General features: G+C 51.8%; 2 protein-coding genes across 5 annotated transcripts in view; both read left to right on the forward strand.

The window, feature by feature from the left end:
- The first annotated feature begins 1,989 nt into the window (after positions 1-1,989).
- Positions 1,990-41,007, forward strand: BRPF3 (bromodomain and PHD finger containing 3). Of its 4 annotated transcripts, none has more exons than XM_084890017.1 (13): positions 1,990-2,735; positions 7,543-9,016; positions 11,706-11,862; positions 14,544-14,675; positions 18,068-18,196; positions 18,488-18,800; positions 19,541-19,837; positions 23,041-23,547; positions 26,483-26,576; positions 30,281-30,378; positions 33,450-33,547; positions 37,070-37,224; positions 38,793-41,007. In XM_084890017.1, the coding sequence occupies exons 2-13, from the start codon at positions 7,569-7,571 to the stop codon at positions 38,974-38,976; spliced, it is 3,612 nt and encodes a 1,203-aa protein (XP_084746143.1). In that variant the 5' UTR covers positions 1,990-2,735; positions 7,543-7,568; the 3' UTR covers positions 38,977-41,007. The 4 variants fall into 4 exon arrangements, with proteins under 4 accessions (XP_084746143.1, XP_084746145.1, XP_084746142.1 ...); XM_084890016.1 differs by lacking the exon at positions 1,990-2,735 and adding an exon at positions 3,440-3,870; XM_084890018.1 differs by lacking the exon at positions 1,990-2,735 and adding an exon at positions 3,440-3,870 and having other exon boundaries at positions 7,564-9,016.
- Positions 41,008-68,344: 27,337 nt separating this feature from the next.
- Positions 68,345-69,967, forward strand: part of PNPLA1 (patatin like domain 1, omega-hydroxyceramide transacylase) — a 41,141-nt gene continuing 39,518 nt past the window's right edge. Inside the window, exon 1 of the mRNA XM_084890065.1 lies at positions 68,345-68,758. Coding sequence (XP_084746191.1) covers positions 68,554-68,758 — 205 coding nt within the window. The 5' untranslated portion in view covers positions 68,345-68,553. The remainder of the gene's footprint in view (positions 68,759-69,967) is intronic.

Genomic DNA, 69,967 nt, shown 5'->3' on the forward strand with positions numbered 1-69,967 from the left:
TTCAAGCACTCTTGGAGGCCATGAAGTCCTATGGCCTGTCTGCATGCTGGAGGACCAGGAAAGGAGCTGGCATAATTCAGTCCAAGTCTAAAGGCCTGGGAACCAGGCACACGAATGTCCAAGAGCAGAAGATGAGTGTCGCTGCTCAGAGAGCAAATTCAAACCTCTTCTACTTTTTGTCCTAGTCAGGCCCTCAGTGGATTGAATGATGCATTGATGAGAGCCATCTTCTTTACTCCATTTACCCAAGCAAATGCTAGTCTCTTCCTGAAACACCCTCACAGACACATCCAGAAGTGTTTTACTAGGTATCTGGGTAACTCCTAGGCCAGTCAAGTTGGAAAAAATTAACCATCACACATCTGAATCACCTAGCTAGGGGAATCTTCTTAAAATGCAAGTTCTGCTAGTGCTTTTGTGCATTTTCTCTCTCTTTAGTCAAATTATACCACATAGATGGCTACTTAGGTCCTTTTGATAAAACATGGAAATAACTTACCTTATGGTGTAACTTCACTTGTGATTGAGTTTAGGATTTAATAGAAGTGCTAATTATTTTTTAAAATATATTTTATTGATTTTTTACAGAGAGGAATAGTGTTAGAAATATCTATGAGAGAGAAACATCCATCAGCTTCCTCCTGCACATCTCCTTCTGGGGATGTACATGCCCTTTACCAGGAAAAGAACTGGGACCCTTCAGTCCACAGGCTGACGCTCTATTCACCGAGCCAAACTGGCTAGGGCAGAAGTGCTAATTAAAAGTTGAAATGAAAAGACTTCAACTCAGTTTGAATAATTTACACTTGCCACTATTTACTTTCAGGCTTGTGGTATGTTCTAGCTAGATACAAGTCCAAAGAGGATAATGCAAGCCATGCTAGATGGATAATATAAACCATGTTGTATCTCGCTCTCTTGCCTGGCTAGATCTCAGAACAAGGAACTAATCATTCCTGTTCCAAAAGTCATCTGTGACACTGTCCCTTTGCATCCAGTTCCCTACCCAACAGCCCCATGCTCTGATTTTCCTTTTTCATGCTTTTCTCTCACAACTCCCATTTGCAGGGGGTTGGCGGGCAGAGGTAGGGGAGAGGATCATATTGGTTACCCACTGTTCCCTGAATCTACCTTAAATGATGTTACTCCTTTCTCTGCTCATGCTGGATCATCTAGCTCTAGGAGGATGTGTGTGTGTGTGTGTGTGTGTGTGTGTGTGTGTGTTTCCCCCCCAGAAAACTTTAGGCAACTGCCCCCAACTGCCCCCTCAGAGGTTTCTTGCCTTGGTAACCTAAGGTAATAGCAAAGCATTGACAAAGATATAATGGGATGCTAATAATAATAATAATAATAATACATTTTTTAAACAGGTAAGGGGGGTGGTATTTTTTGTATTCATGTTTTCACTTTAGTTCTAAATGGCAAAACATTCTCCTATTTCAATTGTTTGTTTCTACTTAGAAATGCAGGATTTTAAAACTACTATTTGGAATCAAGGGTCACTGCCTCTGGTAATTGAACATAATAATTGTAAGGTTTACTGGAAAGGCCAGGGACTGGTGAATTTAAACTCTTTAAAATAAAGATTAAAGTGAGTTAAATTTAGTGCCTGTGGGATTTTTGATGTTCCAAATTTGTTTTTAATAACATAATTGTCCCATGTTACACTTAAGATTACATCACAGTGAACTGGTTATTTGTGCAGTTACTCTATTAGAAAACAATCTCAAATGTCAAAAATAAAAGTAAGGACAACTGTAATGTTATAATAAGAAAATGGAACTTGGAAATGGAAGAGAAACACTCGGGTTGAATGTCTTTCTATGAAACCTTTTAATAGAAAAACCTAGAAATTATATGTATTAGGTTAACTTGATGCTTTTACAATAGCACTAAAATAATTATTTTACTTACTGTTACAAATGGAAGCCAATGCATTTTTTCTCAAGGTATTTATTCATTAATTTTAGTGGAAAAAATATAGCCCCCAATCACACAAATGGAATTGTGTTAAATACAATTTGAGAAAACCCATCAAGAAATAAGTTATTAACCATATGTATAAATTGTATATTTTACATTTTAAAAGAATAAGAAATAAAATTCAGTTTCCTTGTTTGCACTAGTCTTCGGTTTTGTTTTTTTTAACTAAAAGTAATTGTAATATTCTCTTGCCTCTAGGGCTTTCCCTTCACAATTAATCCTTTCTTCCACACCTCCCCTCGCAATGATTATCCCCTTTGGCCTCAGAACACATATTAATTCAGTATTCTTCAGTTTTCAAAACATTGCCCTGCCCGGGCTTAGCTCCTCAAGCCACTCCCTTTTATAAAAAATTGGTTAACCGAAGCATTTTGGCTATCACCGCCAGAAAGAGCTACCACCTACCTTATCAGGAAAACATCTTGGTGATACAAATTAGCTCCCTTTTATCAAATTCGAAACACAATGTATTTAAATCCCTTAGGATAATGGGCGTCTAAAAACTTCAGAAGGAGCAATACCTTTCAGCCCAAACCCTGGGAAGACTGGCTCCTGAGACTTCGTAAAAACCTGACTACAGTGGGTGTCCCGGATCACAGAACCCGCCAGAACTTGTGAAAACCTCCCCACCGGCGTGGGCAGAGGAGACACTTTCAAAATATGTCATTCATCTTGACTTGCAGAGGCAGTTCACCCACCGGTCCGCTATAAACACCCCCAAAGGCTGGGGCTGCAGACTTCGGTCCTAGGAGGTACGCTTTCCCACTTACAGGTAACGGGGGTGGCGGAGGGCCGGCTTCTCAGTTACCCAAACAGCCGGCGGGGTCGCACCTGGAAGCCCGGCCCCAAGTTGCCTTCAGCCGGCATCTCCCGGGGAGCCGCTGTCGCATGCATGAATCGACTAGCCCGGCCGGGTTTCCCGTCCTCGGCGCTGCGCGGGCTCCGGGCGGCCCCGGAGGTGGACAAACTTTCCTGTTTTCCCCCCTTGGAGCGGAGAGGAGGGTTCCCGCGGGGAGCCGGGCGCGCACCTGTCCACCCCAGGGCTGGCCTGCTGTCCGCCGGGGGAGGACAGACGTGCGAGATCAGTGTCCTCCCGATCTGGGGGGGTGGGGGGGATTCGGCGACTTCCTGGAGGGCAGGCACCTGCACCCCAAACTACAGACCAGTTTTGACTCCACTGCCCTGGCGTAACCTTTGGGGGGGGCCCTCGAGCTCCGCGGGGGGCGGGGGGGTGCTGCCCCAAAACTGAGCCGCCCCCCACCCCGCAGGCACAGGGGAGGGGAGGCTGACGAGAGTTCGGGGCCCCCGTCGTTCCCGGGGAGACCCGATGTCCCAGCGCCCCGGCCGGGCTCGCCGCGGCTGGGCCTGGGAGGCGCGGCGCACCCCCGCCCGCTCCGCGCCGCCGCCCGCCCCGCACCGCCACCGCGAGGCCGCGCCGGGGACCGAGCCCGGGCGGCGGCTCCGCGCTCCCCTCCGCGCCGCCCCCGCCGCGGGCGGGGGACATCTCCCCGTTCCCCTCTTTCGCGCTCTCGCTCCCGTTCAGCGGGAGAGCCCGCCGAGCCGGGGAGGGAGCGAGGGAAGGGGTGGAGGTGGCGGGGGGAGGCCGGAGGGGCGGATCCTGCCTGGGGGCTGATCCCTCCCTCCCCTCGGCCGGGCTCCGTGGCGGCGGCGACGGCGGCAGCGGCGGCTCCATTCCCCCTCCTCCCCCGGGAGCGGCGGCGGCGGCCGGGCTGGGGCCCAGCGCGGGCCGGGCGGGGGCACGCTGCGGCCGCGGAGGCCGGCGCGGGAGGAGGCCGCGCTCCGCTCCCCGGGCCGCGCCGTCCTGCTCCACGGCCGGCCGGCCCGCGCCCAGGATCCCCGAACGTTGGGGCCGGGCCGGTGGCTGAGGTAATGGGGGCGGCAGCGGGGCCAGACGGAGCGGGGGCGGGCGCGGGGGCGGCGGGGCCTACGGGGACCCGGGGCTGCGCGGGGTGGGAGGGGAGCGGGGGGCTTTCCGAGCAGGGCGCGGGCGGGCGAAGCCCTCTCCCGGAGCGGGGGCGGCGGCGGGGGACAGGCAGGCGGGCGAGGGGGGAGCAGAGAAGCGAGGACCCCCTCCCGCAGCCGCCATCTTGTTTTCCCCCGGCCCTGGAAGCGGAGCGCCCGAGCCCCGCCCCCGCCTCGCTCTCCGATTGGCCAGGCCTGAGGGGAGTCCCGCCCCCTGAGCGGCCCTGGGCGCTCCGGTTTCCCCTAAGCGGCAGGTGAGGCGGCCAATGGGGGCTCGCCTCTGCGCCGCTGCGTCCCCGGTGCCAGCTCTCGGTCCGAGGGTCACACTCGCGTCGGTCCGCCTGGCGCGCTCGCCCCCTCCTCCGCGGGGAGGCGGTATATGTCCCCCCTTCTCCTCTGAGGGGTCAAGCAAGCTCCTCCTGGAAATGGTGCCCCTTTGTAGGGGCAGAAGCCTTGGCTGCGGTCCTCGTCCCCCGAGGACCTCCTGAGGGGCGCAGGGGTACAGTCTTCTTGCAGAAACCCCTCATTCCCTGGGACCTGGGTGGCGTGGGCCATGGGGTCCCAGGAGATGTCGGGAATACCGCTGGGGGTGTTAGAGATACTTGGAGGTGTGGCTGTGGGGAGGGTTGTGTGGGATGAGAAACTCCCGCCAAAAAGCGACTGTAAGCTCCTTGTGGGCGAAACTCACCTCGTTCTCAGCGGCAGCCCTTTCCCCTCAGTCTGCCCCTCGGGGTCCAGAAGCTGGGGGGGGGGGGCCGGAAGAGGTCTCCCTACCGCCTGGTGGGGAGATACCTGAGCTGCTGGGAGGGAGGAGGGAGGGAGGAGGAAGGGGGAAGGTAGAGTTGCATCGGAGGGGCCACAGCCTCTTTAAACTGTTGGAAGCTAGCGATGAGGTGGATGCCCGCGCCCGCCTAGGGGTCTCCAGGCCAGGGGAGGAGGCCGTCCGCAGGGCTCTTGGCCCAGGCTGCCCCCAGGGACTTGGCATTTATCAGGCATGTAGCGGCCAAGGGCCTCTGGAGTCCGGACAGATGTGATGCTTGTTTGCTTTGGCTCCAGGTAGGCTGTGTGCCTGCCTGCCTGGCCGTGTTCGTTTTTTTAATGTTTCAGTCACACTTTGGGATTGGAAGGCCTTTTATTTTATTATTTTTTAAGTATATATTTCAAAAAGAAGGGAGAGAGAGAAACATCAATGATGAGAGAGAATCATTGATTGGCTGCCTCCTGCTTGCCCCACACTGGGGATCGATCGAGCCCACAACCGGGGCATGTGCCCTGACTGGTATCGAACCTGGACCCTTCGGTCTGGAGGCCTCCGCTCTATCCACTGAGCCAAACTGGCTTAGGGCGTGGAAGGCCTTTTAAACGAGGATCTTAATATCTTACTAACGAATAGCAGCCCTTAAGAGGTAGATGTTACTGTTTTTGTTTTATTGATGGAGTATAGAGGCCCAGAGAGATTAAGTGACTTTTTTCTGGTCATCGAGGGGCAAGATTAGAGCCTTTTTTTTTTTTTTTTTTTTACCAGACCAGGGCACCTCTGTGGTGTTCCTACCTCCTAGTCAGTCAAATAAGGTGAGCAGGTCAAAGATCTGGGTTTGAATTGTAGCTTTATCACTTGGGTTGAGTGACATCTTTCAGATATTATCTCCATCTGTAAAATGCCTCCCAAACTGGTTGTGAGAAAGATTAAAAGTGAAAGGGCCTTGTAATTTGTAAAAGTGTGCTAATCATCACTGTCATCATCTCTGCTTTATAGATAGGGATGGTAGATCCTTCCACCAAGGTGACAAACTGTTTTTCTCCTTGAAATCCTGTCCCTGTTCATACCCTTTCAAATCACCCTCACCCCAGGCATATCCCCAGAGATCTTTCCTGGAAGTGATGGCCTCACTGACTGCTTGCCACAGGCCCTTTGAGCTTGACATAGTTCCCTCCTTCCAGAGAATGATGTAGAAGACTTTAGGGCTCTCTCTTGGCTGCACAGGGTAGGCTAGATATAAGTGCTTTGGAAACAGAATGCATTGAGAGTTTACCTCAGATATTGCCCCAGGCACCTTACCCTTAGGTCTAGTGAAGGGCCCGGGTAGCTCAGCTTACAGCTTCAGTGCCACTTGAGGCCACTTCCAGAGCTTCTCTCTGATGTATTAGCCAGTGCATCCTGAATGCTGCCTTTTGCAGATAAAACCCTGAAGACTGTAGTTTGAAATCTTTAGACTACATGAGATAGACATTTCATGTGCCTTCACCCCTTCATCCCTGGGCAGGGTCAGGGGATAGGGTTTCTGATCATAGTAATGCTTGGGAGAGGGGTCTAAACCTGTGAGTTGTTCATCCTTGGATGGGATTGTGCATGTTCAGAGCTTGAAAATGTATGCAGTTCTTGTTTTTTGAAGTCATAACTGCCCCTCCTTTTCCATAGATAGCTGTCCCACAGCCTTATGTTGCATTGTAATGAACTGTTTACTTTTCTGTCCCTTCGTCAGACAGAGCTTCTAGAAGGCAGAGATCGTGCATGTTTGATTTCTCCTTTTGTTCAACTATTATTCAGGAGCCAGGCACCATTCCAGGCGCTGGGGATATAGTGAACAAGACAGGCAAAAATCCCTCCCCTCATGGAGCTTACATTCTAGTGGGAGGAAGCAAACATCTATACTAACAAAAGGGTAATATGCTGATTAGACCAGGAGACCTTCCAGACAAAGCCATGGTGGTGGGGCCAACGCAGAGGTGGTTAGGGGTGATCAGGCCAGAAGGGGAGGACAGTTGGGGGTTATCATGTTGGCTGAGGGTCAGTGGTGGGTAAGTAGGGGGCAGTTGGGGGTTATCAGTCTGGCAGGGAGGCATTTGGGGGCAAGCAGGCCAGCAAGGGGGGCAGTTGGAAGTGATCAGGCCAGCAGGCAGAGTGGTTAGGGGTGATCAGGCAGGCAGGCAGGTGAGAGCAGTTAGGAGCCAGCGGTCCCAGATTGCAAGAGGGTGCAGGCTGGGCTGAAGGATACCCCCATGCGCATGAATTTTATGCACCAGGCCACTGGTACATGATAAAGAGGTAAATTCCATAGCATAGTAAAAGATGGTGAGTGGTATAGTGAAAAATAAAGCAGAATGAAAGGTTGTGGTAGAAAAGAGGGATTTGCAGTTAAACACGCACACACACGTATTTTTATTGGTTTCAGAGAGGAAGGGAGAGGGAGAGAGAGACTGAAACATCAATGATAAGAGAGCATCATTGATTGGCTGCACCCCCCTACTGGGGATCGAGCCCCCAACCTGGGCAGGTGCCCTTGACTGAAATTGAGCCCAGGACCCTTCAGTCTGCAGGCCGACACTCTGTCCACTGAGCCAAACTGGCCAGGGCTGGATTTGCAATTTTAGAGAGCGTGGTCAGGGAATTCTCACTGAGCATTGTGCTTTCGGAAAGACTTGAAGGAGGTGAAGAAGTAAACCATGGGACATCTAAGGGACAGAGTAGTGCTTAGACAGAAGGAGTATTCAGTCCTCTTTCTTGGTGGCCGCTTGGTCAGGTGGAAGGGTGAGTGAGTGCATCCACCTCACGGTCTCCTTGGCTTCTCTCCTTAGGCCTGTCCCCTTGTTTCCCAGGTGCCATGAGGAAGCCTCGCCAGAAGTCACGGCAGAATGCCGAGGGCCGGCGCTCCCCATCCCCCTACAGTCTCAAGTGCTCACCTACTCGGGAGACCCTGACATATGCCCAGGCCCAACGAATTGTCGAGGTGGACATTGATGGGCGCCTGCATCGTATCAGCATCTATGACCCACTCAAGATCATCACGGAGGATGAGCTGACTGCCCAGGATATCACTGAATGTAATAGTAACAAGGAAAACAGCGAGCAGCCTCAGTTCCCTGGCAAGTCCAAAAAACCCTCATCCAAGGGCAAGAAGAAAGAGTCCTGCTCCAAGCATGCATCCGGCACTTCCTTCCACCTCCCGCAGCCCAGCTTCCGCGTGGTGGACTCAGGCAGTCAGCCAGAAGCACCCCCATTGCCTGCTGCCTACTACCGCTACATTGAGAAATCGCCTGAAGACCTGGATGCAGAGGTAGAGTATGACATGGATGAGGAGGACCTGGCCTGGCTGGACATGGTGAATGAGAAGCGGCGAACAGATGGGCACAGCTCGGTGTCGGCAGACACCTTTGAGCTGCTGGTAGACCGGCTTGAGAAGGAGTCATACTTGGAGAGTCGTAGCAGTGGGGCCCAACAGTCACTCATTGACGAAGACGCCTTCTGCTGTGTGTGCCTGGATGACGAATGCCACAATAGCAACGTCATTCTCTTCTGTGACATCTGCAACCTGGCTGTGCACCAGGAGTGCTACGGAGTCCCCTACATCCCCGAGGGTCAGTGGCTGTGCCGCTGCTGCCTGCAGTCTCCCTCCCGGCCTGTGGATTGTGTCCTCTGCCCCAATAAAGGTGGCGCCTTCAAACAGACCAGCGATGGGCACTGGGCCCACGTGGTGTGTGCCATCTGGATCCCTGAAGTGTGCTTTGCTAACACCGTGTTCCTGGAGCCCATCGAGGGCATTGACAACATCCCACCTGCCCGCTGGAAACTGACCTGCTATATCTGCAAGCAGAAGGGGCTGGGTGCCTCCATCCAGTGCCAAAAGGTGAACTGCTACACAGCCTTCCATGTGACGTGTGCACAGCGGGCCGGGCTCTTCATGAAGATTGAGCCCATGCGCGAAACCAGCCTAAATGGCACCACTTTCTCAGTGCGCAAGACTGCCTACTGTGAGGCCCACTCACCCCCAGGTGCTGCCACTGCGAGGAGGAAGGGTGTCTCCCCTGGAAGCCTTAGTGAGCCTGGGAATGAGGAAGGGCTGAAGGAAGGCTGTGGGGAGGAGGAAGACAAAGAAGAGGTGGAAGAGGAGGAAGATGAAGGCCAAGGTGTAGTAGGTGGCCCCCTCAAAGGAGTGTCTAAGAAGAACAAGATGACTTTGAAGCAAAAAATCAAGAAGGATCCAGAGGAAGTAGGTCGAGACATGCCCTCCGTTGTCCCCTTGGTCACCGTCCCACAGATACCCTCTTACAGGTAAACCTGCCCAGGAGGGTGCCCCAGAGACTGATGGTTTCCTCTTGGGCTGGTGGTGGCCTTTCCCATGCACGCTGATGAACATCTGTTCTCTTCCGTGCCCTCAAATTTCTCCTTTGGGTCCTGGGTTTACCTAGTCTGGTTTGTGATTTTGGTTGTGTTCTCAGAACAATGTGTTTCCTTTGGTTCAAGGTGAAATAAACAATTGAGTTGCTTAGTAGCTCAGGTGACAGGATGTCTAAGGCAGTATTTTTCAGTAGGATCAAAAGTGGCATTTGGGATATGGTAATTCTTCCATTATTAGGACTGTCCCAGGTGTTTCTGGATGTTGAGCATCTGTGGTCTTTGTAAATACCAGTAGAATCCCCTCCTTCATTGCCTGGTCTTTGTGACAACATCAAACCTACCCCACATGTTTCCAAATACTCTATAGTGATACAGTTACTTCCAATTGCAGGGGTCAGTATGGTTTTGTGCTGTCTAGAAAGCTTGGTCCTGGGAATGATAGGGATTTTCTGGGAGGGGTGGTGTTGTGGGGAGTACATGCTACTCCTCTTGAGAAGTTTTTAGATTTAGGATCACTCCTCAGCTATGTATAAGCCTACTAAGTGTATAAAGAGACCAGTGTACCTGTTAAGCCACCGCAGAGGTCTCTGGGACTGTTGGAGGGTTGGGAAGTTGGCGGAGAACAAGAGACAGGAGATTTTCCAGTGGAGGCTCATCTCAAGGGTGATATTCATAAATAAGTGTACAATGTTAGAGCAGGAAGGAATCGTGAAGATTATTCATCTAATGTAGTCCTTGCACCTTCTCCCACACCCCCAGATGAAGAAACTGCGGCCACTGGAGGTAAAGTTGTTCACTCCTTTATTTATTCATTGAGATATTTATTGAGCACTTACTATATGCCAAGTCCTGTTCTAAGGGCTGGAACCAGGTGGAAAGTGGCTGACTCTGGACCACAACTGGGGCTCAACTGTAGGTTCTATACCTGCTGTCTCTCTCACTTGATGAGAAGAATAGGGATAAAGGAATATTAGAGGTAGTGAGGAATGAGTTATACAAGAGAAACAGGCAATCAGACTTGTCTCTTGGAAAGAAGACATAAGAGCATAGAAGGTCAGGAGGGAGAGGCTCTTGTTGCAAGCCATGGCTTGAGTTAGAATTTAATCGACTTGGAAATGTATCTTCTAGTCACAGAACTGTTCCGGGACACCCTATTAAATGCTTAGTCCACATCTGTAGGTGTTACGCCCTGGCGCTAGGCTTTTGCCATGTCTGCTCTTAAGATGTCTCTTGCAGGCTGGCTAAGGACCATACAGACCTACATTTGAATCCTGTTTCTATCACTACCTGTGTGACCTCTGGCAGGTTACTTATTTATTTGTAAGTAAACCTACTTCATAGGGTTGTGAGAAATAATACAAGTAAAGCACTTAGCACAGTGCCTGGCAAATAGTAAGCTCTCAATAAATGGCTGCTGCTGCTATTTTATTATTATTCTTTTTCCTATCTGCACAAATGCTATTGGGACCCTCCATGGCCAAGAGGTTATAGAGGGAGGGGGCTCCCTGCATCTGGGCAGGTGTGCTTGGCATGGGCACTGGTGGGGGATCTGTCCTTCGGGGAAAGTCCTACCTCGGCCCTGATTTTGTAAGCTTGGCTTTGGGGCAGGAATGTCTGACTGTGGAAAGGCGCAAGGCCCAGGTGAGCTATGTCCAGTCCAAGATGCCCATTCTTCTTAGGTTCTACCTTCTTTAGCCATGCTTATCTTCCTTCCAGTGGGGTGAGAAGAAGAGAAAAGCAGTGGAAACACCACAGGAGCACTGAGGCCTTTTGCTCACCCGGTAGATAACCAATTATGGAACACTGCATGGAACAGCCAAGAGATCATGGTTCAGATCCCACCCCGGCTCCATCATCTTATTAGCTGCATTAGTGACTTTGACAATTTGTTCAGCCTCTGTTCCTAAGCTGCCTTTCCATCTTCTATAACATGGAACTAATGTTACCCACCTTTCAGTATGGGCATTAGGTTAGAGATTGGAGGCTCTCATTAATTCCCTTCCTCCCTCTTTCCCTTCCTGCCACACACCCCTACCATAAGGCTAAGGCTAAGTTTTCAGATTCTCCATCCTCTTATACCTTGAGATCCATGAAAATATATTTTGGTTCAAAATGAGACATTTTGGGGCTGCTGAGGTTTTTAATGAAAAACCAGAGGTCAGATGAGTCCAAAGGGTTGCATTTGAGAGTAGCCTGCTAGTTTTCCTTCCAGCTTGGCCATGGACTACCCCCTGGTCTGGTGAGACCCTCAGACACAGGAGATAGTGACCACATTGCTCATAGCTTACTCAAGTTCCTATTCTCTTGCTGCCTTTTATCAAGACAAGCCTGGGTTTTTGGGGTGCAGGCCTGCTTCTCAGGAGTCCACAACTGCAGGAAACAGGTTTTCTAGAAGAGGGTTGTCATGGAGGTTCAGGATTGCAATGCAGGATGTGGAAAGTCAAGTGAATCTGAGCTGCTTGACTTTGCTGTCCTTTTCAAGCCTTTCTCTGAGGTGAGGCATTGGGCCACTTTATTCTGTCTTCCTTTATAAGGTTCATAAATGAACCAGGGTCTGGAGAGGAGGCTATAATCTGGTCTGCCCACTGACCCTGTCTGTCACTTCCCTTTGCCTCTGCTCAAGGTTGAACAAGATCTGTAGTGGTCTCTCCTTTCAGAGGAAAAACCAGTTCATGCAGCGGCTTCACAACTATTGGCTGTTGAAGCGGCAGGCACGGAACGGTGTACCCCTCATTCGGCGCCTGCATTCCCACCTGCAGTCCCAAAGAAATGCCGAGCAGGTAGGTGACATGGTGATTTGGAGGTGGAGCGTGAAGAAGGAGTGATGGTTGGGGCTCCCCGTTCCCCTAACCCTCTGTGGAGCCTTTGCCCATATGTGATCACCCCTAAAGGTGGTCTGTCCCGGGAATGACCTCCAGCATTATAGAGCTCCTCAGACCAGACAGCATCTCCTTCTGGATGGGAGAAGCTTGACTTCGGAGCAAATTGTAGGGAATAGTGAAGAGCAAGCCCAGCTTTCTGTATATGTGGATAAAACCCTTTGGATGTGGCAGAATGGAAGAAGTGGGATGAATGAGAGCCAGGCAGCACTGAATTGCATGAATTAAGAAAAGGCACACTTTCCTCAAGACACGATTGCCATGTGCCAAAAAAAGTGTTTCATAGAAAATACACAAATTTACCACCTAAGTTATGCATAGCTTGCCCAATTGTCATGACCTTTTAGTCACTAGCAACTGGAATTGCTATATGTTTAATGTTTTCTGCAAGGGTGGAGACTTAAAAAAAATACATATTTTTATTTAGAGGAAGGGAGAGGGAGAGAGATAGAAACATCAGTGGTGAGAGAGAATCATTTATTGGCTGCCTGCTTCATGCCCCCCGACTGGGGGTTGAGCCTGAAACACAGGCATGTACTATGACCAGGAATCAAACTGTGACCTCCTGGTTCATAGGTGGGCGCTCAACCACTGAGTCATGCCAGCTGGGCCTGAGAGACTTAACATTTTTAGTTCTCTCTCCCTATTCATTGCTCCATTACTTCTGCCTTTTAAGTATTCTCACACATGCTACCCTCTGCGTTCTGTCTGATTTCACTTTTGCCCTTTGGAACTGATACTAAGGTGCACTTCTATATCTGGTCTCTCTTCAAAATGGTCCATGTGCTCCCCTGTAGCCTCCCATGGAACATCAGTGACCTCCTCCCAGCTCAGCAAGTCTTTCCTTAGATTCTCACTTCATTGACTGTTGTTTGATACATTTGATACGCTGGCCATCTTGTCTTAGAGCTTCTCTGTGACTTCATTTCTCACCTCCAACACCCCACAGGCTGTGCCCTGTGCCCATCCTACTTCTTACTCCTTAATGATCATATTCCCAGGGGCTCAGTTGCTGGCCTGTCTGATTGGAGAACTTGTACATTCGTAGCTGTAAATAACTGTGGAGTAATTGCTACAGATTTCTTGTCTTGTCCTCATCCTTATTTTCTGCCCTCAGTCCCTGTAGGGCACAGGAACTGTAGATGTCCATGTAGATGTTGTTTCCTGTAACTCAGGTATTGGGAGCTGAATTTATTATCTTCCTTCCTCTCAGTAAACATATTTCCCCATTATTGTCATGATCTCAGACGTTCCCCACCTTATAGTTACTCTTGACTCTTCCCTCCATAACAAGCCACAGTTACGCCTCCCTAAACTCTTTGGGGGATTTATCAGTCTATGGCCCTTTGTCTCCATTCTCCAGCTACATTGCTCACACATATCCCTTTAATTTCAGCAGCAGCTTTCTATCTAGATTGTCACCAGCCTCTCATTCTTTCTTTGCTCTACAACTGGTGATGTCTTCCACACCAGTTTCCATCCTGTCACTTCCTTTCCCAGAATATGTCCAGGCTCCAGGCTGTTTGGTCTGGCATTTGAGGCTTCTTGTCAGCTGGTCTGGATCTTTCATGGCTTTTGTGATTTTCCAGCTTCTCTCTGGCCAGCTCATTTTTCTCACAAGCAAAGAACCGCTGAGTATCCCTCCACACTTTGGCGCTATGGTTTCTTTAGTTCCAGAAGAGGCCTTCCTTGCCCGGCCAGCGTGGCTCAGTGGTTGAGTGTCAACCTATGAACCAGGAGGTCACAGTTCGATTCCCAGTCAGGGCACATGCCCAGTTGCAAGCATGATCCCCTGTAGGAGACATGCAAGAGGCAGCTGAGCAATGATTCTCATTGATGTTTCTATCTCTCTCTCCCTTCCTCTCTGAAATCAATAAAGATATATATGTTAAAAAAGAAAAAAGAAAAAGACCTTCCTTACTGCTTTATTCATCCATATCCACATGTGAAAACCTAGTAAGATTCCTCCCTCAGGAAGCCATCCCTGACCTAACCCCAACCCACTCAGATCCTCTCTATTTTATATCCTCGCAGCATCTTATATTCAGTCTCTGATCAGTTTTTGTTGTCTTTTTGCTACTGTGCCCTTGTGCATCAAACCCTACATTTCCCCCAACTACACTGTAACCTTTTCTAGGTCTGTAATCCTTTATTTGGTGGGGTGGAGGTGTTTTAAAGTCAGTTAGTACAAGCTTATAGTAAGAACACTTTGTTTTCTAGATCAAAGTCGAAGCTCTAGGGTGAAATTCTATCCTGAGGTGTCTACTAGTTTCCTTCTGAAATTCTTTCCAGCCCTGAGGGGCACTGGTGCTCTCTGGTGTCCCCAAGAATAGGGGGAGTGGTCCCAGATCTCACCCAGGCAGTTACTGTGCTGCAGTAAAGAAACATTCTGTAGGGTCAGGGGAAGCCCAGGAGGAAGGAATGGGGTGGAAAGGGGGTGGAGGGTCTTTGAGGGTCTGTGGGTCAAGGAAGGGGTTGGGGCTCTGAACTTGTCAAGGCCCCATGAAGCTTGATTAGGAAGAGGACTTTGGGCAGGAAGGAGGCACCTAGCTCTTTCCTTTCCCTTCCCTTCCCTCCTGCAGCGAGAGCAGGACGAGAAAACAAGCGCCGTGAAGGAAGAGCTGAAATACTGGCAGAAGTTGCGGCACGACTTGGAGCGAGCCCGGCTGCTCATCGAGCTGATTCGGAAAAGAGAGAAGCTCAAGCGGGAGCAGGTGAGGAGCTCTGAGCCCCAAGGCGCTCATCCAGGAACTTTTCTCCCAGTCAGTGTGTTACCAGGAGACCTGGTGTAAACTTCCTCTTCTCCTTACCTGGCATTCTGGGCTTTAAGGCCTGCCTGCTCCATGGTGCTGCTGAGGGCTTCTCTCTGGGGATTCAGCCTCTGGTGGCCTCAGGCATAAGCTCAATATCATATGCCTGGGCGGTCCCTGGAGTTTCTGACTCGGACTCTAGGGAGAGCCTGCCCTTGAGTATTTTATGAAGCTTCTCAGGCTGTCTGAGCTGGTTTGGTTCAGTGGGTAGAATGTCGGCCTGTGGACTGAAGGGTCCCAGGTTTGATTCTGGTCAAGGGCACATGCCCAGGTTGTGGGCTCAATCCTCAGTAGGGGCATGCAGGAGGCAGCTGATCAATGGTTCTCTCTCATCATTGATGCTTTTATTTCTCCCTCTCTCTTCCTCTCTGAAATCAATAAAAATATGTTAAAAAAAAAAAAAAAAACTTAAAAAAAATAAAAAGCTTCTCAGGCCATTCTGATGTCCATTACCCCTGGCTTGGGAACTTCTGAGGCTCCTCACTAAGCCCTTAAACACTTTTGGTATTGAGTCATTTAAATTTCCCAACATCTGTTCAAAGATATTTTAAGGCTTTGAGTATGGGGAATACTCAAAGCCTTAAAATATAAGGTAGTTGAGATAGGTAGTGTGGCAGAGGGGTTAGGAATATGAACTATGGCACCATCTGCTTTGTTTAAATCTTGGCTCTGCCACTTACTACTTGTGTGACATTGCTAATCTCCTTATATCTTAGTTTCCTCAACTGTGAAATGGAAGTAATAATAGAACATACCACATAAGGTTGTTGTGAGGATTAGATGACTTGTATATACAAAGAGCGTAGAACAGTGCCTGACATATAGTAGAGGGGCTACAGTGTCAGTTCTATCATCATTATTGACACTCTGCCTCCCTGAAGTACCTGCTGCAGTTCTCTACACATGGCAGAAAGCAAATACTGTTTTTTTAAAAAATATATTTTTATTGATTTTAGAGAGCAAGGGAGGGAGAGAGAGAGAGAAACATCAATGATGAGAGACAGTCATTGATTGGCTGCCTCCTGCACGCCCAACACTGGGGATTGAGCCCACAACCCAGGCATGTGCCCTGACTGGGAATCGAACTGTGACCTCCTACTTCATAAGTCCATGAAAGCAAATACTGTTTAAAAAAAAAAAATTACTTTTTCTTCTTCTTTTTCTAATCCTCACCTAAGGATATTTTTCCTTTTTTTTTTTTTTTTTTTTTTTTTTAGAGAGAGAGAGGGGGAAAGATAGAAACATTGATGTGAGAGAAGCACATCAACTGGTTGTCTCCTACATGCACCCCATCCAGGGCCTGAGCTGGGGAGAAGCCTGCAACCAAGATATGTGCCCTTGACTTGAATTGAACCCAGGACCCTTTAGTCCACAGGCCTATGCTATATCCATTGAGCCAAATTGGCTAGGGCATAAATGCTATTAATTCAATGAATGATGAGCTAAAACTCTTCTTTTTGGTCCAGGAATAGCAGCTGTTACTGGAATGCTTCATAGGCCTGGGTCAAAGATGTTTCTTTCTCTCTTTCTCCAAACTCCCACTTCTGTTCAGCCCCAGTGCAAGGCCTGAGTTTACTTACCTCTGAGACCTGGCAGCTCTTGTCATACTTAGCATGGAGGACATCTCAGGACCGTCTCCTGGATTCACACTGTTTGCCATCCCAGGCCTGGATTCGCACCTGAGCTTTTTTTCCTGCCTCTGGTTCACATAAATGAAAGGGGAAAGGAAGCAGGCAGGCCGGCCTTTTTTAATGTAGCCAAGAGACAAGTCTAATCCATGGCTTCCCAACCTTTTCATAGTAGGACACACATGAATATAATGTGGTAAAACATACTACTGTAAATATGGGAAGCTGCTTGCTGCCCGAGGAGATGAGCCTGGAGGCCCAGGTCAGCCCAGCTCGACCCAGACATTCCAGAAGCCAGTGGGATGAATATCTCGGCACAGTAGGTGGGAATTCTGGCCCAAGGCACATTTTATTTTATTTTATTTTATTTTTATTTATTTATTTTTTAAATATATATTTTATTAATTTTGTACAGAGAGGAAGAGAGAGGGATAGAGAGTTAGAAACATCGATGAGAGAGAGTCATCGATCAGCTGCCTCTTGCACACCCCCTACTGGGGATATGCCTGCAACCAAGGTACATGCCCTTGACCGGAATCGAACCCGGGACCTTTCAGTCCCCAAGCCGACGCTCTATCCATTGAGCCAAACCGGTTTTGGCTCAAGGCACATTTTATATCATCACTGTGCCCCTTGGCCTAAGTCAGACCTTGCTCTTGAGCCAGGTGACCATGGGTTAATTCAGATTCCATATTTACAACATGGGGACGATAAGTTTCTCTTTCAGGGTGGTTGTGTTGATTCACTGAGGTAATGTGAATAGAGAGGCAGTGTGGCATAGAGCACACACTGCAGAATCAGGCTGTCTGGGATGTAGTCTCAGCTCTGCCTCTTACTGGCTGTGTGACCTGGGACCAGTCTCTGTGCCTCCATTTCCTTTTGTATAATATCTGTACCTACCTCATGTACTCACATATAAAATGCTTAGAAAGTTGCTTGGCACTTAGAAAGGACTATAAAAGTAGTCATTATTATTATAGTTGACTCTTGAATAATGTGAGCATTAGGGGCTCTGACCCTCAGCGTAGTTTAAAATCTGCATATAACTTGATTTCCCTAAAACTTAAATACTAGTAGCTTACTGTTGACCAGAAGCTTTACTGCTAACAGTTGACTAATATATACTTTGAATGTTTTATGTATTATATACTATATTCTTACAATAAAATAAGCTAGAGGAAAGAATGTTAAAATCATAAGGAAGAGAGCATAAATTAACAATATTTATTGAAAAAAAATCCATGTGTAAGTTCAAACCTGTGTTTTTCAATGATCAACTATATAATTATTATCACTGTTAAGTTTCGGTGTGGTGCTTGATACATAGGAAACATCCACATAGTGGTAACTCTAGGTGTCTTTATTTCTAGGCTGTGGGTTAGGTGGTCACTCCTAATAAAATGGTCAGCTTAATAGCCTGTGAAAATTTGTTATACACAATTGGTGAAAGTCAAACTACCATGTTTCTCCGAAAATAAGACATCCTCCGAAAATAAGACCTAGCACATGGAAAGATAAGACATCCCCTGAAAATAAGACATAGCGCAACTTTGGGAGAAAAAATTAATATAAGACACTGTCTTATTTTCGGGGAAACTGGGTATAAAGAAAACGTTCAGTGCCTCTTCAAGGGGAGGGGCGTCCTGATTTCTCCCCACCTTCCCACAGATCAAGGTCCAGCAGGCTGCCATGGAGCTAGAGCTGATGCCATTCAACGTTTTGCTGAGGACAACCCTGGACTTGCTGCAGGAGAAGGATCCCGCGCACATCTTTGCCGAACCCGTCAGCCTGAGTGAGGCAAGTCCCCCCCACCCCACTTTCTGAACAGTGATCCCCTCAAGAACTGGGAGCTATCTGCAAAGGCCAGGAGGGGGTTGAATGACAGAGTGTACCAAAACTGGGGGTGTCTGGCAAGGCCATTAGACTGCCAATAGTGAGGGGTCAGCAGACCAGGGTGGGCCAGGGCCCTGGGGCTCTGTGAGCCCAGAATGGTCAAACCAGGGAATGGGGAGGCTAGAGTGCCGGTGAAGGGTGCGCCTGTTTGGCTAGTAAATGGTTGTTGTAATTGTACAGGTTTTATATGTTTAGGTTCCAGATTACCTGGAATTCATATCCAAGCCAATGGATTTTTCTACTATGAGGCGGAAGCTGGAATCCCATCTGTACCACACCTTGGAGGAGTTTGAGGAAGACTTTAACCTTATAGTTTCCAACTGCATGAAGTATAATGCTAAAGACACAATTTTCCACCGAGCAGCTGTCCGCCTGCGGGACCTGGGAGGGGCCATCCTGCGGCACGCCCGGAGGCAGGCGGAGAACATCGGCTATGACCCCGAGAGGGGCACACACCTGCCCGAGTCACCCAAATTGGGGGACTTCTATCGCTTTTCCTGGGAAGACGGTGAGAAGCTTGGATGGGTGTGGAGGACAGGGGCTAGGGGGAGGCACAGGGACAGAGTAAGCCAGGGATCAGAGTGGATCTTGGGGCTGTAGACACAGGCTGGAATATATCTGGAGCAAAGCTGGGGGTAGGCACAGGCTGGAATATATTTGCTTGTGGCTGCAATAGTTCCGCAGATTAAAGTTTAACTAATTCACTGAGCACTTCCTGAATGGTAGGAAAGGGGAATCAGGTACTAGCTGTCTCTTTGAGAAGCTAAAGCCTCACTGGTATCTTCTTCTCCCAGACCCTCTGTGTGGCACCGGGGCCTGGGGCAGTGAATGTGGGCGGCTGTGTGTTTGGCTCACTCAGAGGGTGCAGGTGGAGGATACAGAGTGCAGAGAACGGAATTGCCTCCGAGCCCTCGCTCTGCCTGACCCTGGTCTCTGCTCTTCAATGGCAGCAGCCAAACAGTCACTCAGGCCAGGGAACTGCCAAACTGCCTCGTGCCTGCTCCATAGAGCCCATAATCGTGACTGTGGAATGCTTCCTGCAGATGTTTCCCAGAGTCTGACCTTGTCCTTGTGGCTGCCCTGTAGGCAGCTGTGGTGCCAGGGCCAAGGCCCCACAGTGATGTTGCTGGAAGCCACTGGTTCAGGCATTCCAGGAGAATATTTTGCATCCAAAGGATTTAGCCCCTCCGCCTTCCCCTGGGCTAGGCAGGTCCTTCAGCCCCTTCTCTCTTCCCTTCTCTCTGGCAGTGGACAACATCCTCATCCCAGAGAACCGAGCCCATTTGTCCCCGGAGGTGCAGCTGAAGGAGCTGCTAGAGAAACTGGACCTGGTGAGTGCCATGCGGTCCAGTGGGGCCCGGACCCGCCGTGTCCGCATGCTGCGCCGGGAGATCAATGCTCTTCGGCAGAAGCTGGCACAGCCACCGCCACCACAGCCGCCCTCACTGAACAAGACTGTGTCCCATGAGGAGCTTCTGGCAGGGCCCCAGGGAGATGTGGCTGCGCAGGCCCTGCAAGAGGAACCAGAAGAGGATGGGGATAGAGGTGAGATGCTGGGGGCAGGGTAAGGGAGCAAGGGTTAAGCTGAAATCCTGAGTAGAAGCGTCCTTCCTTGAGTTTAGGTCTGATCTTTGTGGGCAAGCAGAAGCCCTTGGAGGGGTCACACTTGCGCATATGCCCAGGGTTGATATTCAAAATATTTATCAGTAGAGATCAAAGTTTATCAGTCAGAGTAGGTGTTGATTGTTGTATTGGAATGAACTCTTGGCTACTGATGTGGATATTTAGTTGCTGGATTGTGGACAGGTTTGGGGAGTTTCAGAGGCTGGGGCTCAGCAGATGTTATTAACCAGTAAAGAAATATTTTAGTACTAGAGGCCTGGTGCACAAAATTTATGCACAGGGCGGTGGGGGGGGGGGGGGGCGGGTGTCCCTCAACCCAGCCTGCATCTCTCCAATCTGGGACCACCCAAGGGATGTCCAACTGCCCATTTAGACCCGATCCTGGTGAACATCCCTCTCACAATCCAGGACTGCTGGCTCCCAATTGCTTGCCTGCCTGCCTTCCTGATTGCCCCTAACTGCTTCTGCCTGCTAGGCTGATCACCCCCTAACCATTCCCATGCCAGCCTGACTGATGTCTAACTGCTCCCTTGCCAGACTGTTTGCCCCCAACTTCCCTCCTCTGTTGGCCTGGTCACCCCTAACTGCCCTCCCTTGCAGGGTTGATCACCTCCAACTGCCCTCTCCTGCTGGCCATCTTGTGTCCACATAGGGGCAGGATCTTTGACCACATGGGGGCAGCCATTTTGTGTGTTGGAGTGATGGTCAATCTTCATATTACTCTTATTAGATAGGGTAGAGGCCTGGTGCACGGGTGGGGGCCAGCTGGTTTGCCCTGAAGGGTGTCCTGGATCAGGTGGGGGTTCCCTTGAGGCATGGGGTGGCCTGAGCGAGGGAGGGGCCTGTGGTGGTTTGCAGACCAGCCATGTCCCCTGGTGACCCAAGTGGAGGCCCAGGTATATGGAATTTGTTTACCTTCTACAATTGAAACTATGGAGCCAAGCCTCCTGCTCACTTTATGGCCAGCAGCCATTTCTGTTTGGATTTGTTTACCTTCTATAATTGAAATTTTGTAGTCTTGAGGGCAGGCGGAAAGGTTGGCTTCCTCCAGTTGCCTGGGAAACCCACGCCTCCCTCCTACTCTCTGTGGCTGTAGCCATCTTGGTTGGATTTATTTGCGTACTCGCTTTGATTGGCTGGTGGGTGTAGCGGAGTGATGGTTAATTTGCATATTACTCTTTTATTAGGTAGGATTTTGCTCCTGATATGGTCATATTGCACATACCAGTTAAATATCAGCTCACCTATACCATAATGTAGAGAGGTTCTTAGAGCAGCTCATGTTATGGTGGGGCGCGGGCTATAGAAAAGAAAGATGCTAAAGATAGTCTGGACTCTCAAGCTGCCTCATGCCTCTGACCCTAGCTGGCTGAGTCTATAGGCCCATCCCAAAGCAGAAAGGCCAGATTGCAAAGACAGCTGGGGAAGTGATTCTCAGAGACTCCGAGGCTTGACACCTGAGCTGCTTTCCATTTTCCCACATCACTGGGGACAGAATGGTCTCCTTCCTACCTATCCTTGGATCTGAGCCTATGATTTGGGGAGTGTCATCTACACAGTTCAAAATGTTGAGAATTATTTCCAGAGGGAGGAGGGCCAAATTACAGGGGGATGGCCCATTTTAGATTGGCAAAGAATGGGGACATGGCTGAGAGGTCATATTTGGCTTTAAAGGGCTTTGCATCTGTTGTGATTCTTCCTCACTCCCCATGTGGCAGTCAACATGTGTCCCCATGACAGTATCCCCCTCCCAGGTTGTGGCAGCATAGGGTCATGCCCAGTGGCCCAGCTTGCAGCAGCTCATAGAGCAGGAGTGGAAAATGTCCAGCCCATGGGCCATGTAAGGCCCGTGAAATCATTGGTCTGGCCCTGCAAAAGCATTAGGGGCGAGTTAATTACAGTCTGACCAAATACAGCAGGCTAATTTTTTTTTTTTTAATATATTTTATTGATTTTTCACAGAGAGGAAGAGAGAGGGATAGAGAGTTAGAAACATCAATGAGAGAGAATCATCTATCAGCTGCCTCTTGCACACCCCCTACTGGGGATGTGCCCACAACCAAGGTACATGCCCTTGACCAGAATCGAACCTGGGACCTTTCAGTCCGCAGGCCGACGCTCTATCCACTGAGCCAAACCGGTCCCGGCACAGCAGGCTAATTTTTAAGGTGATTATTTGTATGGCCCCAGAATGATGTGATAAATATCCAGATGGCCCTTGGCAGAAAAAAGGTTTCCCACCCCTGAAGGACTTCGAACAAAATTCCCAGGGTTCACCTCCCAGAGATGCAGATTAGGGCAGTCTCGGCTGTGGTTTGGAATCTCAGTTTTTAAAAGTTTCGGCCATGGCCAGTAGCTCAGTTAGTTAGAGTGCAGTCGGGTACACCAAGATTGTGGGTTTGACCCCTGGTCAAGGCACATACAAGAATCAACCAACGAATGCATAAATAAGTGGAACAACAAATCAAACCCCCCCCTTCTCTCTCTCTCCCTTTTTCCCTTTTTCTCTCTTCCTCTCTCCCTTCTTCCCTCCTCCCTTTTCGTCTAAAAATCAACATAAAAATTCTTAAAAAAAAAAAAAAAAAAAAAGTTTCAAGGTGGTAGGTGAACCCTTGGCCTCATTTTTCCGTATCTATAAACTTATTCTTTCTGCTTGTCCTATTTCCTTCATTGGGTGATGCGAACCAAAATACAGTGAAAGATGGGAACACATTTGAGTCTGAGAACTGTAGACTCCTAATTTGTGCAGCTGAGACTCACTAATTATTGATGAAATAGGCAGCCTTTGGCTTTCTCAGGTGTGGAGCAATGGTGTGTAACGCTACCTCATCAGACTCCACTGATAAGCTTAAAAAGTGATGCCTCATCTTTAGAGGTTTGGTTCCAGTGGTCTGGAATAGGACTTGGGCATTGAAACTTTTAAGAAACCTCCTAGGTGATCCTAATTCATGGCCAGTGTTAAGAAAACTTAGTCCTCCCTTCTCTTCACCTCAGACTGAGACCTGGGATGCTTCTCAAGCCTGTAACGGCTAGTGCCATTGATTCTGGTTATCAGTGTCATTAGCTGGCTCATAGGGGCAGACTTTTTCTAAAATGTTCAAGCAGGTTCTCTTTTTCTCTAACAGATGACTCCAAACTGCCTCCCCCACCAACCCTGGAGCCTACTGGGCCTGCACCTTCCTTGTCTGAGCAAGAATCCCCTCCAGATCCCCCCACTCTAAAACCTATCAGTGATAACAAACCTCCAAGCCGATTCCTAAAACCCAGAAAGGTGGAAGAAAATGAGCTTTTGGGAAAATCACCTCTGCAGCTAGGGAACGAGCCGTTTCAAGACCTGCTCAGTGATGGTGGCATCAACAGACTGACCCTCATGGCCTCCGATGACCCTGACGGTGCCCCGCTCAGTAATGTGGGCCGCCGCACCTCAGTCCTCTTTAAGAAGGCCAAGAATGGGGCTAAGCTGCAGAGGAGCCCAGATGGGGCCCTGGAGAATGGCGAGGACCATGATGCAGCGGGCTCTCCTGCCTCTCCTGGCAGCATTGAGGATGAGCAGCACTCCCGGAAGCGGCCAAGGAGCAGGAGCTGTAGTGAGAGTGACGGGGAGAGGACCTCCCAGCAGGAGCAAGAAACAGGTGATCTGCCTGTGACTTCTCTCGCTACTTTTCACCTGCTTCTCTGCTTTGCCTTGCCAGCCAGCACCTCCCCCGGTCGTCCAGCTCTCTAAAAGCTCCTGTGGATGCCAGTAGTAGCAGTAAGGGCTTCCTGGGTCACAGTTGGGCCTGGCCGTGATGAGCAGAGGCCTGGGGAATTTGGCTTTGAGCAAGTATTTAGTTTGTGTCTGGGGCTCTCTTTGGCCCTGCTGGGAATGCAAAGCTGTACTTGGTAAAATAGGTCCTGTCTTCATTTTAGTTCATTCATTCATCAGATATTTATATCAGGCATTCTTCTAGGTACTGGGGCAAACGTCTCCTCCCTTGGAGGGACGATATATTAAAAGCAAGTGAGTGGATTGTGGATTGTATATCATATTAGAAGTTACTGAGAAAAAACTAACAGGGAAGGGGCATAAGGGATGCTGGGGTGGTATTAGAGAGTGCCAGGAGAGGCCTTTCGAGGAGGTGACATTTGACTAAAGATCTGAAGGTGTTGAAGGTGTGAGCTCTTTGGGAATCTGGGAGAAGAACGTTCCAAATAGAGATAGACTAGCAGGTGCATAGGCCCTGTGTGGGAACATGCCTGCACGTCTGAGGAACAGCAAGGGAATCAATTTGGCTGTATGTAGGAGAATGAGCCAGGGATGATAGAAATGCATCTCAGAAGTGGGTAATGGGGGCTCAGTCATTAAAGAATTCTTACTATGTGTCCAGCACCAGCTGGCCTTGGGGAGGGGCAGGTAATTAGGCTAGTTCCAGCTGCAGGAGGGTCCACAGGCTAGTGGGGAGGCTAGGCGGCCTCTTGGGGTGCAGAGGTGCCGCAGTGTTGGACAGTAGATGGTTATATGTCAGATGACAGGTATAGCACTGCTGGAGGGGTTCAGGGAAGGTTGCACTAAGAGTTGAGCTGGAGGAGTAGGGAAGGTTGCACTAAGAGTTGATGCCTGAGTTGTCCCTAAGCTGGAGGAGTAGGGAAGGTTGCACTAAGAGTTGATGCCTGAGTTTCCCTAAGCTGGAGGAGTAGGGAAGGTTGCACTAAGAGTTGATGCCTGAGTTTCCCTAAGCGCTGAGGGCAGAATGGAAAGGAGTAGACGGAACAAAGAGGTCAGGCACAGGTGTGTGTAGAAACAAGGACAGTCTCTGAGTGGGACAGTTTGGAGAGTCGGGAGCCAAGGCTGGATGGTGAGTGGGCAGGACTGTGCAGGGTCCACATTGGTAGACAGAGGAGTTGAGTCTCGGTGGGATATGGAAGGCCAGCTTGCTGTGTGGGGAGGGGCCTGCTCTTGGCTGTTGCTCCTCATGTCCCTCGCATGTCCTTTTATATGGTGGCTTTGGGATGTATGGCCAGCACATGTTTTTATGCTTTTCTTTCTTCCTATCACTGTTACCAGTAATACTGTCCCTTCCCACCTGGCCCAAGCATCTCTGTATTAGGGGGGTACCGGTAGGTTGGTATAGTCAAGAGCTTGAGGGCTGCAGTTAGGCAGACCTGCGTTCAAATTCCGTCTTCTTACCAGCTGTGCATCAAAGTAATTAGCTGGGGCAAATTGAACAGGCTGTTTCCTTATTTCTAACTGGGGTCTAGTGACACCTGATTTGGAGGGCTCTAAGGATGGGAAGTAGTCTGTATGAGGCACTTGGCATGTAGCAGTAGATGGTAGCAATTACCGCTGTCATCCTCTCAGCCACGTCAGGCACAGCCAAGCACACTGAGAACACTGCTCTAAAAATGACAAGTCCTGCTACTGGGAAGGCGGACATCAGGCTCACCCAAGTCGAGAGGGCCCCCTGCTTGGGGATACCACTAGTCTGTTCTCTAGTGCGGCTGCCCTGTGCTCAGGAATGCTGCTGCACACCCTTCTTCGGCCCTCACAGAAACAGGTGTTGGTCCTCTACAGACGAGGCACCTAAGTAGCACAGCTGGCTTAGTGACTTAAATTGAGGTCACAGTGTTAGAGGCAGAGCTAGGTCAGTGTCCAGGTATCTTGGCTCAGACACCTGCTCTTACAGGTGTGACTTGTCTCAGTTTTCTGGCCAAGGTGACTTAGAGCTCTTGGCACTCTGACATGCAGCACTCTGGGTTGCGGTTAAGAACTGGGGTGACAGAGGAGAGTTGAAGCCTTCACAGCCAATGAGAGTCATGTCCCTGCGATGAGCAGGCAGTCTTCATCTGTGTCCAAAGGGCTGCCTGCTGTAAACAGACCTCCTCTCATTCATACTTAATAGCATCCGCGGTGAGTGAGAACATGCTGTCTTCCCAGAAGGGGAGGCCAGGCCTAAAGAGGAAAGGGGCCTGTACCGAGAGCCGGTCTGGAGCGCAGGGAACGCTGACTCCCCGTCCCCGAAGGGCTGGTCCGCTTTAGTTCTGCGGAAAAGTCCCCCATCCTCAAGTCTGACAGGCCCTGCTAGATATCTCCAGGCGGGGTTACACAGCCTTATCCCGCCCAGCCTCCCTGACACCATCCCAAAAGAATGAAGCTGGCTGTTGCCAGGGTGTGATGGATAGGAGTGCTTATCTGAGTGGGCCAGGAGGGTGGGCTCCCCAAGAGGCAGAGGAGACTCCCTGATAATCGAGGCTTGAAATGGGAAGCAGATCCAGGGACTTGTAAGCCAGCCGGAGTGGGGAAGTCTTGGTATTACCCTTTGGAGCCAGATGACAATACTGGAGTGAGCCGTGTTTGCCTGACAGTAAAGCCAGAGGAAGCGAAAGAAAACGCAGCGTCTGCTCATTGTCCCCGCCAACATCTTCCCCAATCTGTATCAGATTCTACCACCAAGACCATTTCGCACAGGGGCGGGCACAGCATTCTCACCCCTCCTCGCCGAGCCCTCCTGTGGAGGCCATGCTGCAGCGAGGGGCGGGGAGGGGGGACGAGAGGTGCTGCCTCAGGCTCACTCTGTGTGTCCTTGGCAGGCGTAACCAACGGCTTCGGGAAACACGCGGAAAGCGGGTCTGACTCAGAATGCAGTTTGGGTCTCAGTGGTGGACTGGCATTTGAAGCTTGCAGGTAAGAACACTTGTCCCAAAGCTTCACCACCTCTCCCTTCATTCTCCATTGGGCTGCAGCTTGAACCTCTTTCTGCTTATATCTCAGATATGTTCTTCCCCCACCCCTGCTGATTCCTGAGGCCGCTGGTCTGCAACTGTGGGAGCTCCAAGAAAACAGTGTAACCCTTGCCTCTCAGGCCTGATCTGACTAGGAGGGAGGGAGAGGCTGATGCTTTACAGGGTTTGTGGAGCTGAGTTCGGCTCTAGAGAGCGGGCCAGCCATATCTCTGTTGCCCAGAGAAGTTAAAATTTGAGCCAGTCCTCCACCTGTTCCCCGACCCAGTCAGATAACCCAGCTCATTACAGACATGGGTTCACCCTGTGCCTTTTGGGTCATCATAGCTATGGCCCCTTCAGAGCTGTGGTGTAGGGATAAGAAATGAGCTGATAGGAGAGTTGAAATTGCCTTTTATTGGCCAAAGGTCCCAGCTCTTCATTGAGCTGGGGTGAGTTTCTTTTCCCATTCTTTTAGCTGAAGGGAGGGTTGCTGATACCAGAGCATTAATGATTCTCCCACATGCTAGAGCCCCTGAGCCCCTGCTCTGGCCTGTGAGCTGCACAGGAAACCAGGGAGTGTGGGACTCTTGGAAATGGGCGACCCTCAGTGTCACAAAGGTTGGTCTCATGGTCCCTCCGTGTGGCTGCCGAATGGATTCTGCATCCAGAGCAGGGGAGATGGTCCTGGGAATGACACCAGAAGACTGTGTCTGTGCTTGAAGCACCTCCAAGGCAGGTTGGCTGTGCGTTCTGTAAGGTGCTTGTTCTAACGTGGCTCCTGGCTCCTGGTGGGTCCATAGGAAGCCCCTACCCCTTGGGCCTGGACCAGCTTTCAGGTTTCCCTCCCCACCAAACCTTAGAGTTGCCCTTTCTTACTCCCTCCCATGCTGCCCTCTCCAGATATAGGGGGAGTAGATGGGAAAGAACACAGTTATCAGAGAAGAGACAGTGACTTCAAGCTTTTCTCAGATACTTCTAGTCTGACTCCCTTCAAAGATATAGTGCCTGGAAGCCCAGCTCATTGGGGGTGGGGTAAGAGTGTCCCTTCCTACACCTTAACTAAAGGTCGAAGATGTGTTGGGCCCTTCCCTCTGTGAAGGGCACTCTTCCCAGCTCTGGACAAGAAGCAAGCCAGGCCAGGCTCCAGTGTGCTTGCCTTGTGCAGCCCTCCAGTCAGGGCCGGTCTGTCTGGGGCTCCACTCAACATGGAAAACATGTCCTTGGAAGGCATTTCCTCTTTAACTCAGTGGGATTTCAAGGTTTAAAATAGGAGATTCAGGGGCTCTGGCTGCCAGGGTTTTTTTCTTAATTTTTTTCAGTGCTATGGTGTTAAGAACATAAAGGACAATCATTAACTCAATAATCATATAATCCCAGAATTAGAAAGAACTTCTGGTCATCAATTCCACATACCCCTCCCCACCACGTGCCTCTTGGTTTATCTGTCTTAACGATTTTCTGAGCAGGTTAGGGCTGCACCATCTTTCTAAGGGTCAGTCCTTTAATTATTAATTGAGCACCTACTATGAGCCAGGAACGATAGTAGGCACTGATAAGGTGTCTGCTCTCATGGAGCTTATCTTCTGAAGGGCAGAGGTGAATGTTAAACCAGGAGACAGAGTAATTATAGGTTGGGTTGTCTGCTTAGGCCTGGGTAACATGGGAGAGAGGCTGAATGCAGGTGATGGTCGAGTCACTTGTGCTTTTTTTTTCCTTTTTTAAAAAAAAATTTTTAATTTATTTGAGAGAGGTAGCAGGGGGAGAGGGGGAGAAAGGTTGTGAGGGGGGGTGGTGGGAGAGAGGGAAAAACATTGATTTGTTCTGCTTATTTATGCATTCATTGGTTGCTTCTTGTATGTGTCCTGGCTGGGGCACACTTGTGCTTTTTCCTATGAAACAGGAAAATACAGACCTAGTTTTGGTGTTGTATCCATTTTCTTTGAGCTTATCCTTCTCAGAGTTCATCATTTGATAGTACATTAGTAGTTTATAATATTTAAAGTGAGATATTAAAGTTTACTGCCCTTCGTATATTGTTATAGAACTGCCACTTATTGAGTGTTTGGTATGTGCACTTCCTGAGCGCTTCCTGTGTATTAATCCATTAAGTCCTCACAACAACACATGGGGGACACGAGCATCAAAGAAGTTGAGTAACTTGCTCAACGTCATAGAATTATAGAGTAAAGAGCTGGGTTCTGAACCCAGGAACTGGCTCCCCAGTTCAATCTTTTAATCACATTGCTGAGCCCTCTTCTGTTGTATTTGAGGATGTCTTCTCAAACCATGATGTGAACTTGGAGAGACTTTCCTAATAAAACTACTAGTATCTTCTATTCTATATGGCCTCAGAGTCTCTAGGCTCAGTGGCAGATTTTTGTAGGGTGAGTGGGAACCGAAGCCTAAATATGAACTGGGTATTCTTTGTGTTTTTCCAAACAAGCCTTTATTTTCACTAGCAGGAAAAAACTCCCCACCTACTGCTTCCTGAAGAATTATGATTCATTGCATTCTGGTTGTGCAGGTGTACTCTATTAGACATGAGGCAGACAGTACGATTCGATAAACCAGGAGCACCTGCTCGCAGCCAGTCCGAACCCTGGCCGCCTCTTGTCCCACCAGAGGTCTCTTAGCATTTCTGTTCTTCTGCAAATTGTTGGCCTGTCTGATAAGCACTTTTTTAGTTGAAAAAATTATATAGTGGTAATATTTTTTATAAAGTTTGGATGGAAAGAAAGCCTTAATCACATTATACCAGAGACTCCCAAATATGGTTGTACATTAAAATTGCATTGAGAGCTACTTAAAAATACTGATGCCTCTGTGGGTTCAAGTTATACCATTATTCTGGTATTACTGTTCTCATTTTTGCTTATTACCCTTAGTCTTTGTTTAATTTTTTAAAATTTTCCTTGTTAAAAAAAAAAATCCATCTTTGTCTAAGAAAAATTGACACACATAAAGTGACAATGAGAAATGGAATTTTTCCCAATTTAAAAATGTCTTTTCTAATTAAAGAAGTAGGACAAGTCCTTTAAAAAAATTTGGAAAAGAGGCAGATTTTTATACCTCTAAAAAGTAAACTGGCCGAAACCAGGAGCATCGGCTTGCGGACTGAAGGGTCCCAGGTTCAATTCCGGTCAAGGTCATGTACATTGGTTGCAGGCACGTCCCCAGTGTGGGGTGTGCAGGAGGCAGCTCATTGATGTTTCTCTCTCATCGATGTTTCTGGCTATCTGTTCCTCTCTACCTCTCTGTGAAAAATCAATAAAATATATTTTTTTTAAAAAAAGTGAACTGATTTCTAAATAACAAGCAGTGTGAGCCACAGAGCAAAGAGTTCTGGGCAGAGGTGAGATGGGCCTTTCTCGAGTTGCCTGGGATGCTTTGCTCTGGATGAAGTCCAAGGGCCCAAACAGGGAACAGGGAGCTGGCATGTCTTGCCAGGTTCAGTCCTTTCACATGGAGGAAATGGTTCCTGCACGCCTCATGGGAACTTTCTGAAATGTGTCATGGCTGAGTGTAAGTTTTTAGGGGAAGGTGAGAAACCATTCTCCTTGCAGAGTTTATGCAGCTCCACTCCTGTCAGCCATTAGGGAGCGGGAGTGGGGGTGTTAGTCATTGAATTGCTCCTCTCTTCCCCTTCCCTCCCTGCTCTGTACGCAGTGGTCTGGTGCCCCCCAAACGCAGCCGTGGGAAGCCAGCCTTGTCTCGAGTGCCCTTCCTGGACAGTGTGAACGGAGACTCTGACTACAGCAGCTCAGGTGAGGAGCAATGCACAGGTGGGCTTGGGGACAGGCCTTCCCGAGAACCAGCTCTGTGGTCTGGCTAGACTGAGAGCTCTTACAAATCCTTGGGCTCTGGGCAGGGTCTTCCTCCGCAGGTCATTCATAATCATTTTTATTTCCACCCCCCAATTCATCTTAAATTTGAATTGGCAATATATGCCTATGGTAACAAAAATCAGAATGGTATAAAAGGTGCGTAATGAAAAACCAGTGCTCCCTACCTGAGGGCAACCACTGTTGGTAGTTTCTTTTTGTCTTTTCAGATGTAACCCTTACACACACAAGCCAAGACTCCCGTGTACATGTAGGATAGTGACAAGAGAAGCCTACTCTGCATGTGCCCCCTCTAAACCAGGCTGGCGGCCGGTGGGCCCACAGGCCGTATAAGGCCCGCAGTCATTTGGTCTGGGCCTGCAAGGCGTTAGGGGGGAGCTAATTAAACGTTTGACCCAATACAGCAGGCTAATTTTGTATACCTGCGAATGATGTCTTAAATATCCAAGTGGCCCTTGGCAGAGGGCCTGCTCTAAACCATGCTTTTTTCTTTTCAGTTAATAATGTATCTTTAAAGAGCCTTCTGTGGTTTTCCTCGTCTGCCTAATGTCCCGTTATATAGGAGTGCATCATTTACTTAGCCGGCCCTCTACATTTCCATTGTTCTCACTGATGTGCTATACGCAGTGTTGCAGTGAGCAGCCTTGTCCAGGGATCATTTTGTATTCGTGGGGGGTGTACCTATAGACATGGAGTGGCGGTGTTGAAGGAGGTGTGCGTTTGTAATCTCAGCAAACACTGCCTGTCTTCCCTCCCTGGAATCATCTGTGATAGCCTGTATACCTGCATCACACATGTGACCTGTCATTCCATGTGATCCAGCGCTTCCAGCCTTCTCTTCATGACACACACTGCAGCTGGCCCAGACAGGGAGATGCTGGGTCTTTTCTCCTTAGACGGAGGGAATGAGCAGGGCGGGCGGAGGAGAGGCCTGGGTGCTCTCAGGGTGAGCAGATGCAGAGCGGGCTGTCCTCTGAGCACCTGTCCGGCCGCCTGTGGGGTGTGTACTCTCTGGAGGCCTGTCCTTACAGCTTTCCCCAGGCTGCAGGCTTCCCTTTCCTCTTCCCAGCCGCGTCATCTCCCCTGGCGTCCCTGTTTTTCTTTTACGTGTTGACGAATGCAAGCCTGCGTGTTTCATTACTGTCCCACTGTCAGCACCCTGGAGGCAAGGCTCACGTCTAGATGCAAAATTAGGAGAAGAGGATTGGCATGTACTTTGTGCTTCTGCTGGTGACATTTTGATATTTTATTCTTATTTTTAAAACCACATACTTATTAAAATGCCGCTGAAGGAAATTGACCTCCCACTGTTTCATCATCTTAGCATAGTTGTCTTCATTTCTGTATTACCTTCTACTCATTTCAGACATGTTTTTAACAAAATGCTAACCTAAAACACATGCTCTTCTGTATTCTCCCTTTTTCAATGTTTCCTTCATATCGACATAATCTTTATATGTCTTCATCACTAGAACAATGTATCTTTCAATCAGTTCATTATAATTAACCTTTCAGCCCTAGCTGGTTTGGCTCAGTGGATAGAGCGTCGGCTTGAGGACTGAAGGATCCCGGGTTCAATTCCAGTCAAGGACATGTACCTTGGTTGCAGGCTCCCATCCTTGGTTGGGGTTTGTGTGGGAGGCAACCAATTGATGTGTCTGTCACATCAATGTTTCTCTCTCTCTCACACTACTCTCTCTAAAAGTCAATGGAAAAATGTCCTTGCATAAAAATAATAATTAAAAAAAAAGATTTAAAAAATTTTAACCCTTCAATTGTTAGATAACTTGATTATTTCCGAGTTTATACAGAGTAAATCAATATTTTTGTTCAAAATCTTTTTATTTGGTTTTAAAGTTATTTTCTTCAACTAAGTTTCCAGGGAAGGAATTTACTGAAGCAGATGGTTCAGACACTTTTTTATGGCTCTTGAGACTTACACCAAATTACATTCTGGGAGGACTGGCTGGTCTGCAGAATTGGGTGTTATCTTTTTGTTATTGTTATTGACTCAATAGGTAGAAACAATACCTCATTATTAGTAGTACATTTTTAAGAAATAATAAGTGGGGGTAATAACGTTTCCTTAGAAACATAATTTCCACTCTGAGATTTGGGCCTTTTTCCTTGGTTGCCCCGGTTCTGGTACGGGGCGGGAAGGGAGGCTCCTGTGTGTTGGGTGCTTTTGTAAAGCACCATCCATGTGTGCGAGTGCACTGGGTGCAGCACAGGGATCTGAAGAGCCGTGCCTGCCCGGGGTGAGACACCGTGTGCGGTTTGATAAAAGTGGGCAGGGAGGATCCTGCGAGCGCTGTGATCCAGACCTGTGGCCCGGTGTGGCGTGTCAGGAAGGAACTCACTTAGCAAGTGGTTTTCCCTCGAAGTATCTGTCCCAGGCGTCTTTTCCATGAAGCCTCCATCGTGAGGACTCCACCTGGAGGTCCAGGGAGCACTCTGTGGCTCTGCCCGGGGCCCTGGTGATGGAGCAGTTACACTTTCCAAGGAGTGCTAGCCAGAGGTCAGCATAGGGTAGCCTATTGCCCGCTTCTGTGGGCCCATGAGCTAAGGATGGTTTTTATGTTTCCAGGTGATTGAAAAAACACACCGAAAAATGCTATTTTGTAATATGTGAAAATTACAAGAAATTCAAATTTCAGTTCCAGAAATAAAGTTTTATTGGGACACAGCCACACTCAGCCATTTACAGATTATCTGTGGCTGCTTTCTTGCTGCAGAGCAGAGTTGAGTAGTTGCAGCAGAGACCATGTGGTCCACAAACCTAAAGTATTTACTCTTGGCCCTTTTATCCACCAAGTTTGCCAACCCCTAATCTAGTCTGAGAGCTTCCGAGGAGGGGGCAGGAAGAGAAAGGGTGGAGGGGATGCTTCTGCTCACTCCTAGGCTGCCCCAGTCAAATGGAGGCCACAGGCAGGCCTCCTGGGCAGAATTCCAAGTTCCCTTTGGGCACTGTCTCCTCCCCTCCCCCACCCCAGGCAGAAGCCTCCTGATGCCCTTTGAAGACCGTGGAGACCTGGAGCCCCTGGAGCTGGTGTGGGCCAAGTGCCGAGGCTACCCCTCCTACCCTGCCTTGGTGAGTCTGCCCCGATGCCACCTCCTCCCTCCCTGGGCGATTCTGGCCCCTGCCTTGCCCCAGGGGCTTATCTGATTGGATCAAGCCATCCGAGTGTGGTGGGAGTCAGGGTGCCTTCCAGCCTTGGGTGGGCCAAACCAACAAGGCTCCCAGCTTGGGAAAACGGAGACGAGCTCTTAGGGATGTATTTGCTAATCCTTAAAACTAATATGTGCTCGTTATAAAAAATCTTAAAAGCTGCTAATCATGCTTAGGTGTCTTTTTAAACATTTGTCATGCTAATTGGAATACTGAGGGAAAGTATGGTTATTTTCATTTCTATGGGGGAAAACTGAGGATCCGTTTCTTACTCTTGTCATCTGGCTATTAAGTGGCAGGGTTGCAATTTGAGTTAGAGCTTAACCTGTGTGATGCCTGTGTTCTGAGCCACTGAGTTCAAAATCACCTATAGTCCCATCTGTTCAGAGATGACCTTGGTGTGTATCCACTCAGTCTTTTTGTTGTTGTTCAACGCATACATATGTGCATATCTAAGACCATGGTCTGTTTAACCTCCCTTTCACTTAACTGCATGTCTCATGCCTTCACTCTTCATCAATATCACATTAATGACAACACTGTCTTCAGTCCTGTGCATGTACTTACCTTATTTTAACCATTCCCTAATTGCTCAGTTAAGTTGTTTTGGATTTTTCACTATGATAAATAACCAGCAAGAAATATTGTAGTTTTGCCTTTGTGCACATCCCTGGTTATTTCTTTTCAGGGAATTCTTAGGAGTGCCTTCTTGAGGCAAAGTCCATACAAATTGCCAGGGTGCCCTTTAAAAAGTTCCAGGTTATGCTCCCACCAGCAGTAGCTAAAAATTCTATTTTTATAATTGACTGTTATTTCTTAGAGCTCCTTATGTATTGGGGAGGTCATGTCCATCTGGCCCTGGAAGATGCTGCTTCTGACTTTGGGGCTTGTCAGAATCGTCCAGGGGAATTTTTTAAACAATGCAGATACTGATGGTCCATCTCAGAACTACCACATTAGACTCTCTGAGGCCAGGTGGACATGACTAATTCTTAAAAGCTTCCCGGATGATTTATAGCCAAGTTTGAGAACCTCCACCAACCTCGTGCGTGCACACAGAGCTCATTCATGTGTGCCTCTTAAAGGAGGGTAAGATCCTTACTGGACAGGCAAGGAAACCACAGCTCCGAGGTTGTACACCTTGCGGGAGCCCCACTGGAACCTGGTGGCCTGCCTCCTGCCTTAGCCGTGGCAGACGCTGGAATCCATGCTGTCATCCGCCCCCTGAGGAGGCGGGCCAGGCTGTCCTCCCAGTGCCTGTGCCCTGCTGGTCTCTGGAGAAGTGATCAAGGCTGCGCAGGTTTTGTTGTTTTTAATGTCACTGCAAAAAAGCCACTAAAACTAATCTTTTTTTTCCTTCCTAATTACCTTCTTAATGATACATTTTCTTTTGTGATCAAAGAAATTCAACCATCACCTGAATCCAGTCACCTGAACACAACCTGTGCTATTTTGGTTTACGCTCTACTGTGCTTTCCTAAATGTGTACAGTTGACCTTCGAATAACATGGGTTTGAGCTGTGTGGGTCCACTCACTCCTGCATTTTCCCCCCCTCAATACACACAGCTGGCCCTCTGTAGACCCAGGGTTCCCACCTGCAGATGCAGAGGGCTGACTGTGTGAGAGTCTTGACTGTCCTCGGATTTCGGTAACCTCAGGGGTCCTGGAACCTTCCCCCATGGATACCAAGAGACAAATGTAGTTAACTTTTGGGAGAATCCGAAGCTGTACTCAGATTCCAACTGCACACACGGTCATGTCTCTAACAGCCGTGCTCAAGGACCAGCTGTACTTGCATCCAGAGTGGGTATACAGTTTTTAAATTTAGGATTTTTGTAATGTTTTCTGCTCTATAAAGTAATGTATCTAATTATAGTAGTTTTGGGAAAATAGAGAAAAGCCATTTAAATCCCCACTATTCTAACATGCCAACTGTAAGCACTTTGTGTTGTTCCTTCTGTTGGTTGTTTATATATTACAGCTGTAATAGCGAATGCACACATTTATTATGTTAAAGTTTATCGCAAACTTTATTTCCATGTCATTTTACATCTGCATAACATTTGAATAAATGGACCGTCCTTTATTACTTGGTGGCCCATTTGCCTCAGTGGCAGCTTACCCACCTTGCTTCTGCCTTGAGGGACATTCCTCACCGTCCACCCCCGCCCATGACCAGCATGGCTGAGTCCAGGGGAAACATCAGGGTAATGGAGGAAGCTCAGGAGCTTGTATGTTGGTTTCCATTAGGACCTGAGCGTCAGTCCCAGGAGGGACAGACAGGCTGGGAGACGGGGTTTTGACCAAATCACACAGCTGGGGACGGGGTGGGTGTGGTTCCTCCTCGGAGTAAACTCTTAACCAGAGCACCTGTTTTCAGCTACTTGTCTCAAGAGGGATGTAGAGAGGCTGGCCGACACCCAGAGGTAACTAAAAGCGGTTTATTGTGGAAGAGGCCCCTGGGTCAGGGCTGGAAGTTCAGATTGCTCCATCTCGGGAGAAAGCTGCTCCTTTAGTAGGTTTCCAAGTCCCTCTGGCCTCAGCATATGCAACGGCCAGCCAGTTGCTCTGGAGGAGGGGCTGTGCAGGCAGTGGGCAGCAGAGGCCCCGGCGGGTCCAGGTGCTTGGGCTCGGGCTCAATCCCAGCCGAGGCCTCAAGCAGCTACAACTCCTTCTGTGCTTGGCGGTTCCTCTCGGCTAATAGCTGTCCGGACTTCTCAGCACCAGCACGAGCATGACATGAGCTGGCCAGTGTGACTAATGGTGGCTTTGTCGGTGCTCCGCGGCGCGGGAGAACTGGTGGTTGATTACCGGGCATTTCGCCGAGCCCCTGCCCTTGTGCCACATGCAGCCCTGAGGACTCATTAGTCCCGTGGCCCTGGTTTCAGCCACGCCTTTGTTCCTTCCCAGCAACCCAAGCTCAGTCTTATCTCACGGGGAGGTGCCACAATGTACCTGGGCCACACACCAGCGAGTGACAGGCAGGCAAGAAGGCGGTGGGCAAGCAGAGGCCGTTAGGCTAGAACCGAAGGATGGGCCCCTGCTGACGCAGAGCCTCTTCACAGCTGGGTGTCTGGGAAGGCCTGAGCATTGCGGGGTTCTAAAGGAAAACCGCCTCTCAGGGACCCTGGGGGGAAGGAGTCTGCCTGTCGGCGCTGGACATCAGAGGCACCCACCCCCTTGCCTCCCGTCACTTCTGTTCTAGCTCCCGGCCCTGACAGTTCGGGGAGCAAGCTTCTCCCTCTGCTGAAGGACGGGGTGGGCAGGGCCAGAGGATTAGGACAGAGCTGGGGAAATAGTCTCCATTTTGGGGTACTGAGAGCCGTGGAAGAAGTCTACCTCCATCGCTTGGTTGTGGGTGGTTTGGTGGTTAGTCCTGGGGCGGGCTGCCCTGCTCCCCCCGTCCACCCCCAGCTGAGTGCCATCTCCTTTCCCACCTCCAGATCATCGATCCCAAGATGCCCCGGGAGGGCCTCCTGCACAATGGTGTCCCCATCCCTGTCCCCCCACTGGATGTGCTGAAGCTGGGGGAGCAGAAACAGGCCGAGGCTGGAGAGAAGCTCTTCCTTGTCCTCTTTTTTGACAACAAGCGCACCTGGTGAGTGGGCGCTGCTGCTGGGAGGGTGCAGGGTGCAGGCTGAGTTCCTGAGAGGCGCCAGCAGCTGGCCTGCACTTGCCATGTTAGTAGTAACTTAGTGCTACTAGCAACACCGATTAGTAGTGTTAATAGTAACTGAGACCAGATTCCCTGGGAAAGCTCTGACATGGCAGTTTGATTCAGGAGGCTTACTGGGGAGAGCCGTGGGGATGGGTGACACAGCTTTGGGGGAGCTGTGGGGTTGAAGGACGTGAGGAACGCAGCATTGGGGGAGCTATGGGGATGAAGGATGTGAGGAACACAGCTTTGGGGGAGCTGTGGGATGAGGGACGCAGCATTGGGGGGGAGCTGTGGGATGAGGGACGGGGGGACACAGCATTGGAGGGGAGCTGTGGGATGAGGGACGCAGCATTGGGGGGGAGCTGTGGGATGAGGGACGCAGCATTGGGGGGGAGCTGTGGGATGAGGGACGCAGCATTGGGGGGTACTGTGGGGATGAGGGACGCAGCATTGGGGGGAGCTGTGGGATGAGGGACGCAGCATTGGGGGGAGCTGTGGGGATGAGGGACGGGGGAGACACAGCATTGGGGGGTACTGTGGGGATGAGGGACGCAGCATTGGGGGGGAGCTGTGGGGATGAGGGACCGGGGGGACACAGCATTGGGAGAAGAAAATATTGAACTGCATGCAATGCTCTTGCCCTGGGGCTTCAGCTGACCTTATGGGGAGCTCTGGAGCTGGGCGGCTCGGTAGCCACGTCAGAAATTGAGGCTGTGCCTTTGTAGACATTGAGTGCTGGCTGCCCCCGGGCAGGGAGGGACCTTGGGCAGGCAGCTCCCACGTGGTAGGTGATTTCTGGAGAGAACCCAGCGGAGAGCCCGTAGCTGCGGACTCCCAGTGGCTGCAGGAACTCTGTTTCGTCCTGGGTCAGGGGCTGGTCCTGCTGTTGGTTGCACTTCAGGCTTCTCTCAGCACCAGCAGGAGCTTCACCTTCGCTTCCACAGAATGAGGCAGTAGGAGGAGCTAGTGAGAGTGATAATAATGATGAAAATAGCTGCCATGTATGTGATTCCTCAGTGTCCTTAATGTGAATTACTTTGCATTTGTCCTCATTTAACAGAGGAGGAAAGCCAGGGCTCCACAGTCTAACTAAGACACAAACTCAGACCTCACCTGAAGGATCGGCTCTGAGCCACAGGTTGGAGTCACCTGGTGATATATTTTTAAAAAGTACCAGGTTCAGGTCCCCAGGGATCAGTTGATTTATGCTGGCATCAGCCCCACTTCCTAGCAGAACTCCCCGATTCTGCAAGGGTGAGCCTGGAGCCCTCCGATGGCCCCGCCAGGCCCAGAGGCAGCACTGGGCCGTCCTGGCTCCTGCCCTGACTACCTCCCGAGCAGAGGGGGCTGACCACAAAAACAGGTCCCCTGGTGGCCTTTCTGAGGCGTCTGCTTCCCTCTGCCTGTCCCTTCCCTGCTGTGTGCTGGTCCTGGGCACACAGGCGCTGAGGGCACCCTGGTGGACCCACTCACCAAGGCCCAGGCGTCTTACTGTTGCTGTGTTTTAGGCAGTGGCTTCCGAGAGACAAAGTCCTGCCCCTGGGCGTGGAGGACACCGTGGACAAGCTCAAGATGCTGGAAGGTCGCAAGACTAGCATCCGCAAGTCGGTGCAGGTGGCCTACGACCGAGCAATGATCCACCTGAGCCGCGTCCGCGGGCCCCACTCCTTCGTCCCCTCCAGCTACCTGTGAGGGCGGGCCGCCCTGCCTCTGTCCCCTTCACAGCAGGCCGGGGGCTGCCTGGGCTGGGGCCCTAGTTTTGACAAACTGCATGGCCCCCTGTTGGGCCTACTGTGTGCCAAAAACTCCCACCTGAGCTCCCTCAGGGGCTGGTCCACTGAAGAACCAGTTAGAAGTAGAAGCAGCTGGGAGGCCCAGCAAGGAGAGGGACCTGGCCTCAGACGCAGGGGTCCCATGCTCTTCAGGGTGTGCGACCCCTCCACCCCACTCCCAGGTAACCACACCTCAGGTGAGCGAGGCGCTGACATTGACCCCAGAGGTGCTGTGGGTACACTCGGGTCCCGTGGGGAATGTCAGTGTGCTCACCCCCCCACCCCCCAAATCCTCCAATCACCCATTCTCACACCTCTTCCCTGTCCCGCCTGCACCCTCCGCCTAGTCTTTCCCCTCTTCTTTTCCTTTCTCTTGTGCCAAACTGACAGAAACCATTACCAAATCGGTCTTTGTGTTTCCCTTTGAGGCCAGCTGCTATGCTAGGTGGGTGCCTCCGCCTGGCTCCTCGGGTCCCAGAACAGAGGCCAGCCTGCCACTCGGGTGACCCCTCCACCAGCACATGCTCCCTACCCCCCCCCCCCGGAGCTCCCCCTCCCGCTGACCCTTACGTCTGCAGACACCCAACGGGAGAGCTTCCCTCTGGATTGAGGGGGCCTCCTGCCCTCGTCCTGTCCGGCCAAGAGGCAGGCTGAGGCTGAGGCTGGGTGGCTCCTGGCAGCAGGGCTGCACGTGGGAGTGTCCGCCTGCCCACGTGGAGGCTGCGGCCTGTTGAGGCGGAGCCCCTCTGCCCTTCCTTCTTCCTCTCCATCCCTGGGGCCTCTTCTTGTTTCCTGCAGCGGCGGCCTCCGGCCCGGCCACCCCGCGGACGGCGTGGTGCCTGCAGTGCAGCGTCTTCCGGCCCTGCCCAGCCTGGCCACCCCCTTCCCAGTCCCGGGAAGCCTGCACTTTTATTTCAGACCCTCTGCCCGCCCTCTTTCTCCTCCACCCCTCCCACCCCCACCTTCTCAAAAACGGAAGGAAAAAAGCTGTGAAATGGGAAGCTGACTGACAAAGCAGGAGTTGCAGAGGCTCCGATGTTCTCGGGTGTTTCCTCTCACCTCTTAGGCACCAAAGTCTCGGGCCAGGTGCAGGCCGCCGATCGCCATGTTGATTTTCCACCCGACGTTCTTTTTCATTGTTTTGAATTTTTCATAGGGGAGTTTTGGACAAAACGAAGTCACTGGGGAGATTACTGCCATTTTTACACACACGAGTTTTTAAAAATACAATCAACCAACCACCACAACTTCTTATACATTTCGGACACGAGCCAGAGTCTTAAAGGGAAGCAACAGAACCAGAACACAAAGGATGGGGTTGGTTTTGTACAAATACTCAAAATACAACGCAGCCCATGGCGAGGGAAGGACACGGTGTACATAATTGTAAAATACTGCTCTAAATTATTCAGGCCTATAGTTCCCATGACTAGTCCTCCATTGTGTGGCTGAGTATTTAAGTGCACACAGTGTGGTATTTAAGGAGCCAGTGCACCCCTCTCCCCAGGTAGTCAGTCGGCTGTGGACTCTGTGACCTTCGTCTCAACCTGTGTTGTAAGATCTCGGGGCTTTCTCTATTTCTCCTCTTTCTGTGTGTATCTCCTCTCTCTCTCTCTCTCTCTCTCTCTCTCTCTCTCTCTCTCTCTCTCTCAATCTCTCTCTGAGTCTCATTTTGAAAACGGCGCTTTTGGAATGGGAGACGCTCAGATCCTGCTGTGGCGTGGGGCCTGCGTGCCTCAGTCGCATCTGCTGTGAAGCACACGATGCTCTATTTATTGTAGAAAGTGACTTTATTTGCTTTCTAGAATTGTTTATAACAGATGGTATAAGAGAGGTAATAAACAGAAAATCTATGCTTGTAAAGGGTACAAAAGTTAATTTTACCTACTATAATATGACTGTCTGAAATTATTTTCTCTCTGAGAAATAAATGTTCTAATGGGCAGCAGTTGCCGGGTCGCGTTTGGTGTCATCTGTGGGCGGCTGTACCTCTCTCCTGAACTCCTCCAGCCCCCCTCCGCAGGCCAGGGCCGTCTAGCCCGGCTGGTACAGGTGCAGAGGGCTGTGTGGCTGGGTATTGTTGCTTTAGATTCAACCTTACATATAGTAATTAAGGGGCACAAGCCTGCGTATAAACTCCATGAATTTTTACGTGTGTATACATCCAGGAACCCACTGCCCAGCTCACAGTACAGAGCACGCCCTGGGCCCCAGGGGAACTGCTGCCTCGAGTTCTGTGGGTGCTGAGCAGGGTGCCCAGTTCTGACCCTCAGGTCATGGAATCCCGCAGGGTGTGCTCTTTCTGCCCGGCTTCTTCCATGCAGCACCCTGTCTCTGAACGCCTCCCGTTTTGCATGTCACTGCAGTGTGTCTGGGCTGCCGAGTAGCAGCGCATGTATAAGCACCTTAGAGTTCGTTGAACCAGTCTGGCTGGGGCTGTGGTGAACAGCCTGCTGTGGACATTCTTGTCCGTGTCCTATGATGGACAGGGATATCTTCAGGGCATCCCCAGAAGCAGAACTGCCAGGCCATGTGACAGGTGTGTGTTCAGCCCAGTAGACTCTGCCAACAGCTTTCCACCGGCTGCACAACTCGCACCCACGGCCGGCTGTGCGCGTCCACCGGCTGCACAACTCGCACCCACAGCCGGCTGTGCGCGACCACCGGCTGCACAACTCCCACCCCACGGCCGGCTGTGCGCGACCACCGGCTGCACAACTCGCACCCACAGCCCGCTGTGCGTGTCCAGCGGCTCCACTAACTCGCCAACACTAGTGTCCAGCCCCCGGTGTTTGCTCCAGACCTGCTCGTCGAACGGCTCCTCTAAGCCCCCTCATACAGCTCGGCTTCTCTCTTCCTTACTAACAGCCCTGGCCCCTGGAGTGTGTTATGAACCGAAGGTGCTTTCCAATGGGGGAGCCCCCCACGGAGGGGAGAAGGGGGCGGGAGAGCTGCCCCGTCCCCTCAGCGCTGCCTCCAGGCCCCTCGCTGGCTCCGAGGGGAATAAGGTAGTTCTTAGCGGGAATAGCAACCCTCCTGGCCCCTCCTCATCGCTGGCCAGCTGGCTGGGGCTGCTCTTCCACAGCCCAGCCCCGCCACCTGGTCCTGAGGCCTCCTCCCAGCAGAGCAGCAGCACCCCTGCTCCTGGCTCCGTCCTCCCCTGCCGCCGGCTGGTGCCTCAGGACCCATGGGCATCTCCTGCCTGTGCCTCTCAAGGCCATGGTCCTTGGGGCCATGCCTGTGACCTGCTTTCCTTGGAGTCACGGGTATTCCAGTGTGAAAAGAATGTGGGGCAGCAGAGCAGGGACCCCGAGTCCTTGAGGGGAGGATTAGAAAGGATGAAAGGACCCTGCTGGCTGACCTCGGCGACTCAGGCACATGTCCGTCATGGGGATGAAGGCTCAGAGGACTCTGAAGCGATGCCAGAGGAGTTGCTCAGATCCCGGTGGGGGGAGGTCTGAGATAAGAAGGCAGGGTCAGGGAAAGAGCCCGCAGCCCCGTCTGGGAACAAAGGGCTGCAGAGCCATCCCCGGCAGCTGCCGGACTCTGGCCCCGTCCTTGGCGTCCTCGGGTCTGATCTGGCCTGGGGGACACAAGGCCCACATCCTGGCGGCTGGAGGGCCCCCTGGCTCCGCTTAGTAATACTGAGCAGATGAAATACCCTCCCGCCTCTCCCTCCCCAGAGCACGTGCCCTTCTTCCTTTAAAGTCCTGCACATGTTTACACACATGTTTACATCACCATACAGAAGTCCAGTGTGGTCTCACCTTTCTGGATTTTGAAGAGAAGAAAGCGTCTACTCAGCAGGGGTCTTCAAACTACGGCCCGCGGGCCACATGCGGCCCGCAGAGGAGTCTGATCCTGCCCGCCAGGTTTTTTGGGCAGTGAGCGCAGCCGAGGTGTTACAGTAGGAATTAGTAGTTCATATAGTCCCGCCCTCCAGCTCTCTGAGGGACCGTGATCTGGCCCCCACTTTAAAAAGTTTGAAGACCCCTGGTCTACTGCCTGAATTCTTCTACAACTTCCTTTTACACCTTCCCCCCCCCCCCCACACACACACACAATTCAGGCATGCTGGTGTTCAGCTGCGGTTAGCTCATTTTCACTCCAGTATGGAGTTCCTTGCACTAAGATCGCACGTTTAATTTTCTGTTGTACTGTTTAAGGACATTTGGGTAGCTTCCAATATTTGCTTCTAGAAACAGTGCTGGTGTGAATTTTTTTTTTCTTTTCAATTACAGTTGACATTCAATATTATAGTAGTTTCAGGTGTACAGTGCAGCAGTTAAACATTTATATAACTTACAAAGTAATCCCTGATAAGTCAAGTACTCACCTGGCACCATGCACAGTTATTATATATAATACTAGAGGTCCGGTGCACGAAATTCGTGCATGGGGGGGAGGGGGTGTTGTCCCTCAGCCCAGGCTGCACCCTCTCCAATCCGGGACTGCTGGCTTCCAACTACTTGCCTGCTTGCCTTCCTAATTGCCATAACTGCTTCTGTCTGCCAGCCTGATTACCCCCTAACCACTCCCCTGACAGCCTGATTGATGCCTAATTGCTCCCCTTCAGACCTGGTTACTCCTAACTGCCCTCCCTGCAGGCCTGGTCAACCCTAACTGCTCTTCCCTGAATGCCTGGTCACCCCTAACTGCCCGTCCCTGCTGGCCTGGTCCCTCCAAACTGCTCTCCCCTGTAGGCCTGGGTCCCCCCCAACTGCCCTTCCCTGCAGGCCCAGTCGTCCCCAATTTCCCTCCTCTGCTAGCCTGGTTACCCCTAACTGCCCTCCCCTGCATGCTTGATCACCCCTGACTGCCCTCCCTTGCAGGCCTGGTCCCTCCCCACTGCCCTCCTCTGCTGGCCATCTTGTCATGGCCATCTTGTGTCCACATGGGGGCAGCCATTTTGTGTGTTGGAGTGATGGTCAATTTGTATATTACTCTTTTATTAGATAGGATTTACTATATTCTCTCAGCTGTACTTTACATCTTTGTCACTGCCAATTTGTACTTCTTAATCCCTTCACCATTTTCACTTAGCCCCCTAACCTTCCCATCTAGCAATATCAATCTGTTCTCTGTGTCTATTTTGATTGTTCATTTATTTTTATTTTTTGGACTAGAGGCCCAGTGCACAATATTCATGCACGGTGCATTGCAAGGTGGATGGGGGTCCCTCAGCCTGGCCTGTATCCTTTCCAATCTGGGACATTCCTCTCACAATCCAGGATTGCTGGCTCCCAATTGCTCACCTGCCTGCCTGCCTGATCGCCCCTAACCCCTCTGCCTTCCTGCCTGATTGCCCCTAACCACTCTTCCTGCCTTCTTGATTGCCCCTAACTGCCTCTGTCTGCTGGCCTGATCTCCTCTAACTGCTCTCCCCTGTCAGCCTGATCATCCCTAACCACCTCTGCCTCAGCCCCTGCCACCGTGGCTTTGTCCAGAAGAACGTCCAGAAGACGTCCAGTCTATCTGGTCTAATTAGCATACTACCCTTTTATTAGTATAGATTACATATATAAGTAAAATCATATGGTACTTGTCTTTCTTGCACATTTCACTTAGTATAATACCCTCTAGGTCCATCCATGTTGCTACATATGGTAAGATTTTATTCTTTTTACTTTAAAAAAATTATTTTTAATCCTCATCTGAGTATATGCTTTTTTACTGATTTTAGAGAAGGGGGAAGGAGGAAGAAGAGAGAGAGAGAGAGAGAGAGAGCAAAAGAGAGAGAGGAACATCAATGTATGAGAAAAACACCAATCAGCTGTCTCCTGTACTCACCATGACGGGATCAAACCAGTAACCCATAGGTGCAGCGGTTGCCAACCTTTCGGACCTCATGGACCACCAGTGGTCCATGGACCACCAGTTGGTGACCGCTATTTTTGTGCACAGGATGATGCAGCCAAGCTGCACACCGGGCAGAGCTAGAGTTCTTTTTTTATGTTCAAGCAATATTCCATTGTGTATATTTACCATCTCTTCTTCATCCAATCATCTCTTGATGGCACTAAGTTGCTTCCATATCTTGGCTATGGTATAAGGAAATATACCATATGTGGCTCTTGTTAAAGCCTCTGTTTTAAAGTCTATTTTGTCTGACAAATATTGCTACCTCAGCTTTTTTTGTTTGTTTCTATTTGCATGAAATATATTTTTCCATCTATTTTCAGTCTGTGTGTGCCTTTCAATCTGAAGTGGGTCTTTTTTAGGCAGCATATTGTGGGTCTTGTTTTCTTATCCATTCAGCTACCCCATGTCTTTTGATTAGAGCATTTAATGCATTTCGTTTAAAGTAATTAGTTATTGCTATTTTATTATTCATATTTTAAATTTTCTTTTCTTCTTCTTGTAATACTGGTTTGGTGTTGATGAACTCCTTTTGCTTTTTCATTTCTGGGAAGCTCTTTATCTGTTCCTTTGACTCTAAATGAGTGCATTGCTGGATCAAGTAGTTCTGGTTGTAGGTCCTTGCTTTTCATCACTTCGAATATTTCATGCCAATCCCTTTTGTCCTGGAATGTTTCTGTTTTGCAATCAGCTGACAGTCATATGGAAACTCCTTTATAAGTAACTGTCTCTCTTGCTGATTTTAAGATTATCTCTTTGTCTTTAACCTTTGGCATTTTAATTATGATGTGTATTGGTGTGGGACTCTTTGGGTTCATTTTGTTTGGGACTTTCTGTGCTTCCTGGACTTGTATGTCTATTCCCTTCACCAGGTTAGGGGAAGTTTTCAGTCATTATTTTTTTTTTTTTCAAATAGGTTTTCAGCCCTTTGTTCTCTCTTGTCCTGCTAGATATAATGTGAATGTTCTTATACTTGATGTCCCGAGGTCCCTTAGACTATCCTAATTTTTTGAAATTCTTTTTTCTTTTTGCTGTTCTGATTGGGTGTTTTCTGCTACCTTTTCTCCAAAATTGCTGATTCAATTCTCTAATTGAATCTAATCTTCTTTTGACTCTACCTAGTGTATTCTGCTTCATCTAGTCTTCTTTTGACTCTACCTAGTGTATTCTTCATTTTAGTTATTGTATTATTCATTTCTGACTGGTTCTTTTTTATGGCTTCTATCTCTTTGTATAAGTTCTCTTTGAGTTTACCTGTTCTTCCCCTAAGTTCACTGAGCATCCTTATATCGGTATTTTGAATTCAACATCTAGTAAATTGCTTGACTCCATTTTTTTTTAGTTCTTTTTTCTGGAGTTTTGTACTGTTCTTTCTTTGGGACATGTTTCTTTGTCCCCTCATTTTGGCTGCCCCCCACCGCACCTCCCGTGTTTGTTTCTATGTATTAGATAGCTCTTCTATGTCTCCTGGTCTTGACAGGATGACCTTATGCAGTAGGTGTCCTGGGGCCCAGTGGGGCAAACTCCCCACTCACCTGAGCTGGGTGTTCAGGGATGTCCCAGATTTGGGTTGTGTGTGTCCTCCTGTTGTAGTGGAGCCCTGATTACTGTATGCATGCCAGTGGGTGGGATTGACCTCTGGCTGATTGGCTGTGACCAAAGTGAACACGCTTTTGTGCAAGGACTGACCTCACAGAGTGGGGTTCACTTCAGTGAGACCCTTGCAGAGGCGGTTGGGTGGTGCCCTGGTGTGGCTGGAAGCCAGCCATTGGAGTGTTGGTTCTGGGTCTTCTTGGGAAGAGCTCTAGTGCAGCCCCAGGTCAACCACTGCCTGTGCCCAGCCTGGGGCCTCCTGGTGGGAGCTACAAAGTGATCTGCAGTTGGTAGCTGCCTATGCTGTGAACTGAGCCAGCTGCCACTGGTGCTGGGGCCACTCAGCAAGGGGTACAGGAGATACTGAGGCCAGTTGTTACCTGTTTGGGGTTTGTGGACCTTTCAGAGATTTTAGGAAAGTCTGCAGTATGGGTTGAGGCTGGCTGTTTGCGAGGTTCAGGCTAGTGTGCTAGTTAGGTGGGAGGGGCCTCAGAGAATCACCTGGGTGGGATAAGAGCAGTGTTCGCCTGGCTGATGGAGACTCAGATTTGGCATCCACCTGTGCCTGATGGCTCTGTGGGGAGAGGGCTTAACAAAGAAACAATGGCTTCAGCCAGCACTTCCGTGTCTGGGGGAAAGCTGCCCCTTCAGCCCTGCCCTGAAGCCATCTTCTCGCGGTATGTCCCTGTGGTTTCTGAACTGCTGTCCCTGCACTGGAGTTTAAGGCAAGTAGTTGTGAGGGAGCAAGGATGCACAGGCCCTTTAAGACAGCGGTCCCGTCTCACCTGGACAGAATCCCCTCTGATACTCACAGCCACATATTACGGGGCCTCCTCTTCCCAGCACCGGTGCGGTGCTCGGGGCCGGAGCCTGGTGTGGGGCTGGGTCCCCCCTCTCCTCAGTGGGACCTGTGTGATCCCTCCTGGCTCTTAGCCACCACCCATGGGTCTGGGACCAGCCCATTTCATGTCTCCACCCCTCCTACCAGTCTCACGGCTGCTTCTTGTCCCTCGTTACAGGAGCTCTGGCTAATCTTCAGGTGCTTCTCAAGGTTGTTCAAGAATTTCACTGTAATACTGATGTGGTGGTGGGAGGAGGTGAGCACAGCATTTGCCTGTTCCGCCATCTAGACCGGAAGTTGTGAATGTATTTAATCGTTTGTAATAGCTTGCCTCTGGCTTGCAGGCCGAGGAGGAATGGCAGCCCAGGGCTCCTGGCTCCCAGCACAGTCCCCTTCCCCCTCCTCCCTCCCCGGTCACACTGCCTCCCAGCGGATGGGAAAGGACCTGCAGCTCAGCTTCGCTCTCAGGCTGGTTTCCACCCAGAAATGCCGGAGGCACAGGGCCCTGGGAGCCTGTTTTTGGCAGCAAGGACGAGGAAGATGAGAATATCTGGCCAACACAGACCAGTCTCCGCACGTTTTAGCTCATTTACTTCTCAGAAACGTGAGGGGGAGGGGCTGTTACTACCTGCGCTGTGCTGATGAGCTTAAGTGAGTTAACTCCCCTACACCAACCCATGGCTGTCCACAGATGACACTAATAAATTATCATTATTTCAAGCCTCTTGAAATAGCGGCTCCATTTCAGGGATGACAGAAGTTCCTTCACCCTAAGAAGCTGGTCGCCTCCAGCAGCTCTGCCCCGGTGCTTGCACCAGCAGAGCTCGTGCCCAGCGGGCAGCTTTGATCTTGAAGAAACAACGTGCTCCCCGGCATTTCTCCACCTGCCACGCGCTCTCCTTCCTGGGCTCTTATTATCCCAACAAAAGAGGTTCCCCACGTGTCACCTTACATTGCACCATCACTGTGTCTTCACACATTCCCAGCTCATGTCTGTCCCTGCTTACAACTCCCAGAGAATCTCAACTCCTGGTCTCTGCCCTCCCCAGCTCATCCTGCTCCCTGCGGGGCACTCTCTCCACCACGTTCTCTGCTCACTCCCAGAGGGTGCCTGGCACCCAGAAGGTGCTGAGCAAATTTCAGAACGTGGAGAGGATCAGAGAGCAGGTTTACGGGGTGTCTGGGGAAGAGGTGGAAGATGGAGTCACACTGTGTGTGTGTATGGGGGGGGGGGATAGAGGAGGTGGGGACGCAGGAGGGGGAGGACAGGCCTGGGACCCTCACAAGGAGAGGCTGCTGCTTCCCCCTGACCGGCTCTCTTTGGTCTGGAAGGAGGTCTTAGAAGGATTCTTCATTCTCAAGCCCAGAGGACTGGACCCTGAGCCTTCACTCAGCTGCTGCGAGTGCGGTGACTTAAGGCTTTCCAGAAGATGTGTGGGTGGCTGTGAGCACAAGGATGTCTACGGCCGGGATGATCTTTTACCCCCGACCCTCTCCCCACAGCCCCCTCTCCCTGCCCCCAGGTTCTACAGCAGGAAACTGACAAGGAGAAAGGACACATGGGCGCGGGTGGCAAGCCAAGACTCAAACTCAGGTCTCCTGTCCTGCAGCCCCAGGCTCGCTGCCACTGCCTGCTATGCCACCCCCTCTGGTGCCACATTAGGCATTTGCCCCACTGCCCGTGCCTTAAAAGAAGCAAAGATGTGTTGTCAAACCTGCACTGAAACTCAGATGAAAACTGCTGTGGGAGGGCCTGGGAGCTGTGCCTGCTCACCACGTGACCAGGGCTCAGCTGGGGAGGTGTGCCTGCTCACCACGTGACCAGGGCTCAGCTGGGGAGGTGTGCCTGCTCACCACGTGACCAGAGCTCAGCTGGGGAGGTGTGCCTGCTCATCACGTGACCAGAGCTCAGCTGGGGAGGTGTGCCTGCTCATCACGTGACCAGAGCTCAGCTGTGGGCGGTGTGACTGCTCACAACGTGACCAGAGCTCAGCTGTGGGAGGTGTGACTGCTCACAACGTGACCAGAGCTCAGCTGGGGAGGTGTGCCATACTCACCATGTGACCAAGGCTCAGCTGTGGGAGGGCCTGGGAAGGTCTGACTGCTCACCACGTGACCAGGGATCAGCTGGGGAGGTGTGCCTGCTCACCACGTGACCAGAGCTCAGCTGGGAGGTGTGCCTGCTCACCACGTGACCAGGCTCAGTCACACAGTCCCCCAGCCCCCTCTACAGCCCTGAGGGGGACTGCGGCTAACCCCCTGCCCTGCAGGGAAACAGACCGGGAGGGGACACACTGCGCACACAGGAGGCCACATTCTCAACGCGGAGAGCCTGTGCTTATAACCTCACTGAGACTAGGGTCTCACCCGCTCCATCGGAATGACTTCAATCTCAGCAAAGGTCTCCCTGGAAGATTTCAGTTCTGCAGACATAGGGCCTGGGGGCCGGGGAGGCGGGCGCAGCGGGAGGGAGGCGCCGCCTGCTCCCCGGGGCTGAGGGCGAAGGGCGCAGGGACAGAGCAGGGACTGAGGCTCCTGGAACCCGGAGCCCGGCTTCTCCCCGGGAACCAGGCCCGGATCTCAGTCAGCGGGGGGAGAGTGGGATTTGAACCCCTCGGGTCGCACTCGGCCAGGCGGCTTCCCAGGCTGCACACGGGACGCGGTCAGACACCACGGAGAAGGCGTTCTGGGCCGGAGCTGGGAGTGTGAGCCCCACCGGCTCCCTGACCGACATCCCTTCCTCCTTCTCCTGCCGCCAAGAACCCAAAACCCTGTGCGGACCGGAGTTCCCACCGGGGGGTCACCGTGGGAGCCAGCTCATCAAGTGTCCACTTAAAAAAAGAAACAAGCTGTTCTAATCTGCCAAACCTAAACTCAGATACATGTTTTTAAACCCAATTGTTCACTGGACCCCACCTTCAGCCGCTTGTCTTTCCCAAGGCCTTGAACTAACGTGCAGTTTGTGCTCAGAGGCCTGGGAGCCGCACGCCCCGGGCCTGGCTCTGGCTCGGGCGTGGCTTGCTGTGACCTGGAGCTGTTACCCCCCCCTCCCCCCCCCCCCCCCCACCTCTGGGCCTCAGCGTCCCTCCATCCGGAATGTTCTGGGCTCAGGTCTGAGGAGCTGAAGTTCCAAGAAGGAGCATGGGCTCGGGGGTCAGGCCGAGTTCAAACCCCCACTGCCGCGTTTCCCGGCTGGTAACCCAACAAGTCGGACGAGGTGTGTAATTACCTGCGATGCAATTGCTTCCGTGTAAAATGGAGCTGGGTGAGACCGGTGTCACAGGTATGGCGAAGAGATGAGCAAATTCCTGCACGTCGCTTGGCAGACAGACAGACGGTGTACTCAGTGTTGGTTAGCCACTCTTTATACATTATTAAGTCAGTGAGACTACTCTGCTGTACACCTGCAACCAATATCAAATAATGTAATATAAACTGGAATTGAAATTAAAAAACAAATCACGGAAGAACCAGGTCATAAAAAGATGGACTTCCAGCCGTAAATACTGACTGAGCACGTGTTCTCGGTTTGCGGTGATCCCCCTCCAATGGCCGCCCACACGGCGCCAGGCCTCTGTGCCGGCTCCACGCGCCGAGACTGGGCATCCAGCAGCCTCTTTCCCGGTCTCGCTCGGAGCTTGGGGTGGCCGTGTCATCCACGCTTTGGCCGAGAGACATAAGCCACTGGTTGGTGGCTGCTAGGATAAGGTGACCAGATGTCCTGCTTTTGGCTGGACAGTCCCGATTCTTAACAATTTGTCCCGCACTTTTGAACTTTTCGAAAAATCGGGACTTCTTTAAAACGCCACGGGATGCAGGAAAAATTGTTAAGAATTTTTTAAAATACTGAGGGAAGCAGGACAAATTGTTTTTTAAAACATCGCGGGATGCGGGACAAATTGTTAAGAATCGGGACTGTCTCGCCAAGAGAGATGTCTGGTCACCTTAGGGGGCATTCGCCTTGCCATTGCCCCTCTGTCTCTCCCCCCTTAAAGATGAGTGTGTTAAGCGGAGCAGAGGCAGCGCCCGGTGACTGAGGTGTGTCCCGCGGAGGAGAAGCCGGCAAGCCCAGCGGATCACACTGTAAGGCCGGCAGGAGCCGGGCCCCGGGCGAACGGAGCAGAGAAGCAGCCGCAGCAGCTGCGGGCGGTGACCTTGCCCGTGAAAATGCAAACTGTGCACCGTCTATGCAAGCTCTGCCGGCCAGGCTTCCTCTTCCTTGTGGCCGAGCCCATCCTATCTCCTACCTCACTCAACAAACATTGCCTTTCTCCTGGCGCGAGGCACCTTCTAGGTTTTACAGCCCACTCAGGCAGACAGCCAGGTTACTGTTATTTTCTTTTAGTGCAACAAAAATGCAAGAGGCGGCACGATGGGAGTGTTTATGTGGCAGCACGAGGGCAAGAAGGAAAGGGCAGGCTACTCCTCTGGAGCGTAAGCGCTCTCGGAGCAGATAGTGTGTTGTCCAGCCCGGCCTCGCCAACGCCGGGGAACGTTTGCTCAGCGCGGTAGCTCGGTGCTGCTCCCCAGCACAGCGAACGGCCTCACTTGGTGCCCCTGTCCAGTCAGGCCTCAGCCAGTGACAGCTGAGCGGCACTGACACGTGTTCACTGCAGGCGGCAGCAGGGAGAGCTGCTCCACACCCGCCTCTCCCCCCTGCTGCCCTGGCCGGGAGCCAGCCGGATGTCCCAAGCTGCTGGCAGCTGAAGGCTGTTACTGGAACGTAAGCCAGCCAAACAGGATGGCCCGATCCAATGGGTGAATCATTACGTTGGCTATCTATAATAATAAAAGCATAATATGCTAATTAGACCGGACAGCTGAACGACCTTCTGGACATCATTCCAGATGTGCTTCTGGATGAAGCCGCAGTGGTGGGGGCCAAGGCAGAGCAGTTAGGGGCAATCAGACAGGCAGACGAATGGTTAGGGGTGATTAGGTAGTCAGGCGAGTGGTTAGGGGAAGTTAGGCAGGCAAGAGAGCAGTTAGGGGAGAGCAGTTAGGGGCAATTAGGCAGGCAGGCAGAGTGGTTAGGGGTGATCAGGCAGGCAGGCAGGCAAGCGATTAGGGGTGATCAGGCAGGCAGGCAGAGTGGTTAGGGGTGATCAGGCAGGCAGAGTAGTTAGGGGTGATCAGGCAGGCAGGCAGAGTGGTTAGGGGTGATCAGGCAGGCAGGCAGAGTGGTTAGGGGTGATCAGACAAGCAGGCAGAGTGGTTAGGGGTGATCAGGCAGGCAGGCAGAGTGGTTAGGGGTGATCAGGCAGGCAGGCAGGCAAGCGATTAGGGGTGATCAGGCAAGCAGGCAGAGTGGTTAGGGGTGATCAGGCAGGCAGGCAGAGTAGTTAGGGGTGATGAGGCAGGCAGGCAGAGTGGTTAGGGGTGATCAGGCAGGCAGGCAGAGTGGTTAGGGGTGATCAGACAAGCAGGCAGAGTGGTTATGGGTGATCAGGCAGGCAGGCAGAGTGGTTAGGGGTGATCAGGCAGGCAGGCAGGCAGGCTGGCAAGCAAGCAGTTAGGGGTGAAAAGGCAGGCAGGCACAGTGGTTAGGAGTCATCAGGCAGGCAGGCAGGCAAGCGGTTAGGAGCCAGCGGTCCCAGATTGCATAGGATCAGTCCTAAACCTGCAGTTGGACATCCCCTGAGGGATCCCAGATTGTGAGAGGGTGCAGGCTGGGCTGAGGGACCCCTCCTCCCCTGTGCACAAAATTCGTGCACGGGGCCTCTGTTCCTATATAATAAAGAGGTAATATGCAAATGGTCATTACACCGCAACTTGTAAGGACCAAACAGCAGGAGGGCGGGGCAGCGAGCTACGTGAAGCAGAGAGCTGCGAGCAGGTGGGGCGGGACGGCCCCCTGAGGCGAGCGGCGGCGAGCTACTCGCCATGGATTCGCGTGCAGGGGCACTGGTAGACAACAGCAGAGTTGGGAAAGGATTAGGGGAAGGAGACCCAAGCAGTTTCCCTGCCCCTCACCCCTCTCTCCTTCCTGCTGTCAGCCTGCATCCCACCACAGAGACTGCCCTGCCTGCGCTGGTTTCCCAGCCTCCCCTGCAGCTCAGGGTGGCTGTGGGACCCGGCTGGCCAGGGGAGCCTGAGGGAGGCTCCTGGGGGGATTCTCCCAAATAAACAGAACCGTCTTTCCTGTGGTGTAGGCTGCTCTGGAGCGAGTGGGTTACGAAAGCGCCGTATCCGATGCCGTGTGGATAGCTACAATGCTGTGGGAACCCCCTGAGAGAGAGCACAGCCCTTCGGTGGGCAAGGGGGGGGGGGGGGGGGAGGAAGGGATAGAGCAGAGGAAAGCTAGGAACTAAAATCAATAGGACTGCCGAAACCGGTTTGGCTCAGTGGTAGAGCGTCGGTCTGCGGACTGAAAGGTCCCGGGTTTGATTCCGGTCAAGGGCATGTACCTTGGTTGTGGACACATCCCCAGTAGGGGGTGTGCAAGAGGCAGCTGGTTGATGTTACTCTCATCGACGTTTCTAGCTCTCTATTTCTCTCCCTACCTCTCTGTAAAAAATCAATAAAATATATTTTAAAAAAATAAAATAAAATAAAAAATAAAATCAACAGGACTGGCTCTAACCGGTGTGGCTCAGTGGATAGAGCATCAGCCTGGGGACTGAAGGGTCCCAGGTTCGATTCCGGTCAAGGGCATGTGCCTTGGTTGCGTGCACATATCCAATAGGGGGCATGCAGGAGGCAGCTAATCAATGTTTCTCTCTCATTGATATTTCTAACTCTCTCCCTTCCTCTCTGTAAAAAATCAATAGTTTACTTAAAAAATAAATACAATCAATAGGACTTGGTGATTGGATGGGTACAGGGACTGCACTGTGCTGTGCAGAGTGAAAAGGTCTAGAAACTCGGCCACTGATGTCCAGGGCCCAGCGGGAGGGACACACAGGAGAACGCCACCTTCGCAAGGCAGCCCCCCGCGGCCCAGAGCTGTGGAGCTGTGAGGACGGAGCGGGCTGGGCCGAAGCACAGTGCCCTCCATCTGGGATAAGCTGCTGTTGGAAACGCTCTGCTGTGGTTAGATAGCCCCTAGTCCTGAAGCTCTGTCATTTAAACTCTGAGACTTCAGCACAGTCTCTTATTCTATAGAACGACTTTGTTTCCAGTTCAAATAATAGAAAAAGATAAACTTAACTGTCTGACCTTGCAAGCTAGCCATCAATGTAATAGACTAATACTGATAACAATTCCCAGATTGTTATGCCAAGGACTGACTCATTATGTATTCAAGGTTACAACTGCCTGTAACAATAACTCACACAGAGCCCTTTGTAATGTCTGCAACCAAAGAGGCTGGAAAAGTATAAACGCGGGAGACTTCCTGTGTGTGGTGCTCAGAGATCAGGAAGTGACACCTCCCCCTGGGCCTCGGACAATAAACAGCTAATTAATTGGCTCGTTAAGGCCCTAGTATCTCGCTCACTGATTTACAGTACAACAAGGTCAGGACAGCTGCTTGGAGAAGGCGGGACTTGAACCAGGCCCGGCTTTGAGTCTGGATGGATAGAGGTGGTCATAGTCTGGGCAGGCCCTTCCTCATATACCCGGAACTGCATAGCTAGCGTTTTACAAATAACCTTCCCCTTACAACCTTTCTGTAAAACTTTGTTTCAAACATTTTCGGGTGTAAGGTCGCCAATTTTCATCCTCTGTCATCTCATGGCACACAAACTAATACTAAAACTTGCGGCACATAAAAAATATGTTTTTTGCTGACCTAACACCCCCCCCCCCCCAAAAAAAAAGTATAATTTTGATTCATACACACCAGGGACTTTTGTTGTGTTGACTGTTGTCATTTTTTTATTTGACAGCCTAAGGGAGGAGGTCAGTCCCAGGTCTAAATAGTCAGGTATTGCACGCTTTAACAATTCTAATGGCACCGGCTGAAAATCGCTGTATTAGATAGAAGGGTAATAGAGAGCAATCTGGTTCAATGAAATACGGTAGCAATCATACTTGGGTAAGAACTACTGTTTGAATTTTAACCCTACTATTCTGACTTCGACCTTCACTTACTTGCTTTGTTCATCGCGAGATGGGCTTAGGGAGGATGAGTTCAAGTTCTGGGCAAGGTTACAGGCAGAACTTTCTTTTTCATTAAAGAGCCAGCCCTATGTACACTTAGTGGTTATCTCAATGCTGGCCTCAAAAACAATGCTGTTCTATCCAATTAAAAAAATGCATCTGGCATGGTATTGAGACTGTGGGTATATCTGGTCTCTGGCCTGCAAGGTCAGACAGCTAAGTTTATCTTCATCATTCTTCAAATGGGCTAAAGCAAACTAGAAAGCAACATTTTATCTAGGAAGAACAGCAGAAAATTCCAAACAACAGTTTGTTGTAGAATGGGGGTTTTCCTTCTCAGAACCTTTAAAAATAACTACCTGCCCCTAAAGCGGCGCAGTCGTGTAGGGTCCGCCTGCGTGTGGTGCTCTTACGGCTGACCTGGCCAGTTCAATAAATCCTTGTTTGCTTTTTTAAATAAATTATCAGCCTCCGGTGGTCTTATTTTGAACCCAGGGTTCGAGCCGACAACACAATACCAAATATACTTTGAATGTGAATATCATTTGAAACATGGCTACTTAGCGTATTATTAGGCGAACACACAGTGGGTCATTCCCTTGCTCTCGGAGGCTCCGAGCTTCCGGGTCTGGCTGTCTAAGATGGTGCTGTGATGAGCTCTTTGGCCAGAGCGTTTCCGGGGCCTCCGATGATCTCCGCAGGACACATTTCCAGAAGCAGAATCACGAATTCAACGGCAGATTGAAAGCGGTCAGCTTCACCCAAGACATCACTGTTACGATTCTTCATAAATAGCCAGACTGTTAGGTAAGACAAGGGTCTCAAGGTCAAGGCAGTTCTGATTACTATTTCTTGCTACATGTTAAAATGTAGCCCAGTATTTTACAGAAGCGGCAGAAAACAGGATGAGCGGACAGGAACAGCTAGATAAAGTTAGCCAGCTGCAAAGAAGAAATCAACAAGCAATTAACAAAACTGTGCACATCAGCAGCCACTGAGCCTCCGGTTGGGGGGGCAGAGCTTTGGCCAGGAATCCCCACCTCCTTCACCCACTGCAGGTAAAAACCACCACCACCCGCCTCACTTCTTGAACAGAGTTCCCCTAGGGTGAGCCCCTTGAATTCAGTAACAGAACTGCTTTCCACATGGTTCTATCATCACAGGTGAGACTTTGTTTGTTAAAAATGCCAGACGGGACCCCTGTCCAGGGAGAACCTGGTGCCGGCTATGGCTGCTCTGCCCGGTGAGCTGAGCCCCTGCTCACAGGAAGTGTGCTGCCTCTGTGCCGAGCTTACATGGTCTGAAGAGGGGGCTTATGATGTAGGTACTGCTAACTGAGCTAGAGAGCATTATGCTCGCCGAAACCAGATTGGCTCAGTGGTAGAGCGTCTGTCTGCGGACTGAAAGGTCCCGGGTTCGATTCCGGTCAAGGGCATGTACCTTGGTTGTCGGTACATCCCCGGTGGGGGGTGTGCAGGAGGCAGCTGATCGATGATTCTCTCTCATCGACGTTTCTAGCTCTCTATCTCTCTCCCTTCCTCTCTGTAAAAAATCAACAAAATATATTAAAAAAAAAAAAAAGAGCATTATGCTCTTCATCTTTCCAAAAAACAAACCCAAAAAAACAAAGTCACATCCCTTTACCAAACAGCTAAACAAAGTAACCATTAAACAGTAAAAAGGTCAATAATCCAATGAATTATTTTAAAAAAAAAATAAGCTCTTAGATTTAAGTAATAATTTAGATTCTTAAGAAATAAATTGAGCCGAAACCGGTTTGTTTCAGTGGATAGAGCGTCAGCCTGCGGACTGAGAGGTCCGGGGTTCGATTCCGGTCAAGGGCATGTAACCTGGTTGCGGGCACATCCCCAGGGGATGTGCAAGAAGCAGCTGATCGATGCTTCTCTCTCATCGATGTTTCTAACTCTCTATCCCTCTCTCTTCCTCTCTGTAAAAAATCAATAAAATATATATTTTTTAAAAAGAAATAAATTGAAAGATGAGACAGGGGATCCGAAAACCAGGACATGGGCTTTATTGGAGGAGAAGGACCCTGCCGGGCTGCCTGGCAAAGGGAGAGAGCACAGGTGCAGGGGCGAAGGCGCCTTTTGAGGGGAGGAAAGGGAAGGGATGGGGCTTAGGGAACTCGACACATAAGCTCCACATGTGGTTTCATATAAGGCACATGATTAGGCACTTAGGAATGGGGGCTTAGGGTATTTGGCAGGTGCTGATTGGTGGTTCAGTGTACAGTCCATATAAGGTGCCTGGTTAGGTGCTCAGAATGTCCAGGCTGCAGGTACAGGTTACATCATACTCAGTCCATCAGTTGGGAAAAGGGAGGATCTATCATAAACGTCTCTGTTCTTTTCTTACTAATTCTCAAGTATTGTCAGTCACAGTCTATTGTTATCCCAGTCTTGGTCCTCTGATTGTGGTCAGGGTGGCCAGCTAGCTTAATCAGGTAGACAGGAAGGCGGGGGCCGGAGCGGGGAGAGGTGTACAGAGAGGCATCCTGGCCTGAACCATTTAAACAGCCATAAGTTAGATCAAAAGCAGCCATAAACCAAGGACAGAGCTATCTTGGGCCTGAGCAGCTGGGAGAGCCATAAGGGAGATCAAAGCAACCCCAACCAGCAAGATAAGCAGGGAAGACACACATTCACAGAGAAAAAAGAAAAGTCACAGGAAAAAAGAGTTGTTTCACTCCTTGAGCTGAGAAGCCAGCAGTTTCAGTCTCAAGGCTGGGCAAGATGAGGTTGCGAGGTCTCAGAGATAGAAGAAAGTTGTGAAATTAGGGGAAAGAAAGGGGGAGGGGCACCATGTGGTCTTGGCCTTTGGAACGGGTGCTGTGTAGCAGACTGACCAGTGAGAAAAGCACGGTCCCAGGCTGAGGGCGGGGTGGCCAGAATATCTAACACCTCAGGGCAAAGGGGCGGCGGCACCCTTTGGGGGACACCCTGTCTCTCCTGAGCCTTAGGGACAGAGACTTAGAATTAGGAGTTTTAGAGATAGAATCTGCTTGCAGTAACGTTTCTGTGCTTCTCACCTACCACCTTTTGTCCATGGCTTTGTTACAGAAAACTGGAGAAGAGTCAAGCAAGCTTAGAGAGATGGAGTTCCATTTATTATTACTATTATTATTATTATTATTATTATTATTATGTGCAGGCCCCGAGGAAAATGTCTCTCAAATTCTGGGCCCCAACATGGAGGAACTTTCTCTATTTATATGTTTTTACCTTCTTTGTCTCCCAAATATGGGGTTCTGTTCCGTTCCCCTTTGCAAGTTCTTAAAGAGCCCCTATGTGCTGGGGCCTTGCCACCTCGACCAAAAGCTTGGCCTGGTGATGACTTCGTCCGGGGAAGGTTTAATGGCCTCTGACGTGTGAACAGTCTTATTTTCCTTATCATTTAAGCGAGCATTTACAGAAGCCAAAAAGCAGGGTTAAAGTTTCAAACAGCAGTTTTTATATAAGATGGACGCTTCAGCTTCCTTCTTTGAATCTATCTGGACAAGAACCCGGGGAAGAAATCACCTTTGCACCCAGCTCACCAAAAACAACAACAAGATACCCACACGCCCGAATCGCTCCGAATGGGCCGTTCGAGCTGGAGTGGAATTAAAACGGGTGGATGTGACGGCCTGCCTGGCTTCCCACACCAGGGCCCATTATTCTGGCTCCTGAGTGCACTTAACCCCGAGCTGGGCCTCTCTGGACCCTGGATAAGCAGACAGGAGGGGCTGGCTGTGACCTGGACTGCCACCTCTCTCCTCCCTGGACCTTAAGGAAGGAGCACAGCCCTAACCGGTGTGGCTCAGTGGATAGAGCATCGGCCTGCGGACTGGAGGGTCCCAGGTTTGATTCTGGTCAAGGGCATGTACCTTGGTTGTGGGCACATTTCCAATGGGGGGCATGCGGGAGGCAGCTGATTAATGTTTCTAGCTCCCTATTCCTTTCCCTTGCTCTCTGTAAAAAATCAATAAAATATATGGGGGGGGGGGGGGAGAGAAGAGCACAGACCTAGAGAGACTGAGAAAGGACACTCAAAGGGGCCTTCCCTCCCCGTTTGGCTCGACATCAGCTGTCTGCAGCGTCAGGACCGGTGGCGCATGGCAATGGACTGGCGGCCTTCCCCGCTGCAGGGCCAGCAGCACTCGGCTCAGTGCTACTTTACTCTCCGAATGGAACGTCAGACACTCTGGACTCCTTCTGTTCTCCTTTTAACTTGCTTTTGATGTGCTTGTTTGTCCGGGCTGTCAGCTCCGTTGGCAGGACTCTCCGGCTGCAGCATCAGTCCTGCTGGGGTCCATCCCGAGCGTGGGCTCTGCCTCCCGGGTCCTCCTCCTCCCCGGGCTGATCCTCCAGGTACCCGGCGTGGTCCCGGGCTCTGCCTGCTGGCCTTTCTCATCGGCACAGCTGTGGTTTCTCTCCTGCTCCACCCCCCACCTGTCCCGGGGAGGGCCTCCCCGCAGGCAAAAAGCTACAAAAAAATGGAAGACTTATACCAGCTTCCCCTCTTCCGGGCGTTGACAGCTCTGCGCAGGTGTGCGAGGCCGCCCTCCAGGTGCCGGGCTGCTTTCCGTCCTGTCACCCGGAGGAGCCGAGGAGCGGCTCCGCCCTCACCCAGCGCAGCCTTTGCTAGTTTCTCTGAAAGGCAGACTCGTCCTCAGCCTCCCCAGCTGCTGCGGGCCGGTGGATTGTCCTGTCTCATCGGCAGAATCCTGTGCATCTGCTCCGTCTCACCCCCTTTGTTCTGGGACTTGTTTGTTTGCCCTGAAGGCGGTAAACAGAACTAGGGTTTGATTGGCCAGGACAGAGGTGGGAACATCTGGAAACCACTGGAACTTGCCTCGCAGGACTTTTCAGTGCCTTTATAGGCAGGTGTGCACTGTTGATCTCCCGTTTATCCGATCTCTGACCCGCCTGCGTCTCACACCTGTTCGTTGGCTAAGAAACCCTCTACCCGCAGGCATGTGTCCGCACGGGCAGGCAGGACCCTGGGCGGCCGGGGAGCGGCGAGGGGCCAGGCCTCGTGGGTCACAGCACTCAGGGCGCTCCCCGCTGGGCCGCCCGACCCGCAGCCCTGGCTCCATCCGTGTCCCCAACTCAACAGCCAGGCTGTGACCAGGGCAATGGTTTGGACCCAAACTCGAGGTTAAAGCTTTTGTTTAAAAAAAAAAAAAAAATCCCATCAGAGGACATTTCCCCATTGATTTCTAGAGAAGGTGGGAGGGAGGGGGAGAGTCACAGAGAGAGAACGATCGATGCGAGAGAGACACATCGATGGGTTGCCTCCTGCACGTGCCCCGACCAGGGCCTGGGGTCGAGCCTGCAGCCAGGGTACACACCCTTGACCGGAATCAAATCCGAGACCCTCAGTCCGCTGGCTGACTCTCGATCCTCTGAGCCACACCGGCTAGAAAGCTCGTGGCTCAGCTTTGACTAAGTCGATGCCGAGTCCTAACCTGGATGGGTTTCAGGACCGAGGAGCGAGCTCAGAAAATGTGGTTGTAACAGCGCAGCCACGTGTGGTGGGACTGCAGGGATCCTTCCTCTCAGAAAGGGCCTTCCTGGTATGTTTACGTCACCTTTTCCATCGAGGCTTTTAACTGCTTTAGGGGACAGTCACTGGTTTTAAATAAGGTGACCAGACGTCCCGCTTTTGGCGGGAGAAGTCCCGATTTTTTACAATAAAAAATTGGGACTGTTTTAAAATGCCGAGGGATGCGGGACAAATTGTTAAAAATCGGGATGTCTGGTCACCTTAGATCCTCCCCCCACCCCCCACCGCCCCCCAGCGCCCACAGGGCCCGGAGCCTGCTCCGCCGTAAGCCCGTGCCCACAGCCTCTCCCTCGGCTCCATGTAGCTGAGTTAAGGATCGTGCCTAGACCATTCTGATTTCTTTTCTTCTCTAAGGTTTCCCCCCAGCATTGCTCTAGCTTTCCACAGAATCGTTACAATCACCCCTTTCCATGGCTTCGGTTCGCGGGGTGACAGGGCCGCAGTAATGACAGCTTCCTCCTGCTGAGCGTTTAGTCACGTCTAGTGTTGCCGTGACAGGGACAGGCAGACGCGACATGCGATCCTCCCGTGTTCCAGTGCCTTCCCTGATGGCTGACAGTCAGGGGGGGAGAGGAGGGGGGGGATGAGAGCACAAAGCACCCCTCTCCCCTTCCCCCTTCCCCCGAGCCTCTGGGCTCCCACCTGGGAGGAGAGGAGAGGTGCTGATGGATCTGCCCAGGCTTGTGAGCGCGTGAGCCTGTGAGGTGTGAGGTGTGAGCACGTGAGGTGTGAGGTGTGAGCTGGGTTAGGTGCTCACCTCACACAGATCCAATCTCTGCCTGAGGCCCCAGCCCTGGCCATCGGTGGCGGCGGTAGAGAAAGAATTACGGAGAAGCACTTCCCATAGGCCAGCACATGATGAGTGGATGAGTGACATGATCCCCAGTTTCATGAATAACCGGGATAATCTCAATTAAACAACAACGAGTAGCATTTCACAGCCCCCGGATGGGCCAAAGCTCTTTATTCTGAGAGGCAGGGCAGTTAGGTCCCCTGTAAGCTCGCGGTGGGTGCACCCTGACCCAGCCGCCCTGCGCGTGATTTGCTAACACCGGCCACGCGGAAGGAGTGCCCAGCGTGGACGGCCTTTTCCGCTTGGTGTGCGCCGGTGCTCTGGGTGGGGCTGGAAGCAGAGGCCCCGCAGGGCCTTCCCGTCCTCAATGGCGGCAGAGCCCACCTCTCCCCTGGCTCCTACCCTCCAGGAAACAGTGCTCTCCGCCCCAATAGTCAGGCAGGTACCAGGCAACCGGAGCGCCCGCAGACATTGCTCAAACCAGCCGGTCCCGAGCTCTGCTCGCCTTCCCCTGGGCCACGCTCCCCTCCGCCCTCTGCCTCCTGCCCAGACCCGGGCCTCCCCCGCGTGGCCTGGCACCTCCCTGGCCTCCAGACATGTAAGTAACAACAGCAACAACGAAACCTCCTTTCGGTGGCATCAGCCGCTCCGGGCCGCCACCCAGTCGCCTCCATGCGCTGACATCCCGGGGTGCGGTGCACGTCACACTGTGGCCGAGGAGCTCCTCGCGGGCAGGGGGGTGCAGGCCGGCCGGCTGGTTCCGGTGAGACGCTGGGAAGGACTCGCATGTCCGGCAGCGAGGCAGTGAGGACCGCGCTGTCCCACGGCCTCACCAGAGCGGCAAATGGAGCAGACCAGAGCCGGGCTCACCGCAGCGAATGAATGGGGCAGGCTGCAGAGCAAATCGGGGTTTGCTTACGTGAAATGTGAGACGGTTTATAAGACAATACTGTGCACTGTTTATAAAACATACTCAGGTACTGGTAATGAAAACACGAAGACGTGGAAGGGAAAGAGTCTGCAGTCTGGGACATGGTTTCCCACGGCGAGAGGGGGGGTGAGGGAGGTGGGAGGGGGGGGAGGGAGAGGGCAGGGAGGGGAAGGTAAGGAGGGATCCAAAGGAGGTTTCACCTGCATCCGCGATGCTGCATTTCTTTCCCACCGCTACTTGTGATGTTTTACTTCTTTAAAACCAAACAAATGTTTGACCGAGAGGTAGTGAAATGTTGAAATGTGTTCCTTCTGCCTGGCAGGTACACGGATGTTTGCTGTTCTATTTCTGACTCTTTTCTGCATATTTGAGCCATTTCGCAACAAGAAGAAGATATGACGTAGGCTGCATGAATGGCCTCAAGGTCAATGCCCAAGGACAACAGGAAAGGGTGCCAGCCAGCTCTGTCCCACACCGGCCTGTCCAGTTTTCTTTCCCGACATCTTCTTTTTAATTGCTGACTTTTTATAAAAGTTATGAATGCTCGCACCCCGCAGAGGATATGCCCATATGCTGATCAAAAATTGAAAAATGGCGTCGCACACCTCAAAAGGCAGGTTCAATGGATAGCAGGACCCCACTTCATTTCTCAGGAAGAATAAGAAAGAGAAATATTCTTTCTCTTCTAACAGAACTAATAGTTGTTTAACAATTTCTAAAAGGTATGCTACAACTTTTCTGATTAGGTTTTTCAGAATCTGCATGAATCAGAATTACTTCACCTGTAATAACAAACTATCTATACCTTAACGTATTTCTTTGTTTTTTTACTAAAATCAAAGGGCATATTTTATTCGCTCCTCTCAATATTTCTACACACCACGAGAAATATTTCATGGCCCTTGCGTTAGTCCTGAGGTTTTCAGCAGCAACTACCAACGAGCAGTGGCTTAACCAATAAGGACATGCGATTCGCTGCTGTAGCAGGAGGGACAGCGGAGTGGGGCGTGGTGTGGTTGCTCAGCGGTCTCTCAAGGACCAGCTGGCTCTTCCTCGGCTGCTCTCCTCAGTTCGGAGCCACTCTCCACGTTGGCTCTCAGTGACTTCCACCTTCTGGGGTCCACCCCTCCCCCGCTCACCGGGCTGGTCTGTGGCCTTGGCCCTGGTGAAATGGGGGAGGGGCGTGGATACGGCGGAAGGGGTAGCATTGTTGTATCTTACATCAGCGCCTTAATGAGCCAGTTAATTAGGGGAGGTGACTCTTCCAAATCTCTGAGCAACACACAGGAAGTTTCCGTGTTTATACTTTTCGAGCCTGTTTGTTTGTAGTGACTACACAGGGCTCTGTGTGAGATATTGTTACAGGTGGCTGTAACCTTGAATACCTAATGAGTTAGTCCTTGGCATAAGAATATGGGGATTGTTATCAGTATTAATCTATATTAGTCTATTACATCGGATGGCTAACTGCAAGGTCAGACAGTTAAGTTTATCTTTTTCTACTATTTGAACTAAAAACAGTCATTTTACAGGATAACAGACTGTCTTAAAGTGACAGTTTACAGGACTAGGGGCAATCTAACAACAGCAGAGATTCAAACAGCAGCTTTTTATACAAGATGGAGGTTACTGTGCTTCAGCATCACTTTTGAGATGAAGTTATAAAAAGACTGGCTTCCATCCGGAGTTCACACTTCCCTAGTTCACCTCTCTCTCTTTCTCTATCTCTCTATCTCTTCCCCTCTCTTCTCTCTCTCCCTCTCTCCCTGGCATCTCCTATTCTGGGAAAAAACAAACTGTCATTTTGCGAGCCGCCCGACAGAGCCGCCCCCCAGCCCTGCCACCGTGTAGAGCGGGTGGGCTTGCTTCCCACTTCACTGGGCGTAGTGAGATGACACGTGTCCAAGGCTGTCTCCCCAACAGGACCCACGCCACCTCCAGTGCTCCCCTTCTCTGCAGCCCCCACCTCCCAGCGCCAATGTCTTTTTATTTTTTTGGCTTTGTATTTTAGTAGCAAACACAGTAACTGCAGGGAAGACAGACAGCATTAAGGCCACGTGCCTTCGGGTAAGACAGCTCAGCTGGGAAGTACAGTGAGTGGGGATCTGCCGCTGATAAAAATGCTATAAACACCATGCCGTTGCTATCAGTAAGAAATTTATTTTTTTAAAAGTCCAAGAGCTGGCATTGTCCAGAAAAATTAACAGGTTTATTTATATGGTTATACAGTAGAGCTTCTGCAACTTGTTCCGGAAACAGTTTGACTTGCATTAATGCTTTATGTCCCCGCATTTATATTAAAAAACTCACACACAAATGAAAATGGAAAAATTGCTGTTATCTGATTTCTGTCCCCTGTTTTCCACTTGGAATCATATACTCAGGTGCCTCTTACCCCATGGAAAAAAATTTTAATGTTCAGAACTACCAACAATAAGAAGAGAAATAATTAAAAAAATGTTAATGTATTTTTATTGATTTCAGAGAGGGAGAGGGAGAGAGATGGAAACATTAGAAACATCAATCTTGAGAGAGAATCATTGATTGGTTGCTTCCTGCACACCCCCTGCTGAGGATCGAGCCTGCAACCCGGGCATGTGCCCTTGACTTGAATTGAACCCGGAACCCTTCAGTCCAAAGGCCAATGCTCTATCCACTGAGCCAAACCAGGTAGGGATAAACATTTTTTAAAAAAAATTGATTTCAGAGATGGGGAGAGAGATTGAGAAACATCAGTGATGAGAGAGAATTATTGATTGGCTGTCTCCTGCACAGCTGCACACTGGGGATCAAGCCTGGCCATGTGCCCTCACTGGGAATGGAACCATGACCTCTTGGTTCCTAGGTTGATGCTCAACCACTGAGCAACACCAGCCTGGTGAGGAAGATATGTTTTTTAAAGAAGGAAATGCTCCCCATCACAGCGGGTCTGAAGCACTGCTCTGTGAACATGGCGTGCTACGGTAGCTGGGTGTCTGGCATGGTTGTGCCACGTCGGGGTGGATAACACACTGGTTGGGTCGTCCCAAAAGCCAACCAGACGGGCCCCTGCCTCCTGCAGAGCCCCAGCTGCTGTGGGTGTGGAAGGCAGCCTGGTTTGAAGTCCTGAGCCGTTTCTCTCACCAGATGCTGGGAGGGAAGCTTGGGAAAGTGCAGTGCAATTTCTCCCAGTGCCCGGACCAGGTCTGCGAGGGGGAGGTTTCTTCACCCTCCAGTAGAGGGCGCACTCGCTAGCTCCAGCTCCTGCGGCTGCTTGGCCTCTGGCTGGTCTGGGCCTGTGGGGAGCCCGGGTAGAGACCCCTTTGCTTACCCTCTTCCTTTGGCGGGAGCTCCCAGCTGGAGGCAGCTGCTGCGCCAGCTCGTGTCTCTCCTCTCAGACTTGTCTTCAAGGTAACTCACCCTCCACCCAGTTCCCACATCAGCAAAAGGCCGCCTGCTCCTCCCAGTCCCGAGGCTGCGCCCTGGCTCATCCTGCCCAGCCAGCCCGGCCCCTGGTCCTGCCAGTCTTGGCAGCAGTGGCTTCACGTCCCTGCCTTCCGCAGCCACCGCCCTGGCCGTGCTGCCACATCCGGAGGATGCAGCACGGTCCCGTCGCCCCCCCTGCACCCCTCTCCCCTCCCCCCCGCCCCCCCTCCCCCCATCCCTCTGTGCTCCAGCCGGTCTCATTCAGGCTCTCCCTCTGCCAGCTCGCCCAGCTCCTCCCCAGGGTCCACAAGGGCCCCTTTCTGTTCCTCCTCAGCTCCTGGCCCACCTTCCAGAAGCCTGGCCCTTGTCCGCGTGGACAACAACAGAACCCCACGTGCCAGGCATTCACAGCCAGTCTGTGCCCTGTACCTGCTGTGCACTGAGGCATTACTGTCCCTTTTACAGATGAGAAAGCCGAGGCCCAGAGCGGCCACACAGGGCACGCTGCTGTGAGTGGCAGAGCGGGGATTCCACCTGTGCCCGTCTCATCCCGTGTTCCCGCCCCATCCCGCCTGCCCGCCCCTCCTCCAAAGGAGCTGGTGCTCCCGCCACTGCACCGCCCTGTCCCAGCAGCCCGCAGCCGCAGCCGCAGCCCTGCCCGAGCTTCCCGGCTCCAGCCGCTCACACCCCGCCGTTCTGGCGGGAACCCAGCCGCACGGCCCGGTGTGAACCGCCGGCGCCTCGCCTGGCTGCCTGGCTCCCTGCTGCTCCACAGTTGCCGGTTTTGTTCCCAAGAGCCCGGAAGTGTCTGGGTTCAGGCTGGCACTTCCACCACTCCTGTCCCGGCCCCGGGAGCGGGTGTGCCATGCTCAGCGGGCTGACCTGTTTCCCAGGACGGAGGCTGGCGGTGCTCTGAGGCTGACTCTCCCGCCCCCCCCCCCCTGCAAGCCTCAAATCTCTGCGTGTACACACACACACACACACACACGTGCTCTGCTTACACACACACACACACGTGCTCTGCTTACACACACACACACACGTGCTCTGCTTACACACACACACGTGCTCTGCTCACACACACACACACGTGCTCTGCTTACACACACACACACACACACACACACACACACGTGCTCTGCTCACACACACATTTAATCCAAAGTCTTTCCGGAGAGGCGATTCCATACCTGAAGCTCCCTCCCCTCCCCAAGTGAGAGCCCCTTGCTCCTGGGCGCCGCCCTGGCTGCGGGAACCCATGGGTCAGTGAGGCGCAGAGGCTGGGGCCTCCCGGGCCCCAGGCATGGCTGTCACCCCCCGCGGAGCGAGAGCTGGCCCGGCCGGCCGCTGGGGCAGGGTAGCTGGTGTCTCAGTTCTAATCCTGGACCTGCCTCTGGAGGGTCGGGCACCCTCGGGGGATGGGGAGTTGGAAGGGGGAGCGTGGGGGAGGGGATGCTGTGAAAATGACAGGCGTGAGGAAGACTCCCCTCTCCAGAGTGTAGAGTGTGTGTGTGTGTGTGTGTGTGTGTGTGTGTGAACGGCACACACACACACACACACACACATCCCGCCCTCCCCTGGCCCCGGGCCCCACACCCGGGCTCCCAACCATCCCTGCCCGGTCCCGATGCCATGCCTGTCCCCCCGCTGTTCATCCTCGGGGCTGCATGGCCTCTCCAACTTCTCACCCCAAAGTGGGGTCCCGCCCCAATGCTTAGCATGTTCTAGGTCTCACGGGATCTTTTCCTGGACGGCAGCATGAAGGTTTGGGTTTGGTGAGAGGGAGTGGCGCAGGGTCAGTGGTCAGGGAAGGGCCGGAGAGAAAGGCGGTGAGGGTGGACAGGGCGCTGGGTGGGCCCCAAGCCCAACGTGCCTTCCTTCAGGGCTTTGCCCGGCCCGGCTGCCATGGGAGCCAACACGTGAGCGAGCACAGGGAGCTGTGAGAGGGGCAGGGGCACAGTGAGCCACGCACCATGCACCACGGCGTCTGGAGAAGGAGCCGGAGGGCGTCACGGTAGGGGCAGGGGGGTGGGAGTGTGTCCCCCAAAAGCAGACCAGCCTGCCAGCCTGCCAGCCTGCAGTGGGAGGGAGCCGGCATTGAATTCCTCGCGGCCTCAGCCGGGGGAGAGGACTCTGATACCATCACGGAAGTTTTGCAACTCAGGGTGCCCAGCCTCCCGGCCGAGGGCTGCGCAGTGCCCGCCCCTGGCCCGGCCTCCTGAGCTGGAAGCTCCCAGGTGCAGCCGGCCGGGCAGAGGCGAGGACTCGCCGGAGATGGAGGAGATGCAGCGAGCCGCGCCATGAAACCCGGGGGCCCGGGCACCTGCCGGCACCTGGCCTCCTCACCCCGTCCTGGCGCAGCCCCGCGGGCCCGGGCGCGCCCCACGTGCCGCCCGGAGCGCCGCCCCGTCCCGGCGCCGGCCGCTGAGGGGGGCCTCCTGCCCGCCCCGCCCCGGCGGAGGAGATGGAGGAGCAGGTGTTCAAGGGGGACCCGGACACCCCCCACTCCATCTCCTTCTCGGGCAGCGGTTTCCTCTCCTACTACCAGGCGGGGGCGGTGGACGCCCTGCGGGACCTGGCCCCGCGGATGCTGGACACCGCCCACCGCTTCGCCGGCACGTCGGCGGGCGCCGTGATCGCCGCCCTGGTCATCTGCGGCATCGAGATGGGTGAGGCCTGGCTCTGCCCCCGGAGCCTCGGGGGGTCCCCACGGCGGAGCTCAGGGTCGCTCAGGGGAGCAAGGCCAGGGCTTCCGCCCGGGAGACCGGGAGGAGGCGGTGGGATGCAGCGGCGGAGGTGTTTGAGCTGGAGCCGGCCGGTACCAGTCTTAGTCTCCGACCATCCCTCTCGCTCCTGCCTCACCTGCCATGCCCGTCCCCCTCAGTTGGAGGCAGGGGGTCCCCCAGACATCCTGGTCTGGGGACTTACAGCGGGGCGCAGTCAGAGATGGGCGAAGGGTCCCCCGCCTGGCACCTGTGAGCGGCCCGTGTCTGGACCGCTGGGTGGGTGGGCTGGCCGGGCCTGCTTCCGGTCCGGAGCTTCCGGTGCCCGGGCTTCCGGTGCCGGAGCGGGAGCCTTGGGGCTGCGGGGGCTGCAGGGCCGGATGGCAGGGGCTGGGAAGGAGTGTGGCCGCTCTCCTTTCACCTTCCACCGGCCAGTCCAGGGCCCAGAGAGAAGGTGGGCCACATCGCTGATCCCCGGGCAGAAGCCCCATTGTGTGGAGTATGTGTGTGTGTGTGTGGGGGGGGGGGGGTGACACACGTTCCCAGCAGCCCAGACGGCAGGCCTCGACCGGGCCCTGGAGGCCCAGGGTCCATCCACACGGGCCTCCTGGGCGCAGTTATTCGTGTACAGAGCTCCTGCTCTGAGCCCAGCCCTGCTCCAGGCACAAGGTCCCTGTCCTCATGGAACAGAAATGCTAGGGAAGGAGACACACAGCAGCCTGAGGCCACCGCAGGGAGTGCAAGGTCCGTGAATAAAATGACAGCAGGAAGAGGTCGGAGAATAAAGTGGGGACTGTCTCAGAAAGGGTAATCATGGAAGCCCTCCTGGAGGAGGCGGCATTCAAGCAGAGATGGAGAGAAGAAGCCAATGGAAGGTCAGGCAGGAAAGAATGTTTCAGGAGAGGAGCAGCCAGGGAGCTGGTGGGACTGGAGCGGGGGAGAGAAGGGGGAGGAGGGGTAGGGGAGGCTGGGAGGCCGACAGGGACTGATCTCCGGGGGCCTGAGACAAAGGACAAGCTCTGATCCCTCTCTGAGAGGCGAGAGGTGAGGCACAGAGGCCGTGAGGGCGATGCGGGGGCGGCTAAGGGCTTACCCGTCCGTGGGTTGGGCCCAGCCCTGCCATTTCACAGTGTGGCCCCGGGAAAATTACTGCCT

The sequence above is a fragment of the Pipistrellus hanaki genome (assembly GCF_964339955.1).
Source record: "Pipistrellus hanaki genome assembly, chromosome: 7".
Classification (NCBI taxonomy): domain Eukaryota; kingdom Metazoa; phylum Chordata; class Mammalia; order Chiroptera; family Vespertilionidae; genus Pipistrellus; species Pipistrellus hanaki.

Excerpts from the sequence above, each read along its gene's own strand:
- BRPF3 (XM_084890017.1), top strand. The coding sequence starts at position 7,569 with ATGAGGAAGCCTCGCCAGAAGTCACGGCAGAATGCCGAGGGCCGGCGC. Across the intron at positions 30,379-33,449 it reads CTCTGACTACAGCAGCTCAG|GCAGAAGCCTCCTGATGCCC; the intron begins GTGAGGAGCAAT and ends CCCCCACCCCAG. Across the intron at positions 37,225-38,792 it reads TTTGACAACAAGCGCACCTG|GCAGTGGCTTCCGAGAGACA; the intron begins GTGAGTGGGCGC and ends GCTGTGTTTTAG.